General features: G+C 39.3%; 2 protein-coding genes across 3 annotated transcripts; one reads left to right on the plus strand and one right to left on the minus strand.

The window, feature by feature from the left end:
• Nucleotides 1–19,958: 19,958 nt before the first annotated feature.
• UBXN2B (UBX domain protein 2B) lies at nt 19,959–38,776 on the plus strand. 2 transcript variants are annotated; one of them, XM_082752469.1, is made up of 9 exons: nt 19,959–20,088; nt 22,088–22,188; nt 25,225–25,296; nt 26,828–26,987; nt 27,513–27,590; nt 30,948–31,057; nt 31,510–31,647; nt 33,166–33,327; nt 37,018–38,776. In XM_082752469.1, the coding sequence occupies exons 1-9, from the start codon at nt 19,963–19,965 to the stop codon at nt 37,124–37,126; spliced, it is 1,056 nt and encodes a 351-aa protein (XP_082608595.1). In that variant the 5' UTR covers nt 19,959–19,962; the 3' UTR covers nt 37,127–38,776. The 2 variants fall into 2 exon arrangements, with proteins under 2 accessions (XP_082608595.1, XP_082608594.1); XM_082752468.1 differs by having other exon boundaries at nt 37,056–38,774.
• Nucleotides 38,777–60,909: 22,133 nt separating this feature from the next.
• CYP7A1 (cytochrome P450 family 7 subfamily A member 1) lies at nt 60,910–67,572 on the minus strand (the record flags this gene model as incomplete). Its single annotated transcript, XM_082754823.1, has 6 exons — nt 60,910–61,209; nt 61,879–62,054; nt 62,963–63,093; nt 64,739–65,349; nt 66,010–66,250; nt 67,493–67,572. 6 exons carry the CDS (start codon nt 67,570–67,572, stop codon nt 60,910–60,912), a joined length of 1,539 nt encoding a protein of 512 aa, XP_082610949.1.
• Nucleotides 67,573–72,089: the final 4,517 nt, after the last annotated feature.

The following is a 72,089-nucleotide window of genomic DNA, read 5'->3' on the forward strand; positions in this document are numbered from 1 at the left end:
AGAATGTATTTCATTTATGTCCAGAAATAAAGAAGACATTTTTTCTTATAACTTGAGAAGAAAATATACATGGCTTAATGTTTTTTCAGATTGCCAGAAGAATGTTTGAGTATCAGTGTAAATGAGAATCAGGTCCTATGAGAATCAGGTATTTAGGAATTCTGTATGGATTTTCATAAAAAGGCTCCACTTAATACAAAAATGAATTAGTACCTGAAAGATATTGATTTCTTAGGTATTAGGATAAGGAGATAGTATGAATCCTTTCTAACCCAGTTCTTCAGGTACAAAATTTGAAAATTTTGTGTAATGCATTCACGTGAACTAACAGTATGAGACCTGAAATCAGTGTAGATGAAATGTCAGTGCTCATCATTTCAGATGATGTGCCAATTACTTAATGCAAATGTTTTGCCATAGCATTAATCAGGAAATGTACACTAACATTAAAATCATTGATATTTCTAAGTTTAAAGAGAGGTTGAACTCATACAATTTCCTAGAGGCTAATCAGTATGAAATCTATTTACTTTGCATCTGTTCACATCAGTTGAAGCTAAACATCAGGCATTTGATTCTTCATGCAAGTGAATAACCATGAGAATTTATTGAAAAGAAAGCAAGAGAAGAGAAAGCATATTCTTCTGTCTTACTGCTAAAAGAACCATCTCCTTGTTCTGTAATAAGCTACAACACCTAATATATCTCTGGTATTTTATTACATTTGCTCCAGCACAGTTCATTTCATTGTACAGCAGTAGAAAGAATGTAAAGTCTCATCACTAGTAATGGATACATTTTAAAGCATTGCCTGGGAACTGATTCAGTTTCTTTGACTTTCATTATATAACTTATTTATATATACATATATAAATATATATATTTCTGACAGTTGATAATGTGCAGAGGTTGATGTATTCAACACATCTGTTTACATAATATTCAGTACCTGGGAGCACATGCAAATATTTTAAAATAATACCTGCATTGGAGTGAGGAATGTGTCCTCTTTATTTTTTTCTTTTAATTGTATTTTTTTAATTGTTTTCAAGCAACAATAACATACTCATCAGTGTATAACATGCCAAGTAAGACACTAGAATGGGGTAAAGGTATCAGATTATGTGGTCTGGAATAACATAATTGAAGTACTTTGTACTGCACAGGCAAGACTCTAATGTTAAACAAAAGAGGGCATAGAAGAGAATTTAGACACTAGACCCCTGGGTGCCCACATTAATTAATCGTTACTGTGTTTTGGACTATTTTTGCTGAGATCTCTCCAGGAAAACTCTGCTCTAGAGGAGCCAAATGTTATGGATGCACTATGCCAATACAATATCTACTTGATGTTTTGATTCATTTCCACTGCCGAATTTTCTATGTTGTACATTTAAAATTGCTTAGAAAAATCCCATGATATCATTTCCTTTAATCAAACCTTTTTCTCTCTTAGCTTGGAAACAAAATGGAGTGGATAAGTCTGAGTCTGATACCTTCTCCCTCCTCAAAGATGTGGCACTTGCACTCTTTGCCAGTTCTACCTTCAATATCTGCATTGATATTTTTGGACACGACATGCAATGTGATCATGACTAGCAAGTACTGATTTAATCATATTGGCTTCCCCAAGTGTTTTCTGTCTCCTAATGTTGTTTGCCTACGGAGCTAATGATAACATTTTCCCCAGTCATCTCAGCTAAGTCTGCTCTATTGCACACAGCTCTGTTCAGTATGTAACCACATGACATATTCTTGGAACAGAGTAGAATAGGCTCTTGTATAGGCTTTTAAGGCTTTGCTGCCTTTGGTGAATCTGAATATAAATGTCTATGGGAAGAAGAGGCAAAAAGTTATCTATTCTCTTCATCATATATTTTTTTTTTTTTTTAACATAACAAAAATCACCAAATTTAGCTGTAAGTTCATCAAATTCAGTATTTACAAAATTTCACAGTTCAGTCCTACCTTGAATATAGCCTCAAAGACAATTCAGGGAAAATTTGGTTCATAGTATAAATAGCCATAATACTCACAAAATAAATCATCACTTACAAGGTTAATTTGGTGCGTCATGGGACAACTCCCTCTGGGCTACCACCTTTCACAAAGGGAACACAGGGAAGGTTACTAGATGAAGCACTTGCAGCTGAAATATTTATGCACTGTATGTATATAGGGAAAATGCAACTGTAGGCATTTCTTCTCCCTAGGCGTTTGCATGACCCAACACTTACAGTTACATCAACACAAAATATTGCGGGAAGCCAAAACTGGAATCCAACCACTAAGGCTGACAAGAGTAGACCACCTGAAAGGTTTCATTGTACGGTTTTCAAAGCTATAGCATTTGCAGTGTAGGTAGGATGCTTCTATCCTTCTCCAAAAATAATATAATCTCCAGTGGCTGGGTTTTCAAAGGCAGCTGGGGGACTCAAGTCTGCTGCTGAGGGCTTGCAAAATATTAGATCCAAAATCCCTTGATGTTTAGAAGATATCATCCACTCTACATCACCCAGATATTTCTTTTTCTTGCGTGCCCACAGACAACCTGGCCAGACCTCCCATATCTGGCATTTCTTTGGATTTTCTCTCTGGCACCTGTTTATTGATTCAGTTCCACCAATTCTCATTGCCTCAGGAGCACTTTCAGTGCTTGTTATTTAGTAAAGGAGAAAAAATATCCTCCTGTATTCCTTTTCTGCATATGGGTACCTTCTTAAAGGAAGAGCATTATATCCATCTGCAATGTCCAGAGTCCTTCCCTGTTTGAAAACCTCCCCCCATGCAGAGGAAAACCTGTAATTCCTTCCCTTCCCCAAGCCTTACTGCCTGTAGCACCAAGTTACATCATTTTGGAGGATAGCTGGGTGCCACTGCTTCAGATGGCCTATTTTAACTGCAGTGGCGTGTGGATGGATGAACAGTTTTGCCTCGCACGTACAGAGAACCCTTAACCTTGTTGTTGGTGCTTGTGTGTAAGAGGAGGATATGGGGCTGTAAAACTGCCCATTTTGTTCAATTGGAAAAGCAAATGAGAATATCAGCATTTGGCTGCTACCAGCACCAGATGGAGATCAGAGGGAAAGCAATAAGCAAAACAACACCAATGCACCAGCATAGTCAGGAGAGGTAGATGAAGTGGCTTGTTGTTTTTTTTCCCCATGATTTCCTTAAGGTGTAGTTGCTCAGGACTTTCACAGATCTCTCATTGAATTTAAAGGGCCTTAGGTCAAGTCTGTTGTAGCATTGAGTGCTTTTCCCCCTTTCTAGCAAATAAATCATGTTGCTTTTTGACATTTTCCTGCTTGATAAGCAGTTGCTCTGTCTTATACAGTGGTGTGAGACTTGTCGGATTGGTGCAGTCTGAATTAAAGAGCAATTTTAACACAAATGCCAGCTTTCTGCAAAAGCCCTCCTTCGAGGGAGCCTTTTTCCCTTTACATTCTCTGCCACTCTGAGGGGGTCTGTTTATGTAGTGGAGTACTTGTAGATTATAGAAAGGTCCTGTTATTTGGATTTAAATATTTTATTTTAACACTCCAGGAGTATTTAAACAGTTCCAGGGTTTCATATCTTTAAACCATTTAGATTGGTCTTTTGAAGTCTGGTGGGAACCATACTTGTGATTTTTGTGATTTTCTCAGAACAAAGAGAGGCAGATGCACAGCACTTTTCCAGCCTTATTTTGTATTCTGCAGCCCACGTATGTTGTCTGGACAAAGGCATAAAAGTCCAATAAAATCAGCATTGCAGAAAAACACACTGAGCTTCCACGATTTCTTCCTTTCTTATGTAAACTTGCTTAGGATTAATTCTTTTAATTAGAGTATAACCTCCTAGGTGACACATACATTGCATAATCTTATTTTTTTCTCTGAGATACTCTTCTTCTGCAGAAGTATGTTTCTTATCAAGTGAGTTTTGAGACCTCCACCCCTCCCCCAGTACAAATTAAATTGTAAAATGAAATGGCAAAATCAACAAAATGTGAATTAAACATATTCATCACTAAGTCATAGAGGTACAAAAGTATCTATGGTGTCCCTAGAGGTCTCTTTCTCTCCCTGATTTCCCATGAGGTAGACACCTTAACTTCTTAATGGATCCATGCCTTTTAATTCACATAGCATCCGGGGGTCTATATTCTTTTTAATTAGTTTGTTTGTTTTTTTTTCTCCTTTCCATATGTTACATATATTCAGCCCTAACTTTATCTTATTTGTTGCTGAATCCAAAGTCACTTACTTTTATTGTTAATAAAGAGGATTTGTATTTTAGATTCTCTAAATGTTCTGCCCAAATTTTCACTTGGTAAAACATGCTGTGAAACAACCTTCTGGAACTTAGTAATTTTCTCCTATCCCCAAATTTATTACAGCTGTACATTTTGATTAGCAAAGCAAATTAAGAATCATCTACACAGGTTTAAACAGAAATATTAATGTGTCATGTATGAATTAATTCACTACATTTCACAGTGCTAAATGCAAATAATTTTGTCAGCCAATTTTTGTCTAATTAAAACAAATATATTTTAGATTTTTCTCAAAATAGTGTTTTATGCTCCTTTCAAACTGATTTCTTGTATATTACATTGCAACAGAGCCATCATTCCACTTTCACTTTAGGTCTTTTTATGTCTGTGATCAATGGTTTAGAAAATTCTACTTTCTTTCAGCAGAAATATCCACCTCCAGATTGTATCATAATACAACCTTCCAGATGCATACCAAGGGCATGTACTCTGCTTCCTAACTTATTTCAGAAATTTGCTTGGCATCAAATATGTTATTTGCAGAAGTGAGCATGAGTTCTGTTGTTCTCAGAATGATTTCTTGAACTTTCAAAACTCTCTTAGGGTCACAGTGGCCTGTTTAAACTCACAAGAGCATCTCCCCAACTTTTCCCATTGCCTAGTCACCACATTCACTGAAAATAGATTTATTTATTTTTTTTTACCCTTTGCATTTTTGCACATCTCTGGCCAATCCACTGATGTACCTGGAACTCACAGTCAGCAATACCAACTGAGGGCTCTTCTATGAGGGTAACAGCCTTGACTGCCCACACCTCTGGGGTCCCAAACAAGGGAAAATGCTTGTTCTGCTTCATTTTGGGGAGAAAATAATCCAATAAAAAAAAATGTTCCTGTGTTTTGTTCAGAGCCAGAAAACAAACTTTCTTTGTAAGTGTTGCTATTTCCAGAGAGTCCGAAAAAAAATTTTGCATTGGCAGGAAAAAGCACTGCTGCTTCTTTTCAGTCTTGCTGCAGAGCATCTCTGCCACAGCCTTGGTCTGGAAACCCTGAACACTGTCCTGGTAAGATGGGAACAAGAGCTAGTGGCTGACTGGAGGAAGCAACCTCTCTCACTCATTGGGATGCATGCCCTGGTGGCAGGGTAAAACAATCTGCAGTGAGGGGTGTGCATGGTACTAGGTTGGCACTCAAGGGAGGAAAATCCCTTACAGTATGTTGCTCTCCCATAGAGGTGAAAGAGGACTTGATGACCACACGGCAGATCTGATGATTCTCAGGGCCATGGCCTCACATCTCTTTACAACGTCATGACCCTTGGAATTAACCTTGAAGAAAACATAAGGTCATTCTCTTTTCATCCTCAGAATCACCACATGCTTGTTCATGGCACTGTAGGGCTAGGAGTAAAGCATGAGCCTCACCTGTACATACACACCACAGCCTGCATAAATGTTGTGTTACTGAGTTAATGCTAAAACAGTCTTCTAGTGACTGTAATAAGTGTTAAGCTTTTCCAAAGTAAAACCAGTAGATAGCATAAGGGGGGATGGGAGGCTAGACATAGCCCAAGGGATAGACACTAAATCCTGCGGTATCAGATGTAGATCTGCATTATATAACATAAAAGAACAATTTGATATCCACTAGTGCTTTAGTGTTTGTTCTGTTGAAGTCAAAGCTATGTGCAGCAGACAAAAATATTCATTAACTTTGCCTCATCTTTATCTGAAAAGAAGTTGCTTACTTTCAAATAATCACATTGTGTTCAGGATATCACTCAATACGACAAAATGAGACTTTTTCCTGGAGGAAATCAATATATTTTCTATTAATTATTTTAAGATAAATAACTCTTTGGTGGAACTGAAATGTTTTTCTGCTGTGAAATCGGAACACTGTGTAAGACACTCCAGAATACTAAAGCACAATGAAACAAAAAGGCAGTTCTAAATGTACAGTCTCCACTTATATTTTTGGGACAATTTATTTTATGAAATTTTGTACTTCGAATTCTAGTTAAGAATATAGCCTTTTGTGTCATTTTAACATCTTGCACAAATCTCAGTAGACAGACTCTATAATCCAACAATCACAATCAATGCCTTGTTATACTGTTGAACAGAAAAAAGGTTCTTTGACAGGATGATTTGGTGTTATACATGCTAATGTGAGCCATAGCATCTGCAGAATAGCTCATGAATACCCCAAATACTGTTCAGCACTCTAGTCAGAGTAGTGTTTTACTTAGCTATAGTGCCAAGATGCAGTTTCATTAACCTTATTTCTCTTTCTCTTCTGTAAGGAATAATTCTGTTGTAGCTTAGACTCACCAGGATACAACGTCATGGATACCAAGTAGAGTAAATAGTATTAACATAATATGCACAGTCTGTGCTTCCAATTTCCATGCTTCACACAGGAAGATGTGTAATGACTAGAGACTGACAGTTTAATTTATTCAGCCCTATTACACTGGTTTGTTAAAAACAAACCTTCAATTTCAGATTCGTTCTCCTTTTCTTAAACCATGAGAAGGAAGTAATTTCCTTCCATCCTGCCTTAATTTTTAACTGACCTATATTGCATACATTTACTGGAAGAGCTCAGATTTTTAAACGTCAACAGGGACCCACTCTGTAATCTATATTTAAAATTCTGACCACTTCTTGGTATTGACCTCATCCCATAGTTGCTCAAAGACAAAGAACAAATGAGTTAAATGTATATGCGGAAAATGAACAAAATTAGAAATACTATATTAGAAGTAAGTCTCTAGGATACAGAGAGGTAGTTTGTTATAACAGGAAGCTGCTTCATCTTCTCTTTTAGCAAAGTTAAAACCCAAGCAAAGCAAAACAAAAGTGAATCTATGGTACGTCAGAAGTTGATGGAAATAAATTCATTGCAAAAATTGGCAAATATTAGTTTGTGCTTCTGGAATTGAACTTTTTCAAAGAAACCTAACCTAAAACTTCAGCTCAAGTCTTCATCACAGGTTCACTCTGTAATCCTAGGCAAATCATTTATGGCCAGATTTTTCAAAGTATTTAGACACCAAGTCCCATTAGACATTTTCCTGAGTTTGTAGACACTTATATATCTTCTAAAAAAAAATCAGCCTCTTTGTGTCGTGAAGTTCATTGCCAGTGCAGGGCAGATAGACATGCAGACTGCTCAGAGATGTGGTGGTAAGTACATTAAATACTGATAACTTTGGTAAAATAAAACACAGACAAAGAAAGTTTGCTTGTAAATTTCAACCATTCACAGAGCTCAGATTTTGAATTTTGATTTGTGCAGTCCATTTCTTGCAAACTTCCCCTTCAGTCATAACCAAAAGTATAATAATGAACTATGTCAGAATAGTTAATCTATAGAGATCGCATTACAGCCTGAAGGCTCTCAAAGTTTGTCTACATGTGAAAAGGCTTTCAAGTGCAGCCAGCATAATTATTCTGATGACTGAACCACTGCTGTTACATTATGCCTCTTTCAACACTGCTATTTTTAATCCGTTCTAAGGTATCATAACCTAAATCAAAATCTCCAACTTTCTTACTTGAACTTTATGTCAGGCTACAATATTCACATAAAGATGGGTTGTCTAAGTCATGATACCTTACTTCTGTTACACAGTAAGAACATGCACGAACAGTTATTGACGCATGGCTGATGAGCAGTAACTCAGCAAGCCGCAGATCACAAGCCTGAATCCTGGAATCTGTGCTTCACCTTAGACCAGCACAAACTTATCATGCAATCCTCTGCACTCTGACACAAACTCTACATAGCATTCTTCTTGCCTAGCACTGAAAGTGTGTTCTGGTGAGTGAAATGATCCAGAAGTTCCAGTGTGCAACCCAGTATTACATTCAGACAGAGGTGGAGGAGATCTGAAAATTCAGACATAAAAAATTGAGCTTCATGTCATTGCTAGCAAGAGAAGCACAGAAAGGCCCCTCGTTATCCAGAGATATATTCAGTTTGAATTATTGAATGTAGCAATATTATGTTGGGTAATTCAGTGTGCTTTTCCCAATAAAAAATGGTTCATTTATTTCTTAATACAAAGGTAACCTCTAATTGCCTCACAGAGGTGCTATGCTAGTGGAGCCACTGTAGAAGAAATCTCTGTCGATCAAAGATCTCTATCTTGTTACTGTTTCCCTCCTGGAAGTGGTATCCTGATACAACTCACCCACAGCATTTGCAATAGCTCTGCTAGACTAGTGTCAATGTGTCTGAAGGTGCTTCTGCCTGCTAATATCTTTCATTCTTGGGCCAATGCCAGCTACCTGGTGAAGTGACTAAGCTAGCAATATTGAATGTAATTCCACAAGCCCAGAGATATGTAACAGCATCCCTTAACAAATTACCAGTTTCTGGTTGTGTACAAATAGAATAAAAATCCAATAGAATAAGAAGCCATGTCATACCAAGGAGTTTCAAAGAAGGCCAAAAATACCTCACAGCCACTGACTAGTTGTACAGCCACACATGAGACTTGGACTGTGCAAAATGCTTCATGAGTAAGAGTTTTTCTGGGGAGTTTGGCTTGATCATAACTGCACTGCCTGTATGTTCATCTTGGGAAGGCTTTGCCTGGGGCTGGTGTCTCATCATGTAGCACTGCATAAAGCACTGGGAAATGATGAGTGTTCAGGAGCCCTGTTACAAAGTGCTTTTCACTTAAATGCAAAACAAGTCAGAGGGAGGAATCAAAGTTGGGTAAACACTAGATGAAACTCCCCAAAACTTTTCTGAAGGCAGGCTGACCTACAAACAACTTTTAGCTTCTAAATGGCTAAGCAGCTCAAAAGCACAAGTCAATCCTTCAGTAATTCTTTCAATAACCAAAGTCCTGTTGATGTCACTTTCCATTGTTGTGGCAGCCAGCAGCTCTTCTTTGATAAGTGATACATGAGAGGACGTCCAGCTTGACATATTGCCTAGATAGATAAAAATCTGTAACTGTGCATCCTGGAAGTGCTTATACTGTACTCTTTCACTGGCTAGACCACAATTTATTAACATTTATTTGACAAGGATATAATTTCACATCGGATGATGTGAAATGTAGTGTCAGAACATGACAGATAACCAGACATTGTCCTCAGTCAGAGGTAAACGACCAGGTGAATCTGGAGCACCTCAAGAGTATTTTCACAGTCAGCTGTGGAGAATACCAATGAAGCAGGACTGCAGAATCATCTAATCCTACCCTGTTATAATTACAGTTGGGCAGAAATTTCTCACTGAAGTAATTTTTCAACTGCAAAACGCCAAATTGTCAAAACTGACATATTAATGAAGAAAGGGCTTTGGTTTCAACAAATATTTGTTCCTGAAAACATTTTTGGGAAAAACAAATAAACCATCAAAAACATTTTGAGCCTGACTAAGTATGTATTAGCATCATCACTAACTGAGAGATTCCAACTTTCCTTTTCTAAATGACTTATTCCAAAATTCAAGCTATCCAAACTAACCAACCAAAAAATCATTAAAAATAAATGACCTCTTTAATTTCGTTCATGAACATTCTTAAAGATTTTAATTTTTCATTCTTATTTGAGCAAGGGCCAAAACTCATTTCAAAAAAGGAAGTGATTAGAAGAAAAACATATTACTTCCAAAAGTAACTTGCAGTTGACTCCCTGTTGCTCTTTGCATAAACCTACAAGCATCAATCCACCAGTTTATGCCATACCAAGTGACCTTTCTCGGCAATCATGTACTTTTGCTTTGTACAGAACATTTCAATGATTCATTGGAGAGATGTCTTTTACCGGAAATCTTTCTTGATGGAAATTTTTAGATACTACCTTTTTCCAAAGTTCACATACACTCTGAGAGCCGAGGTGGTGTTCATCATCTCCCAGTTCACAACATGGGGCAGTTTCTACAACTCTGCTGCAAACTGTCCCTGCTAATACAGATTAATGGGATTTGTAGATCCACACTTCCATCATTTGTCTATAAGAGCCTAGAATTTACTGGTGTGGCTGCTGATTAGCAGACATTACCTGTCACTTGTTATTCACCTCCTTTAATTTTTTTCCTCTCCTCATTGCTTCCATTTACTGTTTCAGTCATGGGGGAAGATTAGAGAACTGCCAAAGGTTAGAAACAAAAAATGCAGAAATGAAAGGAAAGCTTGCATGGGCAGGATGCCTGTAGATGACATGCTAGACCCTGCATTGAGGGGAAGGGCAGAAGCTTAAGGAGATGAGGATGAAGTATTGCCCATGTTCCCTGGTGTATTTCACCCTCCATTTTATTTATTTCTTTAAATTTCAACCTCTAGAAGGAAAGAAAAAATAATAAATAAGATCTGGTCAAACAGTGTTCTAAGATGCAATAAATAAAATGATAGAAGAAACAAATCTGAAAAGAAATAAGCATCCCAAGCGTCCCTAGGAGACCAGAACACAGCTGAAATGTTTTGTTTATTTCTAGATGTGTCTCTCTGAGCATTGCTGTACAATTAGAGTCTTTATAAGGAAAAAGACAAAATTTTAGTTGTTTCCAAGTAACTCTGGGCTTAATAAGATTTTATAACCTCCAGTGCAAATAATTTGAAAGTAGCATGAGAACTGTGTATAATTCTACTTACAAGTGACAGAAATTGAACAAATCATTGCTATTACCACTAGCAAACTGAAGAAGCAATTAGTATTTTCTGACATTAAATACCTTATGATGTATTGCTTGTACTTCAAAATGCTTTTCCCTAGCAAAAATCTCACCTTGACCTATGGCAGAGTTATGCATTGACAGGAAAAAGAGATTCAAGGATATAAGATGCTTTCCACAACTGGCTAACCATGAGAGACTTACATCGAGAGCATTTTGCAATAAATATAGTTTTCTTTGAATAATGATTCAAAAGTAAGGATTCAAAGTGTTAGGGATGGTATCCTATGCAGAGACTCTTTCTCCACAAATTCCCTTTCAAGTGCCTGCTCTATAATGCAAATTCAAGTTCCAAGCATGTTTCTTCGTGTATGTGGTAACATAGAGGTGTTCCTATAGGTGTGCACTATATCAAAGGTAAAGAAACCACCTCAACCTAACCTTTGGTTCATTGGCAGCATTCTGTCAAAGCTTCTGAGAGTTCCCATCTGCTACCTAACACATTGCCATCCTGTTACTTGAACCAGGGGAGGAATCAAATGCTATACGTCGTGGCTTTGCTCTATATGTTGTTCTATACAGCACTCCATACTGCATCGCCCTGGTATGCAGCGACAGCTCTTAGCCCCCACAGCAACAAGACGACAATATTTAAAATTAGAATGAGCTGTAGTAATGGCATCAACTGGGGGAAAAGTTCTGAATTGTTGGCTTTGAAGTCCAGCCTGCAGTCACTGCTGCCTGTAGTATCAGCACCACCTACTGTTAGTTCGCAGCCTGTCTCTCTGCAGTGCTGTCGGGAAGTTCTCCCTAGAAATTGTATCTGAGCTCTAAAAATACCAGGGGGACATGAGAAAGAATTTTTATCGTTTTCGAAACACTTTCGAGAACACACAGAACAATTTGTGCTGATTTTATTTGTTGCATGGAGAGTAGAAAAAGAGGCATCCACACCTCTTAAAGCTGAAACCAGCAGAGACATCTGGGAGTTGACTCCTGATTTGCAAAAATAAATAAATAAATACATTTGCAGTTAATCTAGATAATTATATTCTGCAAATGAAAGAAAATTGGATTCATCAGCGCAGTGAATGATCCTGAAAACATTTGTAGACGCACTTCATTTCACCTATCGTGACTGTGAATAGTCCCAACATCTCAACGGGAGGATTCATCTCACCAAACACAGTCAGGAGCAGGAGCACAGCCCCCACCACAGCTTGCCCCTGCAACTCCCCCTCGCTATTCTTGCAGCAGTATGGCACAAGTCACACAGAAGTTGCTGTGCCTCTGCTCCACCAAAGGGAAATCACTAGGTATCAAGAGGAGGCATTCATCCTGTGCCAAATGCTGGCTGAACAACCCTTCTGAGGGCTCGCTGTTGATTGCAGTAGGTGCTGTACCAAACTGACAGCCAGCATGAAATGTAATGGCAAGCCCAAATTCATGTGGGACTGATACTAGCAGCTGTAGCTAAAGAAGGTTTACATAGTTATATATTTTACGCACTTTAAATTACAGACAGTTGAAAGTTATTTTCCTGAAGGGACTGCCAGGAGTGTGTCCTGGGAATGTACTACTGTTAAAGCATCGCTGGGGACACAAAAAGGTAATGGTACTTCTCAAAGGAGCTGGAGATACCAAAAGGACCTTAGAGAGCATGGTAGAAGGGGAGAACCTGATATTTGGTATGGGCATCACTGAGGAACTGGAGAGGGATACAATGAGAGGAGGTATAGAGGGGAAAGGGAAATAAGCCATGCAGTAGCTAGATTTGTGGGAATTTGTCTTCCTTAGTTTTGTCTAATACTATCATTATTACAAATTCCCCCTTTGCAGAAGTAGTGGGAGGTCTTCTGAAGATTTGCCATCTATAGACTTGCTTGCTGTCACATCAAAGTAAACATGCCCGCACTGTTCTTCCTAGTCAAGATGCTTTCCTACTGTAGTTAAATCTGTTTTGTAGCATCTGCTGCACTACAGACCAACTGTCAGGCCTCTGAAACCTTCATCTTTCTCTGTACTTTGCCTCTGTACCCGTTTGTTGCTATGAAAGAGAAAGGAGTTAGCTACTAGAGCACCAAAATGAATATACATTAGCCCTGTCAAGATTGATTTAACTGTCCTGATTTATAGAGCATCTACAGAAAGAAATGCTTCATTTTAAAATATAATATAATGTCTATTTTACTTTTTATTTAATGTGTATTGTCAATGGAAGATTTGTTTGAAATCCTTAAATCACCCTGGTTTTCTGTTTTGTTTTGTTTTGTTTCTTTTTTTTCTGTGCATTCTTTAACCCTTTGGCCACATAGTGTCAGCTGCTAAGTTAAACCATGGATCATGGATTCAAACCATAAACTATATATCATGGATTCAAATCACTGCTATCTTTCTTTCAAAGGTATTGAAGTGGTCAGCCTCATTTTGTCCACTGTAACTGGAAGCAGTTCTGTTCTGCTTGTGTATGCTACAACTGGAGCTGTAGTTTTTTTGTGTTTTCTTTTATCTCGGTTGCATTCTCTTCTTCATCTTTCATTTTATTCTACTGTTTCTGTTTTGTTAGAAATCTTTGCAAATGTGCAATTCTTGTCAAATAAAATCCAAATATCTGTCACTTGTAGACTCCATCTTTTCAATATCAGAGGTAAATATAACCAGCAAAAAAATAGTAGTAATGATGCATTTGTAGACACCCAAATAGCAGTGGAAGAATGAAGACACTGGAATGTTGCTGTTTTGCAATTCTTACAATACATTGTTTTCAAAATCCAGTGCAAATTGCAGAGTTAAGTCAAATAAATTCTAGACTTAAGTGAGATTGAAGTGAGGATGAAATAGCAGAACATTGGACCTCAACAGCAAAAACAGTCTTCTTAACTATTTTAACATACTGAGTTTGAGAAGTATAGAGCTTTAGAAATTAGTAATGCTGATATATTTTTAATGGACTGTATTCTTTTTGTTATGGTGGTGATTTTTTTTTTTTTTTTTTAATTTTTAATAGAAATGTGAATCTCTCAGCCCCTAAGAAATTTCCTCTGGTTTATCATACAATGTTATCAGCTGCAGTACAGCTGGTACATTGTGCCCATGGGCCATTACAACCCATTGTGTTCACCCCAACCCTTTTCTTGTTCCTATGTTGTTTCCTATGGGAAATTTCCCTCTAACCCAGTTCACTCCACAACCACAAAGCACAGAGGTCCTCCTCCCTGCTGCACTCCTTGCTTTCCAGCACAAGTGCCATGGGACTGCAGCTCCTGGAGAAGCAATAAAACCAAGGAATTACCTGCTGAGCAGCACTCACAAAACCTGTCTTACAGGACTTTGCAATTTTGCTGGAAATCAAACAAATGGATTTAAATAAAAATGTTATGTCAGCACTAATTCATTTGGTGTTGGAGTAAGAAAGATATAAGTTTTCTAACCAATAAGACATTATACTTCACTGTGACTTCACAAGTGTCTTGAAAAGTTTCTGTTACATATCTTCATTCTCCAAACTCCATTGTGGGTTTTGTTTGTTCTCCTACCTTACCCCTCCCAAAGAAAAGGAAAAACGCCTATATTCTCTGCCTGGAAATTTACCACAGAATTGTTGTGTGAAGCCAAGTCAGTTATAGGGTAGGCGTCCAAAGGCTAAAGGTTGGAGAAGCACAGTGAACGTCCCAAGAAGTTCTAGCAAGAATTTGGTATCTAAAGGCGGAATCATCTTCAAGAGCTAGTGAACTGAGATTTCATGAACTCCAAAACTTCTCTTGCAGCTGCCCCAGTTGCCAGATTTCTATATCAGACACTTCTCAGTTTCAGCATTGATGTTGTGCCTTCTCAGAGTGGTGTCAAAGTGCACACCATGGCAATATTTACCCCCAGCTTTAGCTCGCTGCGGGAAATCCCGTCCTGGCCAGTCCCAGGTCAGACAGGATCTCTCACTGTTTTGGCAGGTGCTATCTGAACTAATATTAAATAGAAAGAAAATAGTGAGCCTTAATCTCACCATAGCATAACCTCAGCAAACTGTAGCAGCCAAGTTCAAGCTTTGGGAACTTCCATAAAAAACACACCAAAGTATCAACAGGTGCCCTACTTCTGCCAGAAGACACCTTTCTTTGAAGCCTCCCTATCTAGGAACATTGTTGACTCTGTATTCAGAGTACTGAAGACAAGAGGCTTTTCCTCGAAGAGTAGAAGTAGGTGTTCAGTGAGTAAACACAACCCAAACTGTTATTATCTACCTCCTCCAAGAAAAAGGTAGCGGATTGTATAAAAGATCCCACAGACTAGATACAGCTAGCATGCTGCCAGTGAAACTACGATAAGTTAAGGAATGTACCATAAATTGGTAAACTAATTAAACTCTCAGATCTTTCCATTTCTCTAGATAGATAGAAAACCTGAGACTTTTTCAATTTAAATCTGTACTTCTTATTTTTTGAAGTTATATACATTCCTGTTTTGTTGATTACTGAAAAGTACCTTCCAGGGTTATGTACTGCCTAGTAGATAAGAAAGGTCTCCCACATGTTCCTGAGGTTCAGAGTAATCCCAACAGGTCAATGTGTACCTGTTTTGTATCTTACATTTCTTCTGTTGTTTTTCTTTAGACAGTAAATTTACTTTGGCAACACCAGTCCTTGAAGTTAAAAGACCTGCCACTCTGCCACTGCAGTGCCAGTCTTATTTTGATCTCAGTCCAGTAAGTATTTACTCACATCAAGTCTTAGCTCTCCATCACAGCCTCCAAGACCCCTACCCTGATTATTCCTTAATGTTTAAAAAAAATAATAAAAAATAATAATTTTGCCTACACCTAGTGTTTTTATTTTAAATATATTTCTAGAGAAACTACTGCTAATCTTGCTTGTGCTCTAATTTTATTCTTCTTTCCTTTTCTTCTTATGTTACATACAAAAATCGAGGTGGGTGGCAGGGGGAGTGTTTAGCAACTGTTTTCCATTGTTTTTCCTTGCATTTTAATTATATATTTACCTCTAGACAGCACCAACTACACTGAGATTTTGAAAATAAAAGATTTGTTGTCCATTACCTGAATTATTCTCAAATAGAAGACTGTGCAATGATGTTAGTTTTAATCTCTAGGAGAAAAATACCTAGCATAATTGAGCGGTATTTCAGACATAAAGAAAAACACAGACCCAAGTTTAATTAAGGAACCAGAGCCACCAGATTGTAATTAACCGCTTTCAATCTATAGCTGTGCAAGAAAACATTGGTCACAATAATAATGTTATGCAAATTAAATTGACTGCTTGGGATAGACAGATTTAAATTTCCAGATGTCTGCCACTATCTAAATTTCACTGAGATGAAATTATGTGCTAATCTGTATTCAGGTGATCTCTCAAAATATTGCTGGCAGCCTTAACCAAGGAGGAGGCAGTCACAGAGAAAGACAGACAGGAATAATGCCAATGTTTAGGGTAGATAGGCCTGTCAAAATATCAAAATATGAGGAAAAAAAAAAAAAAAAAAAGATTTCATAATAAAGTCATTTGGCCTTTTTAAAGCAATTACAGTTTAGACATCCTCTTTGCTAATTCAGTCTCTATCACCACAGGACACTTTCACTTAGACAACAGCTGTGTACTATGCATGAACCCAAGGAAAGCTGAATGGAACATGTGACTGTATTTTCATCCTTGACAGATTCATACAAAGGCTTCAAATGCAGGAGCCAACTAAAATTGAGCCTTATTTCTCTCTCTCTCTCTTTTTTTTTCTTTTTTTTTTTTTTCTCCTAAATAAAGACAAAAGTTCTTTGCAAGAAGACATGATTGGCATATACAGTTGAGATAGGGGAGTTATGTGAAGTGTATTATCTATGCAGACTTCGTTGGTTCTGCTCCTCTTTGTCAAACACCTGAGAATGTTCTGCAGGAAAAAGCAATTACTTGCACCTACATTTTCTATGAGAACAATATTGTCACCACTATACAGTGGATATCATTAGCCCTTGAGCTGGACCTGGGTGATGGACCACAGTTTTTCCCTGTTGTTCATCAGCTGAAGCAGATCCTCCCACTTGTGTGCTCACCAAGGGCTTGGCTAACTATGAAAAGATGAGTCTAAGCTTGCAGTTTATCAGTCCGTCTTAAAAGGTCCTGTGTGACCCCAGCTCCATGAACCACAGTTTCCAGAATTTCTGGAGCACAAGCCACGGTGAGCAGAGTCTGGGCAGGCTCATTAGAGAATGGCAGGGTGTTTCAGCTGCATGGCACTGAAAACAAATGAGGAATGTTAGCTGGCTACTTCAGCAGAGCGGGAGCCACATCCAGCTGTAGGCTTCAGAAGTATCTCCGTTCATCATTCAAGTTGCTGTCACGTGTGAAGGAAAATTCCTCCTTCATGTTTCAGTAGAGGATTAATTGAGCATTTTGTGTGAATGCTGGATGATTAGTGATTTTAGCTGTCAATTCACAATTCCAGATGAAACCCCAAGCAGCCAACTGCACACTGTAATCACTTGCATACTCAATAGTTTGCATGACAAAACTTTTCAGCTGCCAGTCCGCTTGGCTGGCCTCACTTAGGGTAGTGATTTATTTGCTTACAAATACAATGGATCTACTTCTTAATGAAATATTTAATTGTAAACTGATCTATTGGTTCCTATTTGTACTATTATCAATTTCTATTACACATAAAATATATAAACATATTCGTTAGATATATATTCTTTCACTTCCTTCTTTCCTTTTTCTTCTTCTTTTCATTCTTGGGAAACTGAAAACGGGCACTTTCAAACATTACTTGCTCTTCATTCATTGCATTTAGGGTCATTCCATGTCATATATAGCACTACACTGTTTTATTTCAGTGCAGATGAGGACATAAAATGTTCAACCAAAAGTTCAGTGGTTCATTGTACTGGATCTGGCTGGGATGCAGTGAATTTTCTTCTAAGCAGCCCCTGGGAGCTGCACTTTGGATCTGGGAGGAAAGCAGTGTTGACAAAATGCCTAGGTTTGGGCTCTTCCTCGGCAGTGCTTTCACAGAATGGAGGTTTTCTTCCTCCAAATCTGCCCTCCTGCTGAGGAGGCTGCAGGTTCACCAGAAGCTGGGAGGGGACAAAGCCAGCACAGGGACCCAAACTGACCAAAAGGATGTTCCATACCATAAAATATGTGAAATGGTTAAAGCACAGGGAAAGGAGGTTAAAGCACATGGAAAGGAGGAAGAAGGCAGACATTTGTGTTTACGGTATTTGTCTCCTTGAGTAATCATTGCACGTGATGAAATCCCGGAAGCTGCAGAGGTTTCTCTGCCCACGGATGGGAAGTAGCAAATAAATAACTTTTTTTGCCTTGCTTGTACATGCAACTTTGCTTCCCCTATACAAAGGGCCACTGTGGGTCTTCATCTTGACCCATGGGTTTTCAGCTTTTGCTCTTCTCATTATTTTCCCTCTTCTGTTGGTGGACAGAGAGCCAGCAGCTGGATGGGTGACCAATTGCTGCTCAACCACAACACTGGGGTAACTGAGGACTTTTTAAGTTTTGATTTTTTAAGTCCACAATATTGGGGTAACTGAGATATTTAAGTGATCTCCTTCTATGAAAAAGTGATGCGCTTGGTGGATGAGGGAAAGGCTGTGGATGTGGTCTACCTTGACTTCAGCAAGGCTTTTGACACTGTTTCCCACAGCATTCTCCTCAAGAAACTGTCTGCTTGTGGCTTGGACTGGCGTACGCTTCGTTGGGTTAAAAACTGGCTGGATAGCCGGGCCAAAAGAGTTGTGGTGAATGGAGTCAAGTCCAGTTGGAGGCTGGTCACTAGTGGCATTCCCCAGGGTTCGGTGCTGGGGCCGGTCCTCTTTAATATCTTCATCGATGATCTGGACAAGGGCATTGAGTGCACCCTCAGTAAGTTCGCAGATGACACCAAGTTAGGTGCGTGTGTCGATCTGCTTGAGGGTAGGAAGGCTCTGCAGGAGGATCTGGATAGGCCGCACCGATGGGCTGAGGCCAACTGAATGAAGTTCAACAAGGCCAAGTGCCGGGTCCTGCACCTGGGGCACAATAACCCCAAGCAGAGCTACAGGCTGGGAGATGAGTGGTTGGAGAGCTGCCAGGCAGAGAAGGACCTGGGAGTATTGGTGGATAGTCGGCTGAATATGAGCCAGCAGTGTGCTCAGGTGGCCAAGAAGGCCAACAGCATCCTGGCTTACATAAGAAGCAGTGTGGCCAGCAGGGCTAGGGAGGTGATCGTCCCCCTGTACTCGGCTCTGGTAGGCCGCACCTGGAGTAGTGTGTTCAGTTTTGGGCTCCTCACTACAAAAAGGACATCGAGGTACTTGAGCGAGTCCAGAGAAGGGCGACGAAGCTGGTGAGGGGTCTGGAGAACAAGTCCTATGAGGAGCGGCTGAGGGAGTTGGGCTTGTTCAGCCTGGAGAAAAGGAGGCTCAGGGGCGACCTTATCGCTCTCTATAGGTACCTCAAGGGAGGCTGTAGTGAGGTGGGGGTTGGTCTGTTCTACCATGTGCCTGGTGACAGGACGAGGGGGAATGGGCTAAAGTTGTGACAGGGGTGTTTTATTTTGGATATTAAGAAGAACTTCTGTACTGAGAGGGTTGTGAGGCATTGGAATGGGCTGCCCAGGGAAGTGGTGGAGTCACCATCCCTGGAGGTCTTTAAAAGACGTTTAGATGTTGAACCTAGTGATATGGTTTAGTCGAGGACTTGTTAGTGTTAGGTCAGAGGTTGGACTCGGTGATCTTGAGGTCTCTTCCAACCTAGACAATTCTGTGATTCTAGCTTGAGCTTCTGACACACAGCACTGTGCGTAGCGAGGGGCTCACACCGCAGAGTCCAGACCCCATTGCTCCACTGGCCCTCCTAGGGGCATGGCGGGCACTGGGCGTGGTAACTGGGCACAGAGCCGAAAACAGACAGACCGACAGACAAACTGACTGACTGACAGTCAGACTGACAGAGGCAGCCCCCCCCCCCCCATCCCCACGGTAACAGCCCGGCGGGCGGGGCGCCCGTCGCCATGGCAGCCGTCCCTCCCTCCCTCCCTTCCTCCCTCCGTCCCTCCACAAGATGGCGGACGGCGGGGCAGCGCCCGCCCGGCCCGATGGGGACGTGGTGGCGGCGGCGGCGACCCCCGGTGTCCGCAGGGACCGGCAGCCCCGCAGCGGCCGCCCGCCCAGCGCTCGGGACCTGCAGGTGAGGAGGGACGGCAGGGACGGGAGCCCCGGGAGCCCCGGTCCTTCCCCGGGGCGGAGCGCCCGGCCTCGCCCTGGCTGCCCGTGAGGGGAGCGGGCCGCTGCGAGGGGCCGGGACTCTGAGCGCGGGGAGGCTGTGCCCGGCTGTCGTCACTTTATTTACATTTTTATGGTTATTTCTGTTTGGGTCCGGCTGTGGGGTGAAGGAACGAGCTGCGGGTGGGCAGCTTGTGGTGGCGATCCCTGCAGGATGCTGGCAGTGCGCTGCAGGGGCTGCAGGGCTTCGCCTCAAGTTGTTTTGGCGCCCTGGTGTTTTATTATTATTTAGCAGGGCTGTCCCCTCCCGCACACACATGGCAGTCTTCACAAACGTAGCTTAAGTTTAAGGGCGAGAGCTTTTCCTAGGTTCCCAAGACTTTTGAGAAAGCATGATCATAGATATAACTTAGTACTGGAGCTTAAATTCCTAACTGCAACTGCTTTTAGGAGTTTTTATTTATTTTACTTCCCAAGTAGCATCAAAACAATATGAAAGTTTGAAATCTTTTAGCAACAACTGTCTTAGAAAAGCAGGGAAACTTTTAGCAGTCAAAACTGCTCTTATTTAGTTACATGTAATTAACAAGGGATAATGCTTTCCTTTTTTTCCACAGTTACTATTTCAGATTTTTATATGTTTCTTCAGAGACTAAGTTTGCTACAATAGGTTACAATTATAATGTCCGAGTTGGTAGTTCATAGTTCCTAATATCGTCAGCTGACTGAGGCCAGCAGCATTTTGTGTAAATCCTTACTGATAACATCCTAAAAACCCAGCTGCCTTCCCGAGTCTCAGCAGTGACCCACCGAGCTCAGTGCTTGTTTTGCTGTGGCACCGTAAGAGATGCAGTGCCAGGAAAGCACAGAAACCCAACCATTCCCTTCTGGGGCCCTCTCAGCATCCCCGGTCCTTAGATTAGGAGTGATATGGGGTATATTTTTGCCTGTGTGTTCTTTTTAGTATCTGCTTATGGATTTGCTGTCTATGACTTCACTAATTTGCTTAATATACCTAGCAGATGCTTGCATCTTCAGATAGAGTAGAGGTCTTCAATGGTTTTCTTGTTCTTTCTTATCACCCAGTTTAATTTCCTTAGTGTGTCATTTCTTTTCCTCTGCTGAATATACATCACTGTAATGACTCACTGCAGATTTCCTGTGTTCATAGCAGTTTGTCCTGAAAGATGGACAGACGTTTTATTTTAATGTTTATTTTACATGAAGCAGTAGTGAAATTGTGGCCTACTACCTATTCTGGTATGTATGATAAAATGTTAACATCCTTTGTATAGCATGAAGAAAATGGTGTAGGGACAAAATTAAGGAAAATCTGAGAAACAAAGTGGAGTGTTATTCAGGACGAAAGTAAGCTTGCTAAAAATGGCACGTTAGATGTGCCTCCCACAACTTCCTAAAAAAGAACTCTCCAGTGATATGGCAGCATTTGGTGAGCTTTTGGGGAAAAGTGGTGTATTAAAAGTATTTACAATTATACCTTGAATTCAAGCCAGTCAGATCAGATTTGTATCTTAGTCCTAATACAAGGCTATTCAATTTGCATTTTTTTTTAAATCTCTTTGTGAAATGTATTTATTTCCCAATTTTATCAAAGGGATACCTAAGAGCTTTAGTTCAGTTCGTTAGCATTAAAGAGATGATGCTTACTATATATGCATTCATATACACTTGCAAATCTCTTGCGATCCTGATACAGGCTGATTATACCTAATGAAGCAGTGTGGACCGAATGACACCAGAGTATAAATTTGTTATGCTGGCATAAGCATATTGAATATCATGCATTTTTTTCATGAAGCTGAATTTTAGAGAAGAAGTTGGGAGTTCTCATGTTGATGTTTCTAATTTTCTGGCATTGTGTGTATTTAGCATTTTGGTCTTATTTCTGTTGCATTTGTAGTTCTAGAGTTGTTGACTTCTAAAAAGTGTCCTGTTTCCTACAGCTGGCCTTGGCAGAGTTATATGAAGATGAAGCTAAAAGGCAGGCACTGTGTCCTGACAAACCAACAACTACAAAGATGAACAGCTCAAAAGTATCACAGGGGTAAGGCATACCTTGTTCAGGAATGTATGTGTCAAGTTGGTACTGTGTTAGCTAAGAAAATGTTGTCGTCATACTTGCTTGGTCTGTACCTTGTATAACAAGTGATCTATAGCAATTCATAATTATGAGTTGTGAATCCCTGTAATAATGCATAGTTGGTGTCTTCTCAGATGTTTTGTTTTTTTTTTTTTTTTGTTTGCATCTGTCATGGTTTAACCCGGCTGGCAGCTAAACACCACACAGCCGTTCGCTCACCCTCCCCCCTCCCTCTCTGGGACGGGGGAGAGAAATGGAAAGTGAAGCCCGTGAGTTGAGATAAAGACAGTTTAATAAGACAGGAAAATAATAATAATAATAATACAATGATGATAATAGTACTACTACTAATAATATGTACAAACAAGTGATGCACAATGCAATTGCTCACCACCCGCTGACCGATGCCCAGCTTAACCCCGAGCAGTCCGGCCCCCTCCCCCCGGCTAGCCACCCCTATATATTGTTTAGCATGACGTCAGATGGTATGGAATACCCCTTTGGCTAGTTTGGGTCGTCTGTCCCCTCCCAGCTCTTACTGCACCCCCAGCCTGCCTGTTGGCAGGACAGAGCAAAATTCTGAGGTGTCCTTGGCTTGGTATAAGCACTGCTCTGCAACAATTAAAACATCGGGGTGTTATCAGCACTCTTCTCATCCTAAGCCAAAACACAGCATTCCACCAGCTACTAGGAAGAAAATTAATTCTGTTCTAACTGAAACCAGGACTTTTTGGGAACCGTTGTGTTATATGTTGTTCCACAGCCCTTTAAACCCACTTCAGATAAGGTAAGAGTAGATGCTGTAAATGAAATGCAGCGTTGCTTGCTTTTTCACACAGATAGAACTTGGATACTTGCAGTGTCAGGAAAATACTGCAGTTCTTCGCTTCTTCAGAATTCAACAAATCAGTAGTTTTTGTGAAACTTGACATGTGAGCTGCTTTGAGTGTTGTACTAGGGTCAGTACTATTTAAGTAACTAACCCGGTAAGGCAAATATTAGTTTGAAAAATGAGTAGTAGGCTCATAGGAAATAAGAGAAATAAGTGTGGTTTCATAATAAACTTATCAACTTGTCAGTTGTCAGTGGATGGAAGGGAAGATGTTTCTGTGTATAAAGCCAAGTTTTGATGGCCTGCAGCATTTGCAGTTCATGTGGCATTTGAAGATTCAATATAATTTTAAAAATTTATAAAGAAACCTTGCCAGTTCTTAATTAATTGTTACTTAAATTGCTTCTAAAGAAGAGAAGTCTTTAAGTCATTACTGTCAGCGAGACAATAACAAGTATTGTATTTGGCTTGTCTTTCATTCACTGCTGCCAATATGAATCTCTGTTTTAAAAGAGGTTAAATGGCAGACTTAGTCACCAGAGCCATGCTTCGAGTGTAGAAATGCAGATCTTTAAGAAGAGGGATTTTAGCATAGGATGTGACATTTGTAAAATAATAGTTTGTGTTTTTTTGGGTACAATCAGCTACACAGAACAGAGTTTATAAACAAATGAAACAAACAGCTCCGCTTACCAGTATGTGTCATGAAGTTACAGCTTCCTATTCCAGCTGAAGGAAAAGCTGCAATATGGTGTCTCAAATACTTGGTGTGATAGCTGTTGGCAAACACTTGCTCTTTGTTGGCAATCATGCTGGAAGCTGTCTGAGAAAGAAGAGATGGCTGCTCTTTGCGTGGTATCCACAATGAGACTTTTATTTTATTTTAGTTGACTTTAGTTTGCTCTCAAATGAGCAACGTATTAATTGCAAGGAAACATAGTGCTGCTCTTGAAGTCATCAACTCATCTTCCACAACTGCAGGTATAGAGGATGGAGCAAATGCCATCATGTTATGTGAGCTCCAGCACCTTCACCAAGCCTAGGACACCTGGCACAAAAACACGAGCCCTGCAACGCATCAAAGGAAGAAGACTGAAATGGTTAAGAGTAGAAGAGTGATATAATAAGAGAGATTCTAGTTCCCATGGCCTAAGTTCATAATAATACATTTTTTTTTCTGAGAAAATAGACGAAGCATATCCTCCACTGAGCTAATCAGTTAATTAAACTCATTACATTGTTTTATCAGCACCAATACTATAAAAAGAGATGGTGTGCTCCACTATGCTTTGATTTGAAAGGTATAGTAGTCAAACAGATGGTGGTTTGCTAGTTTAAACTTATGCAGTTACTCATGTAGCAGACTACGTATGTTTTATCATACCTGTGAGTTTGGCTGCCTCACATAGATCTTGCGTGGATGAGTTTTATCATAAAACACTACAGGGTAAGGGCGTAGAGCTTTACAGCCGTTCCTGGCGTTTTGCAGGTGTAACCTAGTTTGTCTAGCAGTAGCTTATCAATTGGTCCCTGTTGTAAGACAGAACTTGATTTCTGTTTGATCATCTTCTGAAAGTCTTTGCAATGTTGCCAGTTCTTAATTAATTCAATGTGTTTTTTAAATCATGTAAAATGGAAATGAGGGCTACTTTGTTTTAGCTTCCAGGATACTTGTGGATAGGGACTCCAGGACATCAAAGAATAGCACAGATGACTTCACTCAGCAACTTATATCTTGACAAAATCAGCTAAAATGCTGTGGAAAGAATTTGAAGTGTAATTAATAGTGGTAGGCAGAATTCTCCAGTAGCTGTTCAGCTTGCATATTACTTTTGTTTTTCTGCTGGGCCATCAGAGACAGAAGCGCAATTCCACTTCTGGCTTGTTCAGTGTTAAGCGTCTGTGGCTGTGTACTTCAGATAGGAAAGTATAGTGAGAAGAAGAAAAACCATTGTCAGGGTGGATCTTCTGGGGGATTTTGTCTAGTTTAAAAACTAAATCTTTTAAAAAAAAAAAAAAAAAAAAAAAGAAAAAAAAGAATTGATGTTCTTAGTTTTTGAAAAAATAACTGGTTTCTGAAGTTAGATGTGAAGTACTTCCTACTTCTGATAATCTGTAAAGTGTGTGTACCAGTCACCCTCAAACGTTTCCTTTCATTTTCTTGGCAGTCTTAAAATTGATTCTTTCAGAAGTTTGAGAAAACCCGAGAGAAGCATGAGCGATGACAAAGAAAACCAAAGGTATTTGAAAAACAAAACATTCATTTAACGGTTGTGAAAGTAAACATTTTATCTGACATTTATACATTGTTCCATCTTGTTTTTCAAAATGCACGTAAGCTAAGTTACTAGCAAAGAGCTAGTAACTACAGAGATGATGACATACTAGAGTGTTAGCTGTATACTGCTGTAGTAAAATTACATTTAGCAGATTCTGGGTGTTGTCATCTAGGACCAATTTGTACCTGTACATGCCTTGGATGATACATGGCTGTATGAATGTTAAGGTTGTAACTTATGCTTGGACTCAAAAATTTTTTTGCCTTTTTTTTAAACATCCTGAATTGTTCTGTGTACCCATTACGCAAATATTTGAGTACTTTTCTTTCCTGAATACAAACCTGGATGAGAATTGTCATTTTATCTACTTTCCAATAAAAAAATCTTTAAAATCTAATAAAGATTTCTGAATATAAATGGCAATTGGAATAAAAATACCAAGGAGAGATGACACCAAGAGACTGCCAGTTATGTGACACTGTAAAAATAGTATGATTGTACATCGCCTGCTGTTATTGGGTAACTATGAAAAATGATTGAATCAACTGTATTTTGAAGTCATTGGCTTGAGAGACAATTTCACATGGATTAATTGATTTACCTTGCCCAAAGTGGTTACATGAAAAAGTTAAGAAAAACATAAAGCACTCATTTTAGTAGCTTTTAAAGCTCTTTGTGATCAAGGATGAAAGAGACTCGCAGGTTTGCCAGGTTTTGTACTTACATACAGATTTTTTTTCTTTTTATCTATAGTAGCTATTTCATTGTTATTTCGGGATTTATAGCACCTTCCTCATTGATTCTTGATAACTCACAATTCGTGATCTTCATAATCAAGAGCTGGAACGATTTATCTTCAAGAGCTGGAAAAGGTGCCATGTCGAAGAAAAAAATCACAGTTTAGCTTTCACAGCGGTGTCTGCAGACATAAAAATGCACTGGAAATTTGGTCAAAGTTATTAAAAACTTTACATTTTTGATATCGATAGGAATGGAAGCATGCTCGATCTTTACAGTAAAAGGTCAATTTTTTGGTACTGTTCAGGCTTTGTAACAATAATTTTACGCTCATTTTGCCAGAGTAGCGTTAATTGCGAATCAGAGTTCTAACCAGCCAAGGGACAGACCCATGCACATGACACCCCTGAGGAAATCAGTTTTTACAGGAGCAGTCAGCATCCACATAAAATCGTGTTTAAAATCAAGTCTGCATCAGGGTTATGTTCACTTAAGCATATGATTTTGGGCCCAAATCTCTGGGGTCAGTTCTGGAAGGCATCTCATTAGTTTTGCTAGCCTAATGTCTGTAGAGCAGTGCTGCTTTGATTGCTCTAAAACTCAGAACCAAGTGGAACGCTTCTGTGATCAGAATGGCAAGGTTTTGTGCCAAATTTGGCTCTTTGTCCATTAATTTATTTTATTTTAATTGGAAGGAGGAAGTGACACTTGTCATTTTAAAGCATTGTTGCTTATGAACATTACTATTCTAAAGATTTTATTCAGGTGACTCCGAATACAGAGGATTACAGATTTCTGGGGCTTCTAATAACCCGAGTAAAATTGTTGCTGAACTCTTCAAAGAAGCAAAAGAACATGGGGCTGTACCATTAGATGAAGCCTCAAGATCGTCTGGTGACTTCAATAAAGCTAAGGTAAAAGTCAAAAGGTATTTTAGTCTCTGTTTACATCAGGCTCTTTGAAACTCATCTAAATCACATGAGAGCAAATAAGCCTTTCTGTGGTTTGCATGTAGCATAGGATTTGATACAGGTGTGTATTATCTGTGCTCAGTAGCTTCCTCTAGAAAATCAAGTGCTGGGGAACCACAATTTCAGGAGGAATTATTAGAAATCAACCTAAACTGGGATTACCTGCTTTATTTCTAAATAAAAAAAAAAAAAATCACCTGCAATTGCATCCCAATCAAAATCTTTTATCTGTTGAATTGCTAATATTTGAAAAAGTATACAGACTAGAATCTCAAATAATTGTATAAAAACTGTTTAAACTTTTTACAATTACTACGTAAAATTTTTCACTTTGAAAGTATGCAAGTTAGAACAGTGTGTTTGCCTTTAACCATGGAAGCATGATGTCTTTATTTGCACCTTTGTAAGTATCTTAATAAACTGTTTCAGATATTTATTGCAATAAGCTTTTCTTTGTATTTTTTTCAGTCATTTTCTGGTGGTGGTTATAGATTGGGTGACTCATCACAAAAGCACTCTGAATACATATATGGAGAAAATCAAGATGTAAGTACAATTCTGAATAGCTGGTAACAGTGTCTCCAACAGATGTCATCTTTACGATGTTTACAGCTTGAAATGCTAGTGTTACTGTAATTGTCTGTAAGGAAAGACAAATACCTAAATATTAGAAATATGTTCACTAGAAATTAAGCAAAAGCATCCACATTGGAAAAATATTCAGGGGATACCGTTAGGGCCTGCATTATGGTTTTGCTGGGCAAGAGGGTTGGATGATCAGATCCAGCCTTCTCCATGTCTGTTGTTAACAGTTCTTCCTTCTCATTTATCAGAGGAGGACGAACACTTTGCTTGGCTTTTTCTGGCCTTTGTACCTACAGAATCCCTTCTTGTTACTCTTTGCATCCCTTACCAAGCTCACTTTCATCTGTGCCTTGGCTTTCCTGATCTCCTCTGTGTACTCTTCTGAGGCCACGCAGCCCTGCTTCCACTGCAAAACTAAACTGTGAACTTGGGCTGAACTTGGGGGAATTCTGATCTCCTGATCTGAGTTGCGAAGCAGAGGTTAGAATGAAAAACTTCATTTGATGTAGAGAAGAGATGTGACAGCTATTAAGGCCTGTAGGCGTTCACAGAATTGATTTGGATTAATTAAAATCCCTCAGCAATTAGTGGCTTCTCTTTAATTATTTCTTGCCATATACCAGTAACTGTCACTTGTAATACATGTAAATATCTGACACCTGAATATTACCGTGTTTGGTATAGAAAGAAAATAAGAAAAAGAAATCAAAAAAGTCCCTTCCTGTAGTTCAGAATTCAGAAAAGAATTTCAGAATTTAGAAAATTTCAGGATTTAGAAAATCATCTGGATGTTAAACGATGCCCCAGCTTTGTTTAGCAGCAGCTACCTTTTTGTTAACGTTAGGGCTGTACAGATCATTGCACTGGGGTTGCTTGTGGCAAAGCCAGGCGAATGAAGGGAATCAGTGAAGGACAATGTCCACTGCCATTGCCTCATCTACCAGGCCAGTCATCTCATTATGGAAGGTTATCACTTGGTCAAACATGCCTTCCCCTTGGTGAATGTATGACAACTACTCGTGGCTTTCATGTGCCTGGGGAGTGGTTTCCAGGATTAGCTGCTCTGTTCCCTTCCCAGGGACTGAAGGATGAGGCTGACTGGCTATTCATCCAGTTTGGCTGGCAAACTTGTTTTGTATATTAAATAGGCTTTTACCAAAGACTTCCCCCTCCCCCCCCCAGATGTATCCTAACTATTACAGACATGCTTGAACTCTATTCAAATGTTCCACGTTGTGTCTACTGAGCAGCTGAAAGTGGGTTTAAGCACAGTGGCAATTCTGTGAATGTCACCCTTTGCTTTCTTATGATAAAATGCACAGAAACAAAATTAATCAGAAATATCAAAAACAGTTGTTTTAGCACCTCTGAAGCATTTTCTTTTTGTTAATGGAAATTAATTTTCTCTTGTCATGATCCAGCTTCAAAACAGTCTTTTTAGTTTTGAAGCTAACCTGAGGCGTAATTATTTCAGAGAACAGATCATAATCTGAAATAATCATGTTCTTCCTTAACAGTAACACTCTGTTCATTGTGTCTTTTTATAAGGTCTTCTCTTTGCAAATTATTTTCAGTGTGGTGGGGAATACAGGGTTCTCCTTTTATTGTGGACTGTAATTAGAGGAGAAGACTCTAGTCAGAGACAGGCTCCCCACCCAGACTGTGAAAGTGCTGGTTTCACTACCTGGGAAAGAGAGTGGGGGGGGGGGAAAGGAAAAGTTGTTCACCATCTTTGCAGTCATCTTTTGCACGCTTCCATGTGGGTGGCTGAGATTCACTAAAACATTCTGTTGCACAAATGATAAATCGCTGGTTTTGTAAATCCTCTCTGTGCAGGTAACTTAAATCTTCTCATCTTACTGCTTCTTGCTTCTTCACCCTACTTGACACAATTTCTGAGTCTGCTCTGACTCAAGATTGAAAGTGGGAAAAATAGGATCATCTTTTCTTTCAAATTCCTCCTCAATTTCTTCCTTATCCAATTTAAACGCATCCTAGCTGATAATATGAGGGTATTGGAGGCATCAAAAGCTTTTATTTGCCAGCTTTTCAGTCTGAACATGATTTTTGGTTTTCTTGTCCATGTGTCTTAGATGTGTTTCAAATTCTTTCACTTAGCCATAAAAAAAAATGAAATTTGTATTTACTGTTAATCCTGTAACAAAACAAAAATTAAGAGGTCAAACTGAAAGACAGTGTAGTCCAGCTTTTTGTGCTTGCAAGCCAGCAGAAGTGGTATGTTGGGTCAGGGAAATGATCCATGTTAAAAAGTAATCTTTTATTCTTTTTCTCCTTTTCCTGCCACCAGATTTATTTTATTTGGGATCAAATCAGTGTGTGTTTTTGAGAACTTGCCTTCCTATGAGGGAAAGGTAGATGAGAGCATTTTTTCTTTCCTCTCACTTAAAAGGCTAGAAGTGAGGGAGAGGTTAAATTATGAAGTCCTCTACACTTCACCATTCATATGAACAGCTAGAGTGAGTATTAAGTTCATCAAGTAACAGAAACAAGAGAGAGTAAAGGATGTGGTTTAGGCTGTGGGCTTCTCTCATGGCACACCAGGAGCTGATGTCTTTTACCCTCTTAAGTAATCCTCTACTTGTTGAGTAATGGCCAGCTGTGTGGAGCCGGAAGCGTGTTGCAGTGGGGTTACCATAACTGTGGGCAGGGCTCATTTTTCTAAGGGAAGGTCAGTTTTAGTGGCTGGGGAAGTGTAGGCATGCTGGACTGGAAGGCATTAGTTGCAGGGAAGAGAGGTGCAGGCTCTGAAGGTTGCAGTGCCTCCAGGGGAAGGTTTTGGCTGGAAGTACATCACAGGATGCTCAGGATTTGGACAGACTGGAGCTAGTATCAACTTCATTGCAGCTCAGCGTGCAGCAGTTTGAGGAAGTAATAGTTTTAGCTCTAACTGGTATATCAGCAATATTTTGGAAATGAATGCATTTATTTCTTATCAGCAAGGAGTGTTTACTGCTTTTAAAAGTAGTTGAAACACTGAAATTCACAATAAAGTTACTGTTTGTTGTCTGTATGTCATGGGTGACAGATTAAGAGATGCTTTTTCTTCAAGTATAAAAGGGATCTTGGAGTAAATAATAGTCTGTAAATACTGTTTGCTTTTTAAAGTATGTAATGGTTACAGTGCATTCAAATTAGTTACAATGCAGTGCTCTGTTCCTCTTGTCATTTGCATTTTTGTTTGTGTTCTGCCACAAAATCTGTTAAATATAGATCAAAAATTCTACAGCAGTAATCTGTATGAAACTAAAATACCTTATTTGTGTATCTTCCCTTCTATTTTCACCATTTTCTTCTCAGGTTCAAGTTTTGCTGAAACTATGGAGGAATGGCTTCAGTTTAGATGATGGAGAGTTGAGGTCATACTCAGACCCAACAAATGCTCAGTTTCTTGAGTCTGTTAAAAGAGGGTAAGTTAAAATAACAATTCTGTTGAGGCGTGTCCTTCAAGTGAAGAAAAATGCTTTCTCCAAATAGTTGTAATCATCAGAAGGTCAAGGCTTCTTCTCAGCTTGCACCCATAAAATATGTTCTGTATTTGTCATCAGATGCATGGGACGCTTAAAAATTGGAATATTTTGTTTTCTTGTGTTTTAACTCTGAATGTTATTATAGATGGCTATTAGTTTCTTGTGTTTTGTTAGCATATTCTAGGTTTTGACTGTCAATTGACTGCTTTTTTCTTCATTTTAGTCTTTAATTTTATCTGTTACTTTGGGATGAAATCAATTCATGAAATAATTGAACATCTGTAACTTTTAAAATGAGCATGTTAATAGTGTCAACTCATACTGTGTAAGATTCCTGTGTAATTTTGCCCTATGGTACAGAGCATAATTGGGAAACTTATTTTTGTATTAAGGGAAATTCCTGTGGAATTGCAACGACTTGTTCATGGTGGCCAGGTTAATTTGGATATGGAAGACCACCAAGAACAGGAATATGTGAAGCCGAGACTGCGATTCAAAGCTTTCAGTGGAGAAGGACAAAAACTTGGAAGGTAAAAATCACTGAATTTTCTGTTCTGTATCTATATGTCATTCTAAGAGCTGGATTTAATCAATTTGGAGTCTTTTGAAGAACTAATCAGATGACAAAAGCAATATACAATTTTGTGCCACCTTGATTTCAAGGTCCCAGGCCTGATTTTATAGAGTCACCAGTAATCATGGAAGTTTATATATAATAAAAGGTAAGCCTTAGTTCTGTGTTCTGAACCTTCTCATAGATCTGCTAGATGCTTCGTGCTTTATTGTGAATGAGATTCCTCTGCCTCTTCTTGCATATAATTTTGCTTATTTATTAACTTCAACCATGTTTAAAACTGGAGCAAGGGAAGTTGGAAGGTAATAAGTACCATACAAATTTCATGAGAAAATCTCCTTACAAGGTATAGAAAACGAGTCTGTTAGCTTAAGGAAGAGAATTAATTCCATAGAATAATTTTAGTCTTTTAATTTGACCCAAAATAAATAAGCAGTAAATTATATCAAAATCTCTCAATTCTTACCACTGGGATTTGTGTAAAACTTCAAACGATACTGCAAAAGTCTACAGTAGGAATTCTTTTTTAAAAGAAAGCATCTAGAGAAATTTTACATGCTCCCCTAGATTAAATATTACTGCGAGTCTGCACTGTGGGAGGGGAAGGACTCATCCTCTAACACGGAACTGGAGCCCTGACTTCCCCCAGTTCTAGTGTAATGTCCAACTATAAGATAAAAATTCATACATGTAGTAGAAAACCTGAAATGTAACGACTTAAAGATGTTATATCTGGTTCTGTTTCATTTCCTGTTGTGCTGATGAATTCTGTTATTGAATGGCTCAGTCTGCTTTGTCCCAATGTGCATAATCTACTATTACAGCAATTTAAGCTGAATAGAAACAGTAACGTGACCTCAACTCTGCCAATCATCAACTTTTTTACATAGCAATTACAGGTTTTATAGTATCTTTTCTTATTGACTGGATATGAGCTGGTGAATTGTGCATACTGCTAGGTTTCTATTCACAACTGTATCTATTTGTGTAATATGTTTGTTTGCTGAAAAAGGTAATAATGGTAAGCTATTGCAAGTAATTTAATGCAATAAATGCTGCTTAGCAGTTTCCAACCTGAATTTTCCTTTTTTAAAGATCAGGACACGTGCTGTTATATTAATACGTAATGCAATATAATGGTATGTGATTATTTTTTTAATTTATTCCATGAAGTACGAGAGGTAAATCTTATTATCAAATTGATTTCATGCCCTGTATGCATAAACAAAGGTGTTTCAGTTTGTACCTGCTCACCTATTTTATATCTTGCAAACGTAAGGATCTGCACAGTTACAAGAAAATATATGTAAAATTTGTCAATCATTGAAAAGAAACTGCAAAAGCATTATTTGTCCTTTTTTTTTTTTTTTTTTTTTTTGAATTAAAAAAAAAAAAACAGATCTCTACTTGGATCAGATTCAGTTCTGGTTTGCCTCCATTACTAACATCTGTTTATCTGTTTTTTCTCCCCTAGCCTTACACCTGAAATAGTCAGCACACCTTCTTCCCCAGAGGAGGAGGAGAAATCTATTCTTAATGCACCTGTTCTGATTGATGATTCCATGCCAGCAACTAAAATTCAAATTAGATTAGCAGATGGTAGCCGATTAATACAAAGATTTAATCAAACGCACAGGTAAATTGATTTTGCATCGATGCAGGTAACCATAACTATTTTGATAAGTTTGTCATTAAATGAATGCCAACAAGGCATCAAAAAGGGAAAATACAGTTCCACTGAAATGTCACAGCTGTGTCATTTTCGTAGTCAGAGATGCACTGATAAATTGACTATCAGAGCAAAGCGGTAATTGAAAACACAAGATATTCAGTAAGTGCAAAGCCACAAACTTTCCTGACTAGTGACAGGGAAGAGACAGTGCCAATCATAATTGCTGTCTGTTTAGGTATGAGATTCCTGTACTGCTCCCAGGGCAACCCCAAAGTGAGGATATTACTCAAACATCTCTTGAGTACAGACAGGCACAGAGCATAACCCACCTTCTAGGAAGCCTGTTCCACTGTTTGACCACTCTCATGGTAAAGAACTTTTTCCTGATATCCTGTCTGAATCTCCCCTGGCACAGCTTTTGTGCCATTCCTGTGCATCCTGTCATGGGTTACCAAGGAGAAGAGACCAGCACCTCCCTCTCCACTCTCCTCAGGAAGGTGTAGAAAGCAATGAGATCGCCTCTTGGCCTCCTTTTCTCCAGACTAGACAAACCAAGTGTCCCCATCCTCTCCTCGTAGGACATGCTTTCCAACTCTTTTACCAGCTTTGTTGCCCTCCTCTAGTTGCTTTTAAGAACCTTAACATCCTTTTTTTTATTATGGAGACCGGATCTGCACACAATATTCAAGGTGAGGTTGCAGTAACACTAAATGTAGTGCAAGAATCACCTCTTTTGACTGGCTGGTTGTGCTGTGTTTAATGCACCCCAAAATGCAGTTTGCCCTCTTGGCTGCCAGGGCACACTGCTGGCTTGTGTTGAGCCTGCTGTTGACCAGCACCCCCAGGTCCCTTTGTGCTGAGCTGCTCTCCAGCCTCTTGTCTCCATGCCTGTAGCTGTTTCTGGCATTGCTCCATCCCAGGTGCAGAACCCGGCATTTCCCTTTGTTGAGCTTCAGGCTGTTGTTGATCACCCACTGCTCTAATCTACCTAGATCCTTCTGCAAGGCCTATCCTCTCTCCAGGGAGTCAGCAGCACTTCACGGTTTAGTCTCATTGGCAAACTTGCTGAGGATGCACTTCTCTCCTACATCCAGATCATTGATAAAAGTGAACAGAACTGGCCCTAGTATTGAGACGTGGGGAACGCCACTGGTGATCTTCCGCCAGCCAGATGGAGCCCCACTTGCTTACAACCCTTTGAGCTCTGCTGTCAAGCCAGTACATCATCCAGCATAGTGTGAATCCGTTTATCTCACAGCTGGACAATATGTCTAGAAGCATTCTGTGAGGGACAGTATCAAAAGCTTTAGTGAAATACAAAATACATCTGCTGACTTCTCTTCATCCACCAAGTGGGTGAACTTATCGTAGAAGGAGATCAAATTATGAAGGCAGAACTTTCCCTTGATTGTGGAATCATAGAACTGTTGAGGTTGGAAAAGACCTCCAAGGACATCAGGCCCAACCATTAACCTAGCACTGCCGAGTCTACCACTTAACCATGTCCCTGAGCACCACATCAACCTTTTAAATACCTCCAGGGATGATGACTGAAGTACTTCCCTGGGAAGACAGTTCCAATGCCTCACAACCCTCTCAGCGAATAAATTTCTCCTAATATTCAACCTAAAGATCCCTTAGCACAACTTGAGGCCATTTCTTCTTTTCCTATCACTTCTTGCTTGAGAGGAGAGACTGAACCCCACTCTGCTGAAACCTCCTTTGAGGTAGATGTAGAGAGGAACCCCTATTCCTATGCCTGATAGTTACTTCATTCTTTGAGTGCTTTTCAGTATCCCCCAGGTCAATCTCCATAACTTTTCCAGGACTGAGGTTAGAGTAACAGGTCTGTAGTTTCCTTTGTCTTCTCTCATTTTCTTGTTTTTAGTAGTTGTGTATAACATTGGTTAGTTTCCAGTCAGCAGGAACTTCCCCTGACTCCCACGACCTTTGGTAAATTGTTGAGAGGAGACCAGCCGTAACATTCGCTAATTCCTTCAGCACTGTGGGGGTGAATCCCATATGGCCCCATGAACTTAGAAACATTGATCTGATTCAGCTATTTCCTTGCAATTCTGGTGACCACAGATGGAAAGCCATGGTCCTTCAACTCAAGTCCATACAGCTCAAAAGCTGTTGTTACTATTAAATACTGAGGCAAAAAAGGCATTAAATGCCTCTGCCTTTTTCTCCTCCTTACTTGTTAGGTGACCACCTGCTGCAATCAACTTAGTAGTCTGTTAATTATAGCTTGCCATCAGTTTTGTTGACATTGTTGGGGCATTGCAAATGGTGTTGGCCAACCCCAGTTATTTACCCAAGAGGTTGTGTTAGTGCAAGGTTCTGCAAAGCGCTGTTTTGCACTTGCTGTTCTGCATGGCTGAGAGAACTTTGGGCAGAGGGCAGAGATTTGGGCAGTCATTCCACTCGCACTTCACAGCAAGCAAGGTTCAAGTCAGCCCCACTCCAAAGTCTGCACCATCATGTTAGGACACAGCTGAAACTGAGCTTGAGTCCCTTAGTGTGCTCTTAGTGTGGACCCAGTTCCATGCTGACACTGTTTATGGCTTTGAAAGTTGCCCTGCTTTCTTTTTCCACTTCTGGCTCAGGATAAGGGCAGAAGTAATGTGCAAACTTCTTCACCTGACAAAATACACAGACCACAGTAAGACAATTTTAGCTGAGATGCCAATAAGGAAGATGATGCAGCAATAATCTTTCAGCAGTAGTAGACCTGGTAGTACAGGCCCAGACCCTTCCTTCCCAGCAAGAAATGACTTGGATAGACAGTGTGGCTCCTAGGAGCCCTCTAGCCATGATGTTTTCTTTTGTGTACATGAAAGAGTAGAGGTGGTAGATTCCCAGTGAGGTCTGTAATCATGGGTGGGTTGACAGAATTTATTTTTATTTAAATTTTTATTTAATCATTGCTGTCTTTCTCATGGGTGTAGATCTTCTTAGTTATCCTTGCAGATGCGTGATTAAAATCAGGTACTAAAGAGCACTGCTTGGCTCATAAACCTTGAAGACAGAAAACTGAAGTCCCTGTTTATTTGGTTGCAGTAAATCTATCTGCATATTAGTTCAATAGATCTTCAAAGATTTGACTCAGTTTACTGTGTTGAGAGAAACCTCTCAAGTTTGTTTTTTATCTCTAAAATCCTACTTTTCATCTATGTCTTATAAAGCTGTTATTTTTGTTATACTGTGACTGGTGGTTTTATGAACTATTGTTCACTACTTGAATGCTAAGTGAAAGCAGGGGAAACCTATTTACAATCTAAGCACATTAATAATTCCCCTCTGCTTTCTTATCACTTTATATTGTAAGATTTCTCTTTTCAATAATACTTTAGCACTTTTGGTATATGCTAAGGATTTTGGGATACGTATAAGGATTTTTTGACAGCTGGTATTGACATTGCTTGATGTTCTATATTAAATATCAGTTTATAACATAAATATCAGTTTATAATATATTCCTATGTTAAAACTTTTTCTGTTATTTGGAAAAAAAACAAGCAACATTGATTTTAATGCTTCACGTTTTGTATGAAAGAAACAAAAAAATATATAGGCTACAACTATTGGCCATCTGGATCAAATGGAAATGTAAAATCAATAGGATATATTGGGTGGTTTATGTTGAAATAGAACCATACACAGTTTTCATGTCCATATCATTTCTACAGGATTAAGGATATTCGAGATTTCATTATCCAGTCCCGTCCAGCATTTGCAACAACTGATTTTGTTCTCGTGACTACCTTTCCAAATAAAGAGCTAACAGATGAAAGCCTGACACTACAAGAAGCAGATATACTCAACACTGTGATTCTTCAGCAATTAAAGTAATCTTACAGCTGTTGGTAAAATACAGGGCATGTGCTGTATTGTCACACAATGTTTCCAACATATGGAAAAAAAAAATAAAATGAAGTGTCTTTATTCCCCCACTTCCACAGTTCAGATTTTTGGGTTTCATGTCTTCCAGCTGTAGCATATATTAACTTTTTTATTTTACTTTCTCAACATTGTTCAACCCTTTTTCATTGTTAAAATTAAGCTTCCCTGTGTTTGTGTGTTTGAAACCATGTCATGCACTAAATGTGAGCTATCACTTTCACTATTCAGTGTTGTTGTTTTTTTTTGTCGGGGGAGAGAAGCATTTTTCTCAAGGGGGCTGTGACTTTCATACAGTTGGTAAGATTTGCACTATGGAAATGTTTTATGCTGCATTGACAAACAGCCATTTGAAAACCTAGCCTGCAGGTTATGTTTACCTTCCAAACTGTATTAATATTAAAGTGTTCTGTTTAATAGTTTGACAGATAATTAATGACCTATTATAATTTTTGTATATTCTGTTTGTAGTGTTTCATGGTGTAGTATAATTATTTATATTCTTGTTTCTATGTAAATATCCCTATATAATTGCTGATGTGAATCAGTATCAGGAGATGCAAAGCTCAGCTTTTGCAGACTGTATAATAGACTGTTCTTATTTGTATTATAGTTCTACTTGTGGTGAAAATTATTATGCATTTCTTTCTTCTTGAAGTTAGAGAAACAGGAGAGACCACTGTCATCTGAAGAAAGGCTGTGATTTAGAGTTCATGGGAGTAGGTAGACCTGTGGTCACCTTGAGCTTGAATATGCAGTTGAACCCTGTGCAATTAACATGATTCTTCACATGAACCATTGCTTAAAAAAAGCCAAACAAAAACACCAAGGTGCACAGACACAGAACTTGTTTATGCAGTCACGTGCGTGCACAGAAGTAGGCATATTAACTGGTTATGTATTTTTGACCTGAATGTCAGGTCTTTATTTGGAGTTTTGGCCAAAGGCTTTTTGTAATACTCAGTGGGGATTTGCTCTTGCAATTTCCATTATACTGATTTGGAGGCTGTATAATTAAACCCCTTAATCTTGGAAATCATATATTTTTTCAATTAACTTGGCCCTACACAGCAGTACGCAAGTAGAAATCTTACTTTGTGAGCAGACTGGCTGATGTGCTTTAATATTTTGTGGATTTATAATATGGATTTATAATATTTGTGGCTTTATATCAGATGAGTGGATCGCACTCTGAAGGAGGGTAAATGGGCTGTATACTTTGTGCCAATATCTGTAATAAAAATACTGTTTTCACTGATTATTTTATCTTGAAAACGTCAACACTTATTTATGCTTAGCTTATCATTGGTCAGTATATTTGATTAATCTTATTTTTTTTACCTCAAAATCGATGTTTGAGTAAATTTTAAATGTGCTATTGTATTTGAAGTCATTTGTTTTGTAATCTGAATATCTGCATGATTTAATCATAAATCATTTAATGTGCAAGTAATTAAAGTTTTAAGCTAAAAAGACCATAGACGATTTTTTTCTTCCTAATTTATGTTGTGATGAAGTGATTTTGTTGTGTGCCAGAATAAAAATATTTAGAACTAAGCAGAAAGGAATGGACACATCCTATACATATATTTTATATACTCATATTCTCTATATAAGTGTGAGGTCAAAGTCAATGTTGTGAAATCAATCTTGGGCAATGTGTGATCTGGGCATAATTCAGAATATAGGTCCAGTTATATTGCTTATTACTTCCAAAAACTGAAATTAATTAAACACTGATGCATGAAGGATATTGGTTAACTAAATGTTCTCTTATTCCTCTTATGCCAAGAAACACAGCTTCGTGATATGATGTTTGTTTCAAGTAGCTGGTGCATTTTAAAGATCAGTAGCTGCTGAAGGTAACTGAGGGTCCCCGTAGCTGAGATTATTTTGTCAGGCACTAGGGATGTGTAGTGGTGCTTGTGTTTAAATATTTCACTGCTTTGTGAAGTACTTTAAAACCTCTAGAATCTTTTGCATACTTTCATAACTGTATGCCCTGCCTTTTGCTAATGTTAAATTCTCACTCTTGAAGCTAACAGCTTGGCATTTTTGACACAAAAGAGCTCTCAGAGTGAAAGACCTATGTGAACATGTAGCTAAGACTGACTACAAGGAAGAAGGGAGTCTGAAACGTGGAGAAGGAACGTGGTAGATGATCTTTCTCAGAACAAGGTTACTGAGCTTCTTGGAAATTCCTTTTAGCTTCCATGAAATACAGGTGATAATGCTATCACTTATTCTTCTAAGCAGCTTGTGAAAGGTTCGGGCTTGAACTCTGCTTGTCTTTCACAGAAATCGTTTATCACAGAAGACCCAAATAATCCGAAAGTAAATGTTTTCTCTTTAAAATCTCTCTGGACCTGAATACTTGTGCTTTTTTTGGACACCACTCCCATTTGTATAATCATTTATTCTGAGTAAACACAATCTGGCTTGTTGGTTTGGATTTTTTCAGCAGCATTTTGAGGAGTTTGTAAACACTCTGCCTTAATCTGACTACTAGATGCACTTGTCCAATTAGCATATACTAACAACTATATTGTGCTGCAAATCTCTTCAATACTAAATGAACCAGGGAAGAGCTTGTGAGCACTCAGAGGTGCTGTTACTAGCTCCCTGCTTAGTTGGTTGCGCTAAACTAAAGCTCCCATGATCTTTTAATTGCCTTGCTCTGCAGGGAGAATAGACTGAGATGCTCCTTCCCTTTGCTCATGCTGTTTAAGCCTGTCAGGCCTTGGCCTAGGCATGTGGTGTTGTACAGGCAGATGAGACGGTGAGCAGCAAGAGTCTGCCAATAATAAGTACTGAATTAGTGTCATGCCAAAAGCAGTAAGCTTATGGTGTTTCTGTGGGATGTGTATAGTTGGAATGGGTTCCTGGAGAGATTAAAACTAGGACTTGGTACCATTTAGCTGATCATCAATGATTTGTAAATAAATTTCAAAAACTCAAAGATTAATGCAATGATAAACATCAGTAGGCAGTAGCCAGGGTGAACACTTTATGAACTGTAGCAATGGCCCCTCACTGCAAGAAGGACATTGAGGCCCTGAGGCCTGTCCAGAGAAGAGCTACAAAGCTGGCGGAGGGCCTGGAGCACAAGTCCTGTGAGGAGCGTCTGAGGGAACTGGGGTGGTTTAGTCTGGGGAAGAAAAGGCTCAGGGAAGACATTTATTGCTCTCTACAGGTACCTGAAAGGAAGGTGTGGGGAGCTGGGGGGCAGCCTCTTCTCACAGGTAACTAGTGATAGGACTAGAGGGAATGGCCTCAAGTTGTGCCGAGGGAGGGTCAGGGTGGAAATGAGGAGACATTTCTGCTCAAAAAGAGCAGTCAGGCATTGGGACGGGTTGCCCAGGGAGGTGGTGGCATCACTGCCCCTGAGGGTGTTCAAGGAAAGGTTGGACGTGGTGCTTAGGGATGTGGTTTGTGAGTGCTATTGGTGGTAGGGGGATGGTTGGACCAGATGATCTTGGAGGTCTTTCCAACCTTAATGATTCTATGAATCAGATCAAACTGCATCCTTAATGCAGCTAAATGTCAAGGTACAAATCTGGATCTAATTATGCAAGACAATAATAGCCTAAAAAGCCCTAAGCCTGAAAAGCATTGACTGAAAATGAGTTGGACAACAGCAGGAGAAGAATGCAGATCTATTTACACTCCTTTGAGGTTTACAGAGTTGACTTTGTAGCTTGTACAAAGCTGGAAGCTCAATTCAGGTATTTTTAAAGTGAAGTTAAAACACCTTTTTCAGTATATGAGCTATTGGAATGAAGCAACCTTGAAAATCAACTTCTGTATCTTCTGGTTTTTGTTTAATTCTTATTGTGATGCTGACTTTCTCTAAGATTTGCTTTAATTACATTTTATATGGGTTTTGCGACTGTGACAAGGTAAAATGAAATAACTTAGTATTTGGAGAACAATTTCCTTGGCCTTTGTCTGATCTGTTTTAATTAAAAAATTTATATGGGTTTTGCTTCTTACACAAGGTAAAAAGAAATGGCTTAGTATTTGGAGAGCAATTGAATTGGCCTTTGTTTGATCATACTTGCAGTTAATAAACTGTGATGTACATTTCATATTTAGAGGCTGGAAATGTTGAGTACCTCACTGTGCATCTTCAGTATTTTCATTACAGACATTCCAAAAATGCCCGCTGAACTTTAAACTGATGACTAGCAGAACTCAGGTTACAGCCCAGAAGTCACCTTCTTAGGTGCACCTCTCCTCCTCCAGTAGTATTCTGTCTAATGTTCTGTCCATGGCTCTGTGGCAGCACATCTGGATGCTAAACAAATAAACTATGTTTGAAAAGCTTTTTCATCTCAAACTGCAAAGTGGGGTGGGTATTTCGTCCTTCTCTGTTTGCTGGGAGATGTGTTCTTCAGTCAAATGTGGGATCTATAATCCACGTATTTGGGCTCTTTTCGCTGCAGGTAAGAGATGATTCTCAGTCCAAACTGCATTAAGGTAAACAGAGTGATTCACTCATAAGGGTGGAATGAAAACTTCCCATTGGGGAATTATTCTGGAAGAGATGCTATTTAACGTTTATAAATCCATCTCAGTCTAAATTAATTTATTGGTGAGATCTTAGACTGTTTGAATACTAATGAGTGAGTACTCCCGAGTGGGAATACCCAGGAGTCATTTTCCTGTACCATGTTTTTTGTTGAAGCTTGAGTAGAAGGAACTACTTGATGCAGGACTGTAAAGATGGTATTTATCTCAATGTATTCCATTTATTTAATGGATTTTTGAGTCTTACTAGTTGCTGATATAGAAATTATTTTAATTGTCTTTTCTAGTAAAATAACAAACCAGAACTGATACTGATTACTTGCTCTACCCCAAAAAGTTACCAAATAACTACACTTTGAGGACAAAGTAAGCTTTCTGACTTTCAGATTAAACTTGATTTATTTCATGTTATTAGTTGTCTGCAGGGTTTTGGACCCTGTAAAAGTCATAGAACTTCATGGTTTGCATTGTGCATATGTGCCATTTCAGCAAACTTAATTCACAGGTGTTTATTTTGCAACTGTTCCTAATCAAGTTCTATTAAATAATTATTAATCAGAGGTTCAGAACATAAATGTCCTTACAGTCTTTTGTGCTTATTTAGTTAATCCATTTCAGATCAGATTTTACAAATAAAGATTTCTGCCTGAATGTGAAGATGTAAGTGGTAGTTTTATGGGCAAGCTTGCAGATGATTGGGAAGAACTTAGATAAGGGATTTATTTGTACTTGCATTTGGATTCTTCTTAACAAGCTGGTCCTTGTTAAAATCAAGTTTTCCGCTGAGACAACCCTGTCTCTGAATACAGAACTTTGCTGCCACTTTTTGTCCATAAATGAGTCCATCAATCCTTGTGAATACTTGTTCCACATCTGTCACTTTTTTCATATTAATTCCCTTGTTTTGGACGTCATATGTATGGTTTCAGCTCCTGTAACTGTAAAATTATATTTCTGCATATTTTTATTAAAGCAGTGCTATTTCCCATGGCAGTCCCCAAATCCTGTAGCATAAAATGAATTGTTGAAAGCAGAAGATTGAACATAGGTGGATATAGGCAGATGGTTATGTTACAATGTTTTTTACTAAATGACTTGTTCCTACTCTTACAATCCAATAATTCTTTTGGTTTTCTAAGTAATCTTCCAGAGCACTTTTTCCTGGAAACAGCTACAGGTGTTGGACTCAGCTTGGTAACTGCGGTCACCACTCAGGATAGTATAAGCCAGGATTTGGTCCATGTGAAAGGAGTAAATGCTTCATCCAGAGAGATCAGACAATTAGACCTTAAATAGATCTGCTCAGAGGAAAAATCTGAACCTGAGTCCTACCTTAAAACCACTACTAGGAAAGCTCAGATGTACTACTGAGTGGTACAGGCATATTTAAAGTTTGTCTTTTCAAACATAAAAGGGAAGGTCTTTGCATAGTACAGCATGCACCTCACTGGCCATTTCAACTTTTTTGTTGTTGTTTTAAGGATGCTTTTCCCTCTACACTTTGTAAAAAATGGTAAAAATAAAGCTTTGTGCAAGTGACTTGCAAGGAGAGCTAACTCTTCCTGACCTTAATGTATTGCAAAATGGTTTTAATGCAGAGTCTAATAACCCACCGTTGCAAAATAAAAAGTAAAACTCGAAGGCCTGGAAACATTTAAGGTTTCACCTAGACTTAACCGATAGGGCTGGCATCAGTCATAACCACAGAGGAAGAACTGTGCCCTAGTGTTAGGGATATGGCCAAGGGAGATTCTCTGAACATTTCTATCTTGCCCATTGTCCATTAACCCATTAACCATACCTGTCACATGGACAAGGGAAAATCATAAATGAAAGATATTCTTTGCAATGTGTTGATTCTGAGGTGTTGATGGTAGCAAGGTCATTTTTACTTGCTGACAGAAGGGTTTGTTTTCAAAGGATTCTTTTAGAAAACTTAGTGTAATTGAGCCACCAGGTTTCTGTCTGGGATCACACAGAAGTGTAATCCACACTTCCATTTCTCTAAGGAAATTACTTAAATAAACTAACCCAAAGAAGACAGAGGAGTGGGGGCAGATGGGTGTATTACTCTGACAAACCTGGAGGCAGTTTGAGCCTAAAAGACTCAAACACCAACAATTTCCTTCAGCAAATGTAGGCGTGATGATGCTTATTTAGCGAGGTCCTGTAACACCTCCTAGCTGGCTGTGCTGCAAGAGATGGTTTGCTGGATCACGGCCAGTACTCCAGGTTGCTGAGCTTCTGACACCCGCTGTCCCTCATTCCCGACTATCTACTGGTTGTCTGTGCTGGTTGTTCCTGTTCAGCAGAACTGTGTCTGCAGTGCGCCGCTTCTTGCAGAAAATTGTAGTGGTTTGCAGGGTTCTGTTACACAGGTAGACTGGAAAGCTTCCCATTCAATACCTTACTTCATCCAGTTTCTTCGGCACAAGACCTCAAGATAAATTAAGTTACCACTTAGCCTGTGTGTATTAAGCAATTTTGAATTGTCTGATAACAGTGTTACTCTCTCCATTCTGTGTGGTCTCAATGTTTCATGTTTAAATCTCACTATTCATGCTCTTTCATAAAATCAGCAAATGGCTTGGGTTGGAAGTGACCTTAAAGATCCCCTCGTTCCAACCCCCTGCCATGGGCAGGGACACCTCCCACCAGACCAGGTTGCCCAAAGCCCCATCTAGCCTGGCCTTGAACACCTCCAGGGATGGGGCATCCACAGCTTCTCGGGGCAGCCTGTGCCAGTGCCTCACCACCCTCTGCATGAAGAATTTCTTCCTGTTTGACCACTGAATGACTCTTAATAATATATGAGTGCTTCTTAGGTAATGCTTCTTGTATTCTCGATGTTACATATCTCAGCCTTTGTAGGACAGCTCTCTCAGTGTTTTTTTGTGCTTTGTAGGATCTTATGGTCCAAATTAAGAATTAAAGTTTAGGATGCACGTATGACAAAGGTGTAGAGCAGGTCACTTTGGCAGCAAGTAAATGTGAGAAAACTAGAATCTTGAAAGGACTTCGGAAGAACTTTGATTGTCCACATTTCTCCTCTAGCCTGCACTGACCTCTCCCATGCAGTGCTTTTCACTTCTCGTTTACTCAGCTAAATATTATCCATAGACAGAAAATCCCTTTAAGGTCCACATCAGCAGCTTGAGCCTGCAATGCATACTGCCTATATGAATCTCTGTGCTCCTAAGCAATTCACTAGAAGACTGTTAGACTGCCTGTAAGCAGGTGAGAATAATTAATGAGGTTTAATGCTTAGATCCTAAGCTTTTCGAGACTGGCACTGTGTCTCTCTGTGTGTCTGCAGTTCCTAAAAATAGCAGCTGCCTGGTTCTAGTTACAATCTTCTGTCCCTGCTGCAGTAAAACTTTGAAACAATAATAAACCAGTTTAGTGAAAACGTTACTGATTTCTTCAATTCTGCCTCCTAGTGTCTGAACATAATTGATTGGCATTGCAATAGAATTGTGTTGTTCACAGATCTCCAGGTTAATGCATTGACATATACAGTCTCTAGCTTTCGTGTAGAGGCAGGTAAATACTTGTTTTCTCTGTCTTTCTCCTTTGAAGTGGCGGTTTAGCTGAACCCATAGAAGTCAGAACATGCCAACCTGGCAAGGTCTGTTTGCCTTAGTTGTCTGTATGGGCTTTATTACCCAATCTACTGCGCAAGCAGAGAAGGTAGAGGTGACCTGGAGTTAGTGATTTCCAAACAGCCTTCGCTCATTGCCAAGGCCACCAACAAACACGCACTTGATTTTATGAACTTTCTTAGAATAGTACCAAATGCAAGCTCAGATAGTGCTGCTGGCTCTGTACAAGCATGGGAATTGTTTGTTGGATGTTGCTACAATAGTAATACATCTTTATTATAGAGAAGACTACATTTTGCTGATGGGCTTAGGTGCTTCAATGGACAAATTAGGCTCTTCCATACAGTAAAAATGTGATAGTCCATAATAAGTAATTTTTGTAATATGTTCAGAAGAATTTAAATTTTTGTGTAGTAGCAGTAGCATTGTTATTATAGCGAGATTGTCTGTGGTTATAGGGACATTTTAACGCCTGTAAAGCAGAATGAAAATACCAAACAAACTAATAATAATAATAAAACACTAATTATACTATCAGATAGGAAAAAGTTATTTGGATTAGGATTTTGCAGACAAAACCAAGCAGGAGATGCCAAAACTGCTAGTGTAAAAAATCCGATTAAGAACCAACCACATTGTATTTTATTCAGGAAATGGTAAGTATTTTGTCTTAATTCCATTGGTAAAAGAATATAATAATAATATTAATAATCTGCAAGTAGCTTGCAATTCTTTACAAGACCAAAGTGTTACACCTTCAAGAAGCGTAAGAATATGTTGGATATTTGAAGACCAGGATTGAATGTGGTAGATGAGCATTAGCAAAGCAGATGCTAACATCAGTGCAGAGCCCAGCTTTCCTTCCTGCTTTGCCCTTACGCTGAGCATAGGGAAACTGTGCCAGTCAAGTACAACAAATCAATAGGGGAAGATTTCTCTTTCCTTTTTATGCTGTTGTTCTGAGGAACAAATTGTGATCCATATCGGATATTTCTGCTAGAAAAGCTTCAGCAGATGTGGCAATAAAAGACACTACCTTCTTATTCCGGCTATCACAGCACTGAGCTTGCAGTCTGCACTTCCCGTGCTGAGTAGCTGCCCTTTCAGACATGTCAAACTTCTTCCTCGTGTTTTTGCCTACTTCAGCACCTGTCACTGCAACTGAGGGAATCTTATGATAACACATTTTCATTCTGTGCTCTCAGGGTCTCATCTATTATGTTGCACCTCATCTATTTTGCAGCTAATGAGTCTATTTGAGTAATGAATACCAGCCTGAGTAATGCTTTGCTTGGGTGGCTAACTAGACTGATCATGTAGCAATTTATTTTCTGCCTAAAATTTACTTTCTTTAGGAGAGATCACAATAACTTGTATCCCCAGGATTCACCTTTTTTCTGAGACCCAATTTTTTGTGCATATGTAAGAAGTCATTTGAAAGACATTTATTGAGGTGGAAGAAAGGGAAGCAACTTGTCCTCAACTCAGTATTGCAAAATTGTCATTTTTGATGCGAATGTCATTAATACATTTTGATTTCCTCACTGTTTGCTGTTCCTTTTTTGCTGTAGCTAACCTATGTTTTTCAAATGAAACACTTTGTATCTCTTTTGTGTTGCTTCTCTATTGCTATTCTGGAGGCATTGATGTCTGAGTGTTTCTCAGCCCTCCTCTGTACAGAATAAAGTCCTTTTTATCTGAAGAGAGAGGTAAAAGGCAGGATTTGCAATGGAAGCGTAAGCCTTGTCCTTGAGTCAGTGAGCTAAAATACTGTGAGTGCAGAGGCTCTTTATAGTAAAGTTGTCTGCAAATGCCCATGGGCATACGAAGTGGATGCTGTACTCAGCATTGGTGAGTGCAGTGTCCGGTTCTGGTGCCCTGAGTACAAGAGAGACCCAGACATACTCAAAAGAGCCCAATGAAGGGTTACCAAGATGATGAAGGGACTGGAGCACCTCTCCTATGAGGAGAGGCTGGGACTACTCAGCCTGGTCAAGAGAAAGCTCAAAGGGGATCTCACCCTTATATCTATATACCTGAAGGGAGGTACAGAGAGCCAGGCTCTGTTCAGTGGTGCCCAGTGCCAGGACAAGAGGCCATGGGCACAAACTGGCACTCAGGAGGCTCCCTCTGAACATCAGGAAGCACTTCTGTGTTGTGCTGTGACTAAGCACAGGTTGCCCAGAGAGGTTGTGGAGTCTCCTCCTTGGAGATACTCAGAAGCTGCCTGGGCAGCCTGCTCTGGGTGGCCCTGCTTGAACAGGGGTTGCAGCCTATAAGCTCCAGGGGTACCTTCCAGCCTCCAACATTCTGTGATGCTGTGATATCAACAAAGGACATTGTTTAGCATGAGAGTGGTGGAGGCTGGTTCTTACTGTAACAGTATGGACTTCCCTTTCCCCATTTCTTTTCTGTTTATTGCATCCTACAATTAAAAAAAGATACCAAGGGCCTTTCTCTTTCCTCACCATTTTTGACTAAGTGGGTAATTATCACCTTTAGGCTAAGGCCTGAGCACTTTGTCCTTTGGCAGTTTCATCCCAGTAATGGGATTTGAGCTGTTGTTGAAGCTGATCTTTCAACCCATGACACGCCAAAGACTGCAGATATTGCAACCTAGCTCTATGGGAGAACTTCTTCTTTCTGATGTTTCTTCTTCTTCTTCCTTTTTTTTTTTTTTTTTTTTTTTTTTTTTTTTTTTCTTCCTGTCAGTCTGGATTGCTGCAGAAGTCAGCAGGGGGTTGTTCTCATTTGCTATGTCAAAAAAGAAAAACACCAAGAAAATCTCCAGCAGCAAAAGGTGTGAACCTCTTGAACCTCTTTCTCTTGAACCTCTTCCTATGAGCACTGCATCAGTTGTGTGAAGCTTTCCCTTCCCTGCTGGCAATAGCAAGAGGAGGGATAAAAGAGGAGGGATGGATGAATCATGGAATAGTTTAGGTTGAAAGGTTCTCTCGTTCACCTCTATCCCAGAGTTCTGTCACCCAACTCTCCATAAAACATAATCTTCGTCCTCCAAAATCATGACTTTATTTTTATATAAGTTTTTGGAATATGACTCAGTTTTCAGTATGATATTAGCAAGATTGTAATTCAGGGTAAAATGTAGTTCTTACCAGGAAGAATTTTCCAGGTGTCTTCAGATTTCTTTAAAGTTCCTCCCTTGAACATTATGATTGATGTAATTTCTGCCTGAATTTTGGAGTGAAAAGTGATGATGGAGGTAGATTTGACTTGCACCAGTGAACCTAGCAAGCTCTTTTTTTCCTTCTCTGAATACAGATTATCTATTGCTCAGTATAAAACAAGCAAATTAATAAATTGATAAGAAACATCTGCAGCATCAAACATAAATATGTAGAAGCTTATCAGAATAAACAGCAAACAATACCAAGAAGTAGTGTTATAAAACAGTCACTGACTTTGCTTTGTGATTAAGAATTTTGTATTCTTTTTTCCTGTTATATTTTAAGGTAAAAAAAAATGATGCAGCTCTGCACATTCTGAACATTCATTTTAAAATGTTTGTGCAATGTGCATCTCACTACCTGATTTGAACAGGAAGCCTACTGCAGTCACAGGTCTTGGTTCCCATCCCAATATATGTCCCTTGTGTGATTTCAAGGTAATAGATACAAAGACCCTTTCTGACCTTATAATAAGGGTTACAAGGAAGACTTTCAAAAGCACTACATGTTGGTTTCTTCCCTCTGGGAGCTTTAGACAAAGTTCCTAGTGATGTTGATGAGATTGGAAGCAGGCCAGTTCCTTGTATTTTGGGGAACATTTACTCCAAAGCAGTGGCTGGTAAAAGTTTTCAAAAGAATTTTCTGTATGAGTCTAGGTACATTTCAATATATAAGAAAGTTAAGTTTTATGGTTAAAATAGAAAAAGCAGAAGTTTTAGTTACTATGAAGCTATGAAAATATGTTATTTCGAAAAGAGCTGGACGGTAGTCATTCTGCATATCTAACCCAAAAATACATCAGAACCTTCAGGAAATCAAAACAACATGACAGCCAGCACTGATGAAATGAAACAGCTTTTCATCTGTAAACCTTTAATTTGAAGTAATCTTGAAATGATGGAGTTATTTAAATGGGAAATAAAACTAGAATGGTTTCATTTAGAATGCATTGAAAGAAAACAATTTTTTATTCCAACACAAGTGATTCAGGAAAAAACAAACCATATATAACTTCCTTGATTTTTTTTTCACAAAAACTGTTGGCAGAAATGCTTTGCCAGATCTGTGCAACCTCAACCCCCTTGGCTTTTCACAAATTACCTGATCTGATGCCTAAACCAAGAACACTATATTTCCAGGATTCCCTTTCAGAGGGTAATTCAGAGGAGAAGTCTCCAGGTTTATGATCGATAGCTATTGCTCATGTAGAAATCTAGCTTTGTTTTAAAAGTCAATGACCAAATCCTAAATCCAAGCCAATGTTTCCTTGACAGTCCTCAGAACTCTTAGAATGGGATTCAGTTCAAAGAATAGGACACTTAAATGTAGGTATCTGCCTCTATGCATTTACCTATGGGCAATGTGTCCAACTACCATTATGGTCAGTGGAGGTTTAGGGCTTCATTAGGCTGCCATCCCAAAGGTCCCTGAAGTCTCAAGGTCTCTAAGACACCATGAATTTGACAGATTTGACACTTGACTTATGGGATCCACCTACTTTTATGAAGTGAGCCTAGAGAGGTACATGGATACCACAGGGCATTTGAAATGGCTCTGAATACCTGACTCACTCTGGCTCTTGGTCATTCTGAAAATAGCACTTTACTTTTTAAATAAATAAATAAATAAATAAATAGCACTTTTTACTTTTTAAAATTTTATTTTCCTATAGTCTTTGGCTGCACAATTTGATGTTTTGTTTTTCAGACTATGTCATAAATTTCAATCTCTCTCTATATATGTGACACTCAATATTTTCATTGCCTAATTGTATGTTCACCATATATTCATTGCCAAATCTATATTACACTGAAGTTACAAACTTGAAGTAAAGACTGGCAACTTATGAAAAACACCTGTCTAAAAAATATAATTATGGCCATGGATAAGTATAGCAAGCAATGAAAATTCAGTATTCCCTCAAGTTACTTCTTGTTGTCCAGCATATTTTTAACAATACAATAGATTGTAATGATGGTTACACAGTGCTGCTGATAGCTGGCATGTGTTTTATTTGCCAGGCCTCAGATATATTATTTTCTGGACATTTTTACTGGTAGTCCTCTGCACAAAGGTTCAAGGCTGGTTGACAGTGCAGTTTGGTGTGCTGATCTTTAGTGATAGCTGTAGTAGTGGAACACCTTAATAAATGTTGTTCAAGGCCAGTTTCCAAGGCTGAACATTATCACCTAATAACTTTGATCAGAGTGGTCACAAATATTTGCTTAAGTACATGCATGTGGATTCGGTCTGCAGTATTTTATTTACAGCAGTAACTGCTTGGAACAGGCTCTGTCTAGATCTGATCTGGAAATCTAGGTTCATGGTTTCCACTAAAGAGGCGCTCTTACTGGGCTCTCCTCTTATTGTATCTCCTGATAGTCCCCCTGTCTCTCATTCCTTCCCTAAACCTTTTGTTCTCCCTTGCTGTTTCATTTCCTAATACAAGCTTACTTCAATCATGATCATGCCACATTCCTTGCTCTCTTGCTTCTAGTCTTGCAGAACACACCATGTAAAACCTCAGTCTGGAGTACTGCATAAGTGCAGCTCTAGCTTCCCTTCAATTGAATTTACACTTGCTTCATTCAAGTGACACTTCTTTCTAATACCTTCAGCCAGGTCAAATCTCAAAACCAATACCTCATCCTTGACCTTGGTCACCCATCGCCAGTCTCTGCCAGTCAGTGGTGCTCCTCTTAAAATGCTGTCTCCTGGCTTCTGCATAATTGCTGTTAAGATACAGCCTTTTCTACCCATCCTCTGGACAAACCATTCATCCAGGTGCTCCTTTCTAGCTCCTTCATCACTGCTGCAATTTTCTACTGCTCTCCTGTCCTACTACATCGATTCATATTTTTGCTGCAAAGGTCATTTATACTGTGATCCCTCCACACTTGCTGCCTCCTCCTGCACTCTTTGTAGCACCAAGGATAAACTGCTCTTTTTTCACTTTCAAGTAGCTTCATAGCTTACTCCTCACCTACCCGTCATCTGCTGTCTTGTGTTCTAGACCTCAACAGATCAAGATGCATTCAGTGTTGGCGATGAACTTAACATTAGCCAACCTCCTGGTCTATTCAGACCACTAGCTGGCATACTGGCAAATACTGCCTTATTGTTTCCTTGCCCTCCACTAGATGGATGCTTTTCACCTTCTATTTTCCTTAGACTGTGACCTCCTTGGAAATAATGGTTTTATTCTCTGTTTGTATAACTCTTACTACAAAGTCCTGATCTGTGTGCCAATTATAAAACAATGGTAAAAACATTCTGGGTGTGTAGGCCAAGGAATAAGCATGTAACTTGTGCCACCATTTAACTTTAGAAACTACTCCTGGGGTGCGACTGAGCTTGCCCTTCAGCCCTTGACTCTGCTCTGCCTGCACTGGGAGCCTCAGCTGTCAGCTTGGGTACTCTGAATTGCAACCCTGCATCTACCTTCTGGTAGTACGAACCTAACATCAGGCACCTGCAGATAGCTCTGTGGCATAGCACATCACAGAATCACAAAATCATTTAGGTTAGAAGAGACCTCCAAAATCACCTAGTCCAACCTCTGACCTAACACTAACCAGTCCTCCACTAAACCATATCACTAAGCTCGACATCTTAAATATCATTTAAAGACCTCCAGGGATACTGACTCAACCACTTCCCTGGGCAGCCCATTGTAATGCCTAACAACCCTTTAAGTAAAGAATTTTTTCCTAATATCCAACCTAAACCTAAACCTCCCCTGGTGAATATCCACTGTATCCAGTATTTTTTATCCAGCACTCAGATTATCCGACTATGATTTCTTTAGAGTCTACAGAATTTTTAATTCTTTATCATATTATCAAATTTCAGGAAAAGTCATTTGACAGCATACTGATGAATCATAGTTAACAGAACCCATCTAATTGACTGTTGGTTGCATTGTTAATGGCTTCCCCTATCATTTTTAACATCACCTTTTAGCCCTTGTAAGAACATTAGTTCCTGGTTTAAATTCTTGCAGATGGGAAATAAAATAGCCATGAGATGAACCAGTTCAATGTAGAGGGCATGTCTTCAGATAGCCTCTCCTTGACTGTTCACCTTTCCTGAGGCTTTGCTTACTTGGGTAAAGCATCCAAGCTGAAATGCCATGTAAAGTAGAGAGGAAGCATTTCTCCCTCTGCTTAAGGAGCCGGTAGCACTAAAGAGAGCAGAGCTGAGATCTCAGTAGGTCAGCAAGGCCCAGATTACCTCTTACCTGTTAATGCAACCCTTTGGGCAATTTTTATCACCCTATGCTTCAAACCAGTCATGCAAACTCATGGTGCTGAATGATAAAGCTTTTGGAAGTAGTAAATGTTCATATCTATCCGTGATTCTCTTGCAGGCTCTGATTTACCTTCATGCAGTGTGTCCACAAGCACCTATTGTTATGAAAGAGGACTCTTAAAACCCACAAGAACCTCACAGAAAAAACACTTGTTTTCTTGAAAAGGGCCAGTAAGTTGAACACCTCTTAGGACAAGCTGATGGGGTGCCTTGTACGGATCCTGAGGAAGTTCCACTGACGTTTGCCTTAATCCCATATACTTCTGTTGGCATTGTGGGGTATTTAATCATGACAGAAATCTAAAATAGGCAGTCTTTTGGTCTGGCCTTTTCCAGCCTATGATTTACTGATGTTCTTGTGGATGTCTGTAAGTCCTGAGTCTGCAGTTATTGCAGCCTGTGAGACATCTAATCCCCTTCCAATCAACTATTACATAAATGCTTCTGAAAAATAATTACATGGTTCTTCACACTGAATTGTTCCCAAAACCAGAGTGATTCAATCAGCTAAGGTGCTTTAGTCTTTCAAAACCTCTGTGGGATCCATCTGTCTGAATTTCAGAAGTGGCTGTTATCTTTAAAAGATAAGTAGAGACTGATGAATTATGTAAAACGGACTTTTAATTTTAAAAATTGGTGGCTCTTCAATAATTGCTCTGAAGTGACCTCTCTCTCTTTTCATGACATGTGAACCACTGAAGATTATTTGATTTTGATCATTTGATTTTAAGTGTGTCTCATAGAGTTGTCTGTCTTGGCAGAAAACAAAGTAAAGTCAACAACAGTTAGCAAGACAGGTATTTACTTTGACAGTAGTCCATTTAATAATATGTAACCTCTTTATTGTTTAATTCTGAGGTTACTGTGAGCCAATGACTGCTTTTACCACCAAACCTCTTTATACAGCTGGCTAAAGAGGGACAGACCATAGCCATAATTATGCTCAAGCCCCCTCTGCGAGCTGTTTAAATGTGTTGACATAATTGTGGTTATTGTGGTGTGAATGAGGGCAGATCTTGGTGCTATGTTCAGCCTGCCGATTACCCTACTTCAGCACTCTGTGCAGATCATAAACAGTGGATGCCTATTTATCCTGCTTAAGCTATCTGATTACACCAAGACCATGGACAGTATCTTCTAAAGCATGCTACTGACAACTGAGCTGTAATTATCAGGAAAGCATATTTCATGCTTTCAGACAAAATTATCCCATGATTTCTCCTCTTTGTGCTTCCTCTTCTTTTTATCTTTGGAAAATTGCTTGAAAGGTCTTGCAACACAAAGACTAGCTTATCATGTTACTTCTACATTAAGATCAAAGAACAGTTTAAGAACTTCATCTATGATTTGTAAAATCTTAGCTCAAAACTGCAGTCATTGAAAACACTTGTTATGTTGGGGACTGGCTGGCTGAACCTAGAAGCAGCACTGTTAATAGGCACCTACTGTTCCTCTTTTATTTGAGCCTAGGAGTGATTTTTTTTTATGTTTTTAATTGAAAAGAGCACCTTGCATACAGCTTTGACCCTCAGCCCATCAGGACCCATATACCATGAGGACCTCCTCCCCTTCTGTCACTGGGGAGTTCCTCAAAGCAGGTCTCAGAGATTGGGTCCACACACAATACGGTAGCAGCTTTTTCCATTTAAAATTTGGCTAAGATGGCCTTAGATCCATCCTGTCAGGCAGTTCCAGGCTGAACCTGAACCTTGAGAAAATCACCAGGGTGCTGCAGCTCCCAAGAGCCAGGTCCCAGCTACCGAGAGCCAAAACTACCAAAACTACCCCTCTGTGCTGCATCTTCCACATTGCAGGCCTGCCCCTAATACCTCTGAGTGTGGCTGCTGCTGCTGCTTCATGCCCATGCTCCTGGAAAGGAGCTGGTTCAGCCTGCCAGAGACAGTTGACTGACCAAGCTAGTTTTACATGACCTTTAGCATCCAGCAAAGGGTTATCAGGTGTAGTTTCTCTGCAGACAACTCCCAGCTGGTGAATAGCAGTGATGGCCAGCATGGTTTCAGAAATGTGAAACTGTCTTTTTCTGATAAAGTGCCTTGTTACTTTAGTAAGGTCATCGTGTCACTTCCAGGAACTCCAGCATGAGGAAAGATTTCTTTCAGCAGAAAAACTGTAAAGCATTTTCTTTGTCTCACTTCCACCTCTTCAGCCAAAGTACCTCTCTGCCGAGTTATACACCACCTGCTCCCACTCAGCTGCCCGTGTCTTGCTTCTTATCCCAGGACTGCCGTGCAAAGGCACCTACCAAGCCCTTTGCAAAGCTCATCTGGGTCCAACAAAGGCTTGTGCCCTTAAACCCCTTGGTGTGCCTAATCTACTGAGTGCTTGTGCCTCCCTCAGGAGGTACCCTCACTTTTACTCACCATGGTTAGAGACTGCCCTCAGCATGTGGATTTGATTCCCTCATCTACCTCCGGCACTTCAATCCCATGTCAAAACTGAATAGTTTCTAAATCATAACTAAGAGAGGACTTTAATTAAAAGAGTACAGGTTGGGAAACATGCAAATCATTCTACTCAATTTGTTCAGTTTTTCAGAGAAAAGCTACCACTGGGAAAAGCAGTGAATGCCCGAGCTAGCCTAATGGTTAGGATTCTCACCTGGGAGGCAGGGTCTCTGCCTCCTTTCTGCCCATATCTCCTTCTGTGTAGTAGATAGGTAATGCGAAAGACTCACACAACCCATGGCGTAGGCTGCCTCCTTCATACCAACCTGGGTCTGCACAGTGTTTTTTTAATTGCTTCTACGGTCTTTCATCTTACCTTGTTTTGGTCTCATATCTTGAGAAAAGTACTGTTATTTGGAGACGCAGCACAGAGAATTGCCCTGGTATAACTTTGCGGTGTCCGTGACCCTGGCAAGGCAGATGAGTATTGATTGCTGAAGTATTTGATTACATTAGCTGAGGCATAGCAGCCACAGACTTTGTACCATTTTCTCCCCTCACTTGCTTCTGGGTGACCCTGGTAACAGAGGTTTAACTGAGGTTACAAAAGTAGCAGTCATGGAATGAAACCAAAATACTTCCATATTAACCAATATTAAAATTGAAAAAAAAAAAAAGGAGAACTGTTCAAACTTTTCATTTGCATTTCTTTTGTCACAAAGTGTGGAAAGTGCTCAAGAGTTTATTCTGGATCTTTTCAGCTTCATAACTCTAGGTCAGCATTAAAAATTGACACTGCTCTGCAGAGTCCTCTGAAGATATGCTGATATGCTCCTTCTGTTACAGGAGTTCAGAACTGGACAAGAAGAACCAATCACCTCTCTTGTTTTACATTTCTTACCCAATGAGTACCAGTTCACAGCTTGTGGGTCCAGATGTCCATTGAGAATTCCTACCCCAGCAAAAGAGCAGTGATGGGAAGTTGAATGGCAATGGCCATGCTCCCATGGGAATTTTGGCAGGAGCACTTGAGCCATCCCTGTGGGACCCTGTGTATGGTCTGATTTCTACCAGTTTGTAATGAGTCTGCAGTTAAGGCATTGCACTTGGGTGGGATGGGTATATGGATTCTCCTGCCTGCTGTGATTTGTTAAATGTTCTCATTGCCTCTCATGGTAAATCTTTGAATTAGCTCTGTGGGAGAGGTGTACAAAATCTGTCCATTATTATCTGTGTTACTATTATTACAAGATAGTTGTGTTGCATGAACTAGTGCCAAGATTTGTCTTTTGGAAGTAGTCTCCCCACATTCCTAATGGAATGAACCTTCATCTGGCTCAGGTACCTCAGAGCAGTAGATGGTTGTGAGTCAGATTTATTGTAAATTCTTTGTAGAAAGGCTTTAGTGCAGGATAGAAAATTAGCCTGCACTTGGAGCTATGTCTATGAATGGTCTTGCTCTTAATAGGTTTAAATCAAGTAAATAACATGACTGAAAGGATGTGATAGGAGAAAAAAGTGGAGTGTTGGAATTTTCTTCTAAAAAAACTCTCTCCTTTTTTCTTTCCCTTTTTTCTTCCTTTTTTTTTTTTAATTATTTATTTATAAAAGCATAGACCAGTAACAAAGGTAAAATACAAAACATTTGCATAATATGGCATATTTGCTTTAAATCCCATAACAAATGTGGATGGAAGTCTAAAATAAAATAAATATAAAATATATAAAATAAAATAAAATCCTAGTATATACATATGTAATTTGTGGTTACAGCCTGTAAAAATATTTCTGATAAAACTTAAATTTATAATCCTCTGATTTAGATTAAAGAGGATATATTTATGCATCTTTATAAATAGTTTATAGAAAGGTGGGGTGGCTGGTTAAAAAGAATTTGGCTAGAACTTGATGGTGTCTTTACAACATAGCCAGACCCTAAGCAGTGTGTGGACATTGCCAGCCCAACTCTAAACAATTCGTATGGTCATAGACCTTATTCACATGACCCTTATTCACATGTTTGCTTGTTTGTTTTTTAACATGGTACTACTTTGCTCAGTTACACTAGCATGACCAAGCCAGTTGGAGGACCCATGTCTCACTGTTCACTTTATTTGACGTTAATTGATTTCCAATTCTCGATGGGGATAAAAGTTACAATTTAGATTGGTATTGGCTTTTGGCCCAGAATGACTATGCAGTCCTGGAAGGCCTAAAGAGCTAGTCTCAGCTAGTCTCAGCCTGGACCTTCATCCATGTGCAAATGGAAGCTGGACATTCATTCACATCTACCTCACATTTCTGGCCAGTGTATCCAGACAGACAGATGCTGGAGAAGTTAAATCCAGATACATTACCCTCTTGTGAATCCTGAAGCACATTTGCAGGTAGCCCTTCCTACTAGAGACATCATTTCACGAGTTCTCCCATTCTTACAGGTATTACATTTTGGTAAGGAATGCATTTTCCCTCTTTAACACAAGTCTTGGAATCATCCATCCACTGTTAGGTAAGTTTCCTGGACATGGTTATAAGATGGACCATAATACCTCAGACACAAAATGTCTTGGGAGTTCTCCTGGCCATTCCTTAGTCATATCTGCCTTGGCAGGGGTATCTCTCTTCTGTATTAAGCTTGGGTTTATAAAAGTTTCTTTGAAAAAGAAAGCTTTTACTTTCCATATTGCAGTAAATAATTTTTAAAGGAAAGTTTTTCATCATGTGCATCAACACGTATTGCAAATAAAACAGTATAGTTATTTTAATTGCAAATAGAGTTTTAAGAATAGCAGTTTACATTATTTCCATTGGAAATTCATAGGGATTTATGCAGGTTGCAATGAAGCACTTTTTGTTCTAAAATGTTAGCAACAATTTAGCACTGGCTTCAAAAACAAACATAAATTTGTAAATAGCTGTCTAGTCACAGAACCTTACAACTTTTTTTTTTTTAATTTATTTGGTCTTCACCTTCTTGGTGCAAAAGTAGCTGAAGGCTATAGACAAACTCTAACTTATTTGTAGCATTTATCTTGTACATTCTGAACATTAAAGACTGATCTAATCCTCACTAAAACAAACAAAAAGAAATAAACACAAAAAACAAAGCTCAAACAGAAACTGAGTTTCTTCTTACATGTCTGCTGCAATAAAAAATGTGGATGGTTGCCTCTAACTGAACTTGTAGGCAAGATCCAATGGATCAGGGTTATCATACATCAGGGGATGGAAGAAAAAGTGCCAAGTGTCAATGCCATGGAGATGCTGGCTTCAATAACTCCTGTGCTGTCTTCCATTATCTACTGTTGCAGTTCTGTTTTGAATTCATTTTCATCAAGGAAGGTTATTTTGCTTAAAACATTGCACAGACTTGCTACTCTCAAAACCTGTAGTTTTAGGAAAGATTTGTTTAAGAAAGGAGGAGTAGATACTCTAATAGTAATAATATGTGCCAGGGCATATGTAATTATGATAATGTCAGGCTTTCATGTGTTCTCTGAGTCAATACTAACTTACAATGAATGTGCTGTAATTTATATAAATCATACAAAAACATAATTGACAGAAGTATGAAAAGAGGCTGTACCTACGACTGGGCACTTCCCCTACCAAGAGAACCAAACTAATAATTCAAAGCCACTTTCATTATATCTAATTGTTTAAATATTATAGATATTATAAATGGCAACAATGTGGTGTTCTTTGTTCTCTTTTGAAAATGAAAAAAAAGTTTAAATAAATTTACAAGGGTAACACACAGGTAATAGTCACACACTACAGAATCTTTTTCTTTGCCTTTGAATATTTAGTACAGTGGATAGTGAGAATAGAAACAGATGCATAATTTAAAGCAGCTCAAGGCCTGGGTCCTGGTAAAATTTCATGTTTAGGAAGAGCTTTATCAGCTAGATTTGATGTCTTGGTAGAATGTGAAATCTGAAAATATCTAATAGTTCTGTATCTCATCTTCTGTGATGAGGCTAACATTTGATTCGAGGACAAAAGGTCAGATCATAAATCCTTAGAAGCATATAAAAAATAGGATAACAACAATATTTTAAATCCATTTGTTGTTTTCACTGGCAGATGATAAGAAAACTCTTTCTTTCAGCCTAAAGATGTTTCATTAAAAACTGGACTTTTGTGACACCCATCCATCATTTGCAGCAGAAAGGAACAGGATGTTACAGAGAACTAAATGATATGCCTGAAATGATTTTTCTTACAGACATGACACCACTGAAAATAAATGTGTGGGAAATGTGTGGGCATATCCATAGTAGCTTTAATGGAATTAGACTAGGAAGATCTATGGAGTATGACCAATGGAGGCCTATGGATATACGGAATTTAGAGAAGGGTACAAAATCCAACTATAAGCACTGGTGGCTATTTACTTATCTCCGTATTGACAACACAGATGGTGAAGGGTCTAGAGAGGAAGATGTATGAGGAGCAGCTGAGGCCCCTTGGTTTGTTCAGCCCACAGCAGAGCAGGCTGAGGGGAGGCCTCATGGTGACCTGTAGCTCCCTCAGGGGAGCGGAGGGGCAGGCGCTGAGCTCTGCTCTCTGGGGACAGCGACAGGACCCAAGGGAACGGCATGGAGCTGGGACAGGGGAGGGTCAGGCTGGGGGTTAGGGAAAGGTTCTGCACCCAGAGGGTGGTCGGGCACTGAGACAGGTTCCTCAGAGTAGTGGTGATTGCACTGAGCCTGCCAGAATTCAAGAAGCATTTGGGCAGTGCTCTCAGACACATGGTCTGATTTTTGGGTGGTCCTGTGTGGATCCAGGAGTTGGACTTCATGATCCTTGTGTGCCTCTTCCAAGCCAGGATATTCTATGATATTTGAGCTGGCTAGTTTAAAGGTGGCTCAGGTGGCTAGGGATGAGTGCATAAATCTTTGAGAATGTTAAGACATTGAAACAACCAACAGTCTAGAGAAGCATTTAGTGCAGATAATATCATTTATTGTAATACAGTTAAAACTTTCTGAACAGAAATATATATTACAATGAATATGATACAGGTTCTGCAGTTTCACTAGAACGTGAAATATTTTGTAGATTTTATTCAAGTCTTTTCTAGTTTTTAATAAAAACATAAAGGTACTTCCCCAGGAAATTCTCCCCTCCCCCAGTCTGCCTTTATACTATAAAAATCTTATTTCACCAATGGTGAGAACCCTCCACCTCCAACATTTCAGTTATAAAAAAAGAGTATGGTTTAACTCTTGTTGAATTTTTATAATTATTTTGAACTACCTCATGAAATTTTAACTATATTACTCTGGGAAGGTATTTGCTGGCAGAAAAAAAATGAACTATTGTACACACACAACTCAAAGTCACAACTTGCATTTTAGAATGGTTGGTAAAAGGAGTAACTTTTGTACCAACAACATGGAATAAACCCATTTTCTGCTGCCACCATAATAGTATTATATATTCTCTATTAGGTTGATGAAGTAGCATCTTCCTATGGATTTTCCCCTGAGACTTACAATGTTTCACTTGCACACATACATAATGTATATACAAAATATATGTTATATAGTGTATTTATACTGTACACAGTTTATAGATATAATAATATATATATATATATATTCATAGACATTTCAGTCTATACCTGAAATCAATGTCATTGGATGGTTGCAAAATCCCCAGTCCTGCACGGGATTGATCTAAAGAAGGACACTGCACGTTGTTGTCCACAAGCTCTATCTCAAAGTATGAAAATATCAAAACCAAAAATTGTTTAATTTCATGGACAGCAAATAATCTGCCAGGGCATTTTGCTATTCCTGTCCCAAATGGCATATAATAATACTTCAACTTGCGACCATTGCGGTAGAAGTCAGTCTTTTCTTCTCCGTTCTCATTGAGATAGCGATCGTATTTGAATGTCTGTAATAAAACCCACAAAAGAGTTAGTTGATATCTGAATAACTCCAAGGACTGGATAATGCTATTAAGACACAAAATGCAGGCTGGGAGGGAAAAGCCTCAGGCAGTAAACACTGCACAGGACAGTTTTTGTGCTTCATGGTAGTACCAGGCCCTAAGGTGCTTTCTGCAAAGGGTAGTCCTTGAAAAGTTCTGGCATGTGGGACAATATCATCTCAGGATCTTTGCTAGAGTCAAGCTAGGGAATCCTTCTGATAACTTCTTAAAAGTTTTGATAACTTCTAACCTCTTAAAATAAGCAGAACAGCTTGCATCCTTGTTCATGCATCTGAACTGGAAGGTTTCTCATCCTGTGTTGTTGAGAAAATATTATCCTTATCCTTGCCCTCTCTCAATCTCCTCCTCTTCTTCCTCCCCAAGTGGTAATCTGTCATTATTGAGGAAGACAAAAGCTAAAAGGCTCTCCTGGGCTTCCAGTACACTTTCTGTTTACACCCAAACATGTTTTGCAGGTAGTTCTTGCCTATCCTTGAGACTCCAGGCATAAGAACAGACTGTCTGGAGCACAACAGAGTAACAGCTGTAGAGCATTCTTGGTAAGTGCTCTATTAAAAAACATGCTGGCTTCTGCTAGAGCTCAGAATTTAATGCACTGTGATAAATACTTACCAAAGGATCAGCATAGATTTCTGGATCAAAATGCAGAAGTTGAGGATAAAGAGCTACAATATCATCCTTGCGAATGTTGTAAAAATCATTCTCTAAGTGCAAAGTGAAATCCTCTTTAGCAACTCGGAAAGTCATGGATGCACTCGATAGCCTCATTGCCTCCTTGATGATGCTATCTATAGAGAGAGGAAAAGGAATGATTACCACAGAAATAGTATGTATATGTCCTTGGGGGAGGACATATTTTGAGCTATTTCAAACCCACTATTAAAGCCTATTAAAAAAAATAATTTAACAGTAACTTCATAAATGCCTAAGAAAGTATCTTTCTCATTTCTTGTTAGCATTATTATCCCTTCTGCAGATAACACTGAGAATATAATCCGCTTTCCCCTAGAAAATTACTCATAGCTGATGCAACAGAATATTTGAAAGTGAGACACACTTTTAAGCTGAAGTAAAGAAAAACATGAAAACATAACAAGAAAGGGAAACAGTGCAGTGATCAGGCTTTTCTGAAACTTTTAGTGCTGGTGCACAGGAGCACCTTGTTTTTTGCTTCATTTCAATATAAACTGATTAAAGAAATCAGCAGTAGTCAAACAGTGACATTTTCAAAACTCTTCCCTGTAATTTGGACACTCGAAATATGTGCCTGCAATTTGAAAAACATTAAGAAGAAATTCCAGTAATGGTACTAGAAGATCTTGCTTGACATAATAACAGCTGCCATATACAATTTGGCAACACCCTTTTATTTGATCTAAAGCCGTTACCAAACAAAATATTGTTCTGAATTATCCACGGGTGTCCAACACTGAATAGTTGTGCTGACACACACTGTATTCCGACATGCCATTACCCATGGAAAAAAAAAATGCTATTAATGTGAATTGGTACACTCAGGACCACCTCTGATACTGGGAAGACTGATTGTGTTGGCCATTGCCAGGGAACATAAAGGTTTTTGTTCTGGTGTTTGCTGGTTAATAGTAATTCCATAGAAAGTACTTATATGGTGACAAATAGAAGATTGTGAAAATTGTGGGGTGATTTCTGGTACTCCTGCATAAAACAGTCATACCTAGTACTGGCATATTATCCAGCTGTTTTCGGTTCAAGGAAATATGTTTGCCATCTAAGCTGATCTTCTCTCCAGCACTTTCCAAAATGCTTTGCACTTCTTTGATAGCAGCTCTCATTGCTTCTGGATTCCTAAAATCAAAAGTGCATAAGTATGACATAATGTTATGCTTAAGAACGGTTTAAAAAGACTTTGTGCCATTCATTTTATTCCCAAATAAAATTTAGTTTGTTAGCTGACTAGTACAACCTTCCAAAATGAAAATGTTGAAGCAAAATCTACTTATGCAATTAGACTTTTTCACCTTTTGGCAAAGATACAATAGGTTCTATAAAGGAAAAGAACCCCAAGTATTTGATCTGTCTCCAATGACAGGTGGGACAGAACTAATGTGCGTAACAGAGGTAATAAATAGTGATGTCACTAAAAAGCAATGCCAAGAATAAGAAATGAAACGATCAGTTGCATATTAGGAAAGAGCTCCATTGCAGGTAGAAGATTTGGGAAGGGGATCATAAATCAGTTTTATAACATCACTTATCCTGGATGATGTCCTATTATGTGATGTCCTATTCTGTTTGTCTGAAAAGAATCTTCCAAATGCTAAAAGTCCACATAGTACCCTTTACTATTTAGACTTTCTTCAGACATGGAATACATGAACAATATATGGTGCAATATGCATGATAACAATGCAGGATTCAACAGTGTTGTCATTATGAAGGCATGATCAGCCAGGACACTTTAAGCCAATGCTTTCTTAGAATAAAAAGTACCAAATAACCCCAGTTATTGGCACTGGCTGGTAGGTATGAGATTACAAGCCACTGGCTAAATAAAAACATTAGAAATTTAGATATATACTTAAGAGCTGGGGTAGTTTATATTCCATGGAGTATACTCACTCTAAAATGGACAATTAATAGTTTTATCTGAACTGTGCTCTCCTCTCATAAGTAACAAACTCAGTAGCTCCAGTTTATACTGCAGATATCTAAAGTTAGGAAAATTCTACATAGGAAAGTCTATTCTGGAAATTTAGGAAATTATGTACAGGAATCTTCACCCACTTAAGGTTTTGAATGCCCTTCCTTCTCTTGAGTAATTTGGACATATATCCCAAGTGAATCTCAAATCACTGGCCTAAAACATGTATGAATAGTTGAGGATTTTGTGTCTCACTCTTCATGCTGCCACAACAGCTTTATCCAAGTGGAAGAGCTCTGCTGCAGTCTGGGTGAAGAAAGCAGCAGGGAGCTGCTGTGTTGATATTGCTGCATAACTACTACAACCTCAGTAGAATCTATCAACATATAAACTATTGTCTATTAAATATCTGTTAAATCAACCATGAAGTTAAAGCCTGTTTTGCCTGCTCTAGTGAGATGGTCTAAACATGTCTGATTATACTGGGAGCCTTCAATGTAATTAAAATTCTGACTGCAACCAGCACTTTTAGTGTCATATATAAACTTACTCCAAATTTGCCTTTACGAAGTACATCACATGCTACTTTTTAATGCTAGGATTCAAGGCATTGCCCTGGAGTATTTTTGAAAATCTTCTATGGCATTGCTCTGCGGTACCTCTACTTGGTCTGAGACAAGAAAAGGGGGGGTTCTGCAGAAGTCCACAACATGCCACTTGTGTTGTAATCAGTAAGCTTCTTGATACTGAAGTATCAAGCAGTGGAATTTACCCATAGTAGTGAATTGGTTTCTGAAAGACAATAAACATTATTTTTCTCATTTGGAAGCAAGAAATGGTGGGACTTACTTCAGGAGATAGAACAAACTCCAAAATGTGGCAGGAATGGTGTTGGCTTGCGAGGCCCAGAGTACTGCCACATGGGTCTTTGCTTTTTCCATGTCATCAAAGGTTGACAGAGTGTCATTCAGGAACATGCGGAGGGTGACAAGCTCAGAGAGGTTGTTCCTTTTCAGGAGGTTCTTGTGGAGCAGTGCTTCCCCCAGCTTCTCACGTGCACTGTGGGCACTCTTGAATAGATGGATAGGCAGCCCCGCCACAAGAGCCGGAAAGATTCTATCAAATTCCTTGAAATTTTCAAGGGCATTTAGAATATGTGCTCTCTCGGTCTCCTGCTTTGATAGATTTTTCTCATGATTTGAATTAAATTCTTTACCAAAAAGTGTTAAAAAGCCTGACTCAAACATCACCTGGCAACAGAACTTATAAAGTCCTTCTGTTGTCCAGGCATTAAACTGAAGTTTAGATGTTCTTGACTGCAGCATGACGTCTTGTAGATTTTCCATCATTGCTTTGATGAGGTCATCTAGGGCGTTACCTTGAAGGGTTCTAATGAAAGTCTGATGAAAATTTTCAGTGGTGTTTCCCTCTGCTGGGTCAATGCTACCATGCCCAAAAGCCTGTCACAAAATAAATTGCATGCATGATAAATAAGACCTGTCATAACCTTGATGATGAAGTCTAACAGAAATTAAAGCCAGAGCATAACTTTATATCTAACTAAAGGAAAGTATAATAAGGACTGTGAATTCTAGAACTGATACTTTTTCATAGTGGTTAAGAATGCAAATGAAAATAAAATCAAGCATGTTTACAATAGATGTGGTTACCTAGAGTTTCATTCAACTCCCACTGACATCAGAAGGACCCTTTTTGCTTACTTCAATAAGAGTTTGATTGAACTTCTACTGTGTTGCATCATTTTTTAAGACATTGGGAGCTAATCTTCCACAGTGCTGAGAACCTCCTGAAGAAGTTTTCAGCTTCAGCAAGCCATATATCATTTTGTAAAAAAGGTGCTAACTGTGTTTCTACTTTAGCAATTAGGAATACTACCTGACTAAATGTCCTTCTTTTACAATCCAAATTACTGTAAATTTCCTTTCTGTTAAGGAAAGGGGGGAAAAAAAGACTCTAATGTTTTAAACCGATACAAGTGCAGAAATGTGAAGTCAATTATATTTCAAAGGCATGGTTATGCTACAGGGTTTAACTAGGTACTGTCTGTCCTGCCAGAAGATTCTACACATTAGATATTGAAGCCACTTTTAACATGGTACCTTGGCAGAAGTAGCAAAATGGAACTTTTTCCAGTCCAAGTGTTTTCCATGGCGTATCAATGAATGGTATGAAAAAGGGTCAGTGAGGAAATGAATGTATTTCCCCGCTACTCGGCAAGTGAAAATGTGGCCATGCTTCTTTTGCTTTTCTTTGAGGAATTCGAGGGGGTTGGCACCGAACTGCAAGGCACAGCCCAAGTATGGAAGGAACCCGTTTTCAAGTGGTGGCTCTCCTTTTTGCCTACAAAACACAAAAAAAGAGCTGAGTTTAGAAGTACGTATCAAGATGTCTCCTCTAGGAGAGTAAGCAAAGGTAAGTAAAGATAAGTAAAACAATGATGCGAAGCTTTTAGTAATAGCCGATTTCTGCTGCTGTTGATAAGTAACTTCTTTGCCTTTAAAGAGTAATCCTATTGTGATGTCTGTTGTATACAAAAAAGAATAACTTACTTATGTGTTATGATAAGCATAACAACACAGTTTGACTTTGTCACTTTTATTTTCCCTAGATCAAGAGTTTATTTTTCATCTATTTAAATGCAGTATTGTTGCCACTACCTAACATGCACAGATGCTTAATTGCCCCATAAATAAATAATCTTTCCTGCTAACATTGTCTGAAACATTTTTGGCAGTGGTATTCACAAATCAATTTGAACCAAAGAGAATAGCCTTTTGAGTGTAGAAAGGTTGTTATTATTGGCATATCCCATTTGGACCAGGTCCTGCTGAAAACAGTGGGAATTTGGCCATGATCTTCAGTAAGCATAAGATTTGGTCTTTCAAGGAAAGCATCATTAAGAACATGCTTTATGTTAAACATATGCTTAAATAATATTTTTTATTCCAACAGTCAGAAAACTACTTCCCTGCATACAGTTACCATGGCTGCTAAAATAACTTTCAGATAATAGTTTAGTTATATTCTACTATGTTGCAGGTGGTTATTATTATATGAACTTAAATACTTTTACCTTTTTATTAAACTTTTTAATAGTAAAACAAGAAAAAGACTGCTGAAAAATATAAAATTACAACAGATAAGCAAATATATACTTGCTCTGTATAACTAGTTAGGATAGATTGATAATATGAAAATGTTTCTAAGTAGGTATTAAAGTATAATTAGATAGAAGTAAGTATTAGTTGCAATTAAAATGCAGGTAAAGATATAACCTAGTACTTTAGGAAATCAGAACATGTATATTAATGTTTTAATTTCCTCATTTATGCATAGGTTAGTATTGGCACATGCCTAGGCATTAACTCACCATTATTAAAAGCCTGTATGGACAAGTTCTGTTGTAACATAAATCTCTCAAAAAAACAAAGTACCTTGTTGCCCATGTTATCCTGCATTTATCTACCTGCATTTATTCACATGATAAACTTAAGATTATACTAGTTTTAGGCACATATACAGTATCTTTGTCAGAAGTAAAGACATGGTATACTGAGATACATTTTCAAACAGATTCCTTACCTCCTCCTCCTCCCTAGAAGAAACCAAAAACTGCAACAGAGTATTATTACTATTCCCCAGATCCATGGTGATATGAACATTTCTGGCTGTACACAAAATCTTCCAGGTGGACAACCTGGTAACTACCAGTATAGCAGAAATGGTGACTGAGAATGATACAGACAACAGGTCACATCTTATATACAGTAGGTGCACCACTGTATTTAATGACACTCAGTCAACTTTGCAAGCTATTGATTAACCTTTTCTGGACATAGCCCACTTTGTCTCTATTCTGACATCTTTCTGCAGAGCACTTCACTGGATTGATGCAGCCAGTTGCAGACATGGCCTTGAGCTGATATCGGGTATCAGTAGTGGTTCCAAAGTAATCAAACAGCTGTAATAGTTGATAATTTGAAGGTCTCTCAGGTGTGTTTTGATCTATCCTGCAGATTTACCAATTACAGTCTATAGTTCAAGTTTAGCAATAAATCAAATGGCTGCTGACAGGTGTCCAGTGGATTCAGACTGGGCTAAATGGTGGCTGAAGATCGTGTTGTCCTTTGGCTACCAGCCTGCCCATCCCTGCTCTTCTCCTTTGTGTGGGCTGACCTGACTCTGCTGTGCAAGACGGAATGGGAGAGGTCTGGCTGTGGGTAAAAGGGTGGACTTGCTCCCTCTAACAAAGTTTCCCTAGCAGAAAGAGAGGCATGTATTTTCTATAATGCAGTGAAAGAGAAAATAAAAGAGATTTGTATGATCATACAGTGTTTTTTGTTTTATTTTCACTCAATGCCCTTGGATCTCCAATCCACCCTTTACTTTTCAATTTAATTCTTCTGTTTTCTATCTTTGACCCATGCTGTACAGCACAGCACCAATTCAGCTAATTTTATGGCCTATGGTCTCTGGTCCTATTTCCCAGAAGCTCTGAAAAATGTATTGAATTTTCAGCACCCAGAGGACAAATCCTCCACCCCACCCCACCCCCTTTTTTTTTTTTTTCGTTTTCTTTCTGATTGATTCCTTTCTGCTTAAATACATTCCTATGCACTCATTTTCTTTGATCATCCACATTGAGTTCTGCCATAGATCAAGACACTCAAGCACCTCTCCTATGAGGAGAGGCTGAGAGAGTCAGGACTGCTCATCCAAAGGAGGCTCAGGGGTAATCTGAGTAATGATGTCTATACACACCTGAAGGGAGGGTGCAAAGAGGATGGAGCCAGGCTCTGTTCAGTGGTGCCCAGTGCCAGGACAAGAGGCCATGGGCACAAACTCAGGAGGCTCCCTCTGAACATCAGGAAGCACTTCTGTGCTGTGCCATGACTAAGCACAGGTTTCCCAGAGAATTTGTGGAGTCTCCTCCTTGGAGATATTCAGAAGCTGCCTGGGCATGGTTCTGGGCAGCCTGCTCTGGGTGGCCCTGAAGGAGTTGGAGCAGATGGCCTCCAGAGGTCCCTTTAAGCCTCAGCCACTCTGTGATTCTGTGATACCCTGCCCACACATTGCTAAGACCTTTCTAATTCTCCATCCAACCAGCCACTTTCACTCTGACGTTTGCTTTAATCAGATATCACAAATCCTGGCATTGTCTCACTACTGTATTAATAGAAATCACCCCCAAACTTCCTCTACTTATCTCATGCACTGCTCTGAATTCTAATTGCACTTTCCTCACTCTCTGATTCCACAACTTTCTGTTCTAAAACTCAAAATCCTTTCAATTTCTTAACTCCCAAGCTTCAAGCCTTTTCCTTACCTTCTTCTACCACTATGAACTCAAGAGATTACAAACCAAGATGCTTCTCTATGTCTGAGCAGTAACCATCCCAGTTTCTGACACCTTGCCAACAGGCCCTTCCCAAGTGACAGGAATTTCCATGGAAGAACTGACTAAATTCTCCATGAGGTATGACAGACTTTTTAGTGGGGGAAGTGGAGTCAAAGGCTTGGAACAGAGAGATCTGGGAGAAGATCATGACAAACTGACTTGCTTGGAGAACTGGGTTAAATCAGGGACCTACTGCAAAGGGCCAAGTGTGAGATTGGAGCAAAAAGTCTGCTAGCTCTGGGCTGGAGATAATCCAGGTGTGAAGTAACTGCTGGAGACACACCAGCTGCCCAAAGGTCAGCGCTTGGAGTGATCCTGGACATGTTCATATTTGGTAGTGAATATGTGGCTTCTCCCTGCTTTTCCCTCATGGCTAAGCTGCAGGGAGTAGGACAGCACTTCTGTGCTCAAAGGGGGTAAAAGGATCGTATGAGATGAATTTAGTAATCACTAAATAGACACGTTCTCCTGTATTTTGACTAAAATCTTCAAGAAAACATAAGGAAAAGGTCATGAGAGTTATGCTGCTTCCTATTTGAAATCAACAAGTACAATAACTAATATGCATACTGAGGGTTGTTGGGTCACCCAACATTGGAAAAGATGGCGTGGTTATTTCTATCATGATGCTGTTTTAATCGTTTAAGATTAAACTTTCTTCCCTTTCTGTTGATAGTCAATGGGAGTTCAAACTCTGGCTTGCCCCTAGCAGCTGGCATGGAGCCATCTAGGAGGTGACTCAGGAAGCATATAGCAATGTCTCATCAATCACTCAGGGCCTAGTGTATTTCTAAGAGAGAAACTTCTGGGGTTTAGTCATTTTGGGGGCTCACTTTTGTACCAGTTTTGCTGAGGTCACTACAGCTGTGCGATAAAACAGCAAGGATTTGGACCTTTTGCCAAGGTCTGCCACGTTGAGCACTGCACTGAAGGCACAGAGCTACAGGTCTGGTAGGTGCAGGTATTGCCCTGGCTTCAAACTGAGGCCGGCAGTGAAGCATGGAGTAATTCTGTGCAAATGCCATTACATTGGAGGCAATTTTTAATTTTCTAAACAAAAGAAAAAAGCAACATTTTTATATCATTGAGGTTTGCCCTCACTTAATCTAAAAGCCACTCCATTTTGCATGTCACCTAAGGATTCAGTATCCCACCCCATTTCCATTTAAGCACAGATGTTCTTTCATTTTGCTACAAAAACTGCTTTTTCCATCAGCTGAAAATAGCCTGTTATAACAGAACCACTTTATAAAATTCATGTTTTCCCACTTGCTGCTTGTTTCCGTTATGGAAAAATCTTTGACTACATACTGTCATTTCCTCATCCTAAACAAGTATTAACCATTTTATGTTTGTATCTAAGTTTTATTGCATGTATAGGCCTCAGCCTTTTTATGTCCAAACAGCAGAAGAAAGTTGGAAGTTTCTGTCAGTTTTGTGTCTAACACACACAATACTGTTTGTCCAGCAACCGATACTTGTGGTTTCTCCTACCCTGTGTGTAGCACCAGGTAGAGCTGCTAGTCACACCTGTCTTTTCCCTACATGACTTGTGTAACTGTGTTGCAGTGTGATGGTAAAGTCATTTACAAATAGCATCAGGCTACCACGTGAGTAATTTCTCTAAAACTGCCCACATTTCTCATTTTCATTTGCACACATATAACAGTATCAAAATGTCTTTCTGATAAATCTAAGCAGGAGCATTGCCTGCCATAGATACTCCCCACAATTCAGCAGATGAGAAATTTGATTCTCCTTTCACTTATACCAGCGGACACAAGGCTTTCCTGATTTTTTTCACCAGCACCAGTAGGGTGCCCTGAAGTTCTGGATATGGTACTTTGGTGCTTTTCAGTTTCAGGCATAGACATGTCGTCTGGCTAGACACTGGGTCCCTCTTCCCACTGCCAAAGCCCAGTCAGTTGCCCTCCAATCTGCACAGCAGGGCTTGAAAACACTGTGGTGTCCCACTCTCATTAACAGATACTTTATTTTCTGCAGCACATTGTGTGTTCGGTACAAGGCTGGCTATCTCTTGTCCCAGCCTGAAAGGGAAACCCATGCCCATGCAGTCAGAAAAAAAGTTTGCCCATGACCGGCCCATACTGACTGCTTTTGCCCTGGCTTTGTGAAACAGGCTCCTGGCATAAATGGTAAGAAGATCAGTGAAAAAAACTGATGTGACTTGGGCTCAACACTCCCCCCAGGCCAACGATACCAGCAGCAGTAAAGCAGCACTTATACCTGTTTCGGGCATTCATCCCCTATGGATAGTGGAGAAACTCAGCAGTGCATTTGGTGGTAGTCAAAGATAAATGGGACACATTTTAACAACTGCCAAGTGCCTGTGCACAGAGGCTGCCAGGAGTACTCACCTCTGCTCCTGTCCGTGAACTATTTTTGGTCATGGCCTCCATGGAGCCAGTGTTGTTCCCATGAAGCAAACAGCCCCAGCTTCACTTCTGGAGAGGGACAGCTGTGACTCCTGAAGCCTGAGGGAGCCTCCTGGCTTACTACGTGCAGCTGCTTGGGAACAACTTGCTGTCCACCTAAACCCCAGCTCCATCTCTTATGTTGCATCTCCACATCTCTTTTAGTCGTCACCCACACATGGTGTTTAAGCAGCCAATAATTAATGGAACAAGCTGAGGTGAATTGTTTTTCTCCAGGGTGACTGATAGCCTCAGAACTTGAGAGCACTTTCCTGTAAATATCAATTTTGCATGCAGCTAACTAGAAAATCTGTTTAGAAGAAGTCAGTAAGAGAGACACCCTAGA

Source organism: Aythya marila (assembly GCF_965140915.1).
Source record: "Aythya marila genome assembly, chromosome: 2".
Lineage (NCBI taxonomy): Eukaryota > Metazoa > Chordata > Aves > Anseriformes > Anatidae > Aythya > Aythya marila.

Excerpts from the sequence above, each read along its gene's own strand:
- UBXN2B (XM_082752468.1), top strand. The coding sequence starts at position 19,963 with ATGGCGGACGGCGGGGCAGCGCCCGCCCGGCCCGATGGGGACGTGGTG. Across the intron at positions 22,189-25,224 it reads AGCTCAAAAGTATCACAGGG|TCTTAAAATTGATTCTTTCA; the intron begins GTAAGGCATACC and ends TTTTCTTGGCAG. Across the intron at positions 27,591-30,947 it reads TATATGGAGAAAATCAAGAT|GTTCAAGTTTTGCTGAAACT; the intron begins GTAAGTACAATT and ends TTTTCTTCTCAG.